Source organism: Rosa rugosa, chromosome 5 (assembly GCF_958449725.1).
Source record: "Rosa rugosa chromosome 5, drRosRugo1.1, whole genome shotgun sequence".
In the NCBI taxonomy this organism is placed as follows: domain Eukaryota; kingdom Viridiplantae; phylum Streptophyta; class Magnoliopsida; order Rosales; family Rosaceae; genus Rosa; species Rosa rugosa.
The window spans coordinates 41770815-41842903 of NC_084824.1; the positions used below are offsets into that span (position 1 = coordinate 41770815).

General features: G+C 38.4%; 3 protein-coding genes and 4 long non-coding RNA genes across 29 annotated transcripts; all 7 read right to left on the reverse strand.

The window, feature by feature from the left end:
- Window positions 1-21367: 21367 nt before the first annotated feature.
- LOC133712546 (cyclic nucleotide-gated ion channel 1-like) lies at window positions 21368-31088 on the reverse strand. 2 transcript variants are annotated; one of them, XM_062138642.1, is made up of 8 exons: window positions 30971-31088; window positions 30740-30836; window positions 25139-25592; window positions 24546-24737; window positions 24029-24336; window positions 23715-23829; window positions 22161-22322; window positions 21368-21967 (listed from the first exon to the last, which is right to left on the reverse strand). In XM_062138642.1, exons 2-8 carry the CDS (start codon window positions 30775-30777, stop codon window positions 21446-21448), a joined length of 1791 nt encoding a protein of 596 aa, XP_061994626.1. In that variant the 5' UTR covers window positions 30778-30836; window positions 30971-31088; the 3' UTR covers window positions 21368-21445. The 2 variants fall into 2 exon arrangements, with proteins under 2 accessions (XP_061994626.1, XP_061994625.1); XM_062138641.1 differs by having other exon boundaries at window positions 21369-21967; window positions 22161-22457.
- A 2126-nt stretch (window positions 31089-33214) lies between these two features.
- On the reverse strand, window positions 33215-35153 carry LOC133709374 (uncharacterized). 3 transcript variants are annotated; one of them, XR_009846258.1, is made up of 5 exons: window positions 35068-35153; window positions 34403-34452; window positions 34206-34268; window positions 34030-34077; window positions 33215-33776 (listed from the first exon to the last, which is right to left on the reverse strand). It is a non-coding gene; the product is annotated as an uncharacterized LOC133709374 (long non-coding RNA). The 3 variants fall into 3 exon arrangements; XR_009846259.1 differs by having other exon boundaries at window positions 33215-33525; window positions 35068-35150; XR_009846260.1 differs by having other exon boundaries at window positions 33215-33786; window positions 35068-35150.
- Window positions 35154-35201: 48 nt separating this feature from the next.
- LOC133709373 (uncharacterized) lies at window positions 35202-36442 on the reverse strand. The gene is made up of 2 exons (XR_009846257.1): window positions 35802-36442; window positions 35202-35719 (listed from the first exon to the last, which is right to left on the reverse strand). It is a non-coding gene; the product is annotated as an uncharacterized LOC133709373 (long non-coding RNA).
- Window positions 36443-36448: 6 nt separating this feature from the next.
- LOC133709371 (protein KINKY POLLEN-like) lies at window positions 36449-42631 on the reverse strand. 20 transcript variants are annotated; one of them, XR_009846248.1, is made up of 7 exons: window positions 42477-42631; window positions 42182-42310; window positions 41996-42059; window positions 39324-39399; window positions 38669-38790; window positions 37099-37279; window positions 36449-36664 (listed from the first exon to the last, which is right to left on the reverse strand). XR_009846248.1 is itself a non-coding variant. In XM_062135095.1 (7 exons), the coding sequence occupies exons 2-6, from the start codon at window positions 42201-42203 to the stop codon at window positions 36987-36989; spliced, it is 348 nt and encodes a 115-aa protein (XP_061991079.1). In that variant the 5' UTR covers window positions 42204-42310; window positions 42477-42631; the 3' UTR covers window positions 36449-36664; window positions 36938-36986. The 20 variants fall into 20 exon arrangements, 6 of the variants coding, with proteins under 6 accessions (XP_061991079.1, XP_061991078.1, XP_061991077.1 ...); XR_009846246.1 differs by having other exon boundaries at window positions 37099-37834; XR_009846245.1 differs by having other exon boundaries at window positions 37099-37841.
- Window positions 42632-45241: 2610 nt separating this feature from the next.
- LOC133711677 (cyclic nucleotide-gated ion channel 1-like) lies at window positions 45242-46376 on the reverse strand. Its single transcript, XM_062137779.1, has 2 exons — window positions 46266-46376; window positions 45242-45754 (listed from the first exon to the last, which is right to left on the reverse strand). Exons 1-2 carry the CDS (start codon window positions 46374-46376, stop codon window positions 45242-45244), a joined length of 624 nt encoding a protein of 207 aa, XP_061993763.1.
- Window positions 46377-60251: 13875 nt separating this feature from the next.
- Window positions 60252-62731, reverse strand: LOC133712752 (uncharacterized). Its single transcript, XR_009847588.1, has 3 exons — window positions 62065-62731; window positions 61433-61511; window positions 60252-60460 (listed from the first exon to the last, which is right to left on the reverse strand). It is a non-coding gene; the product is annotated as an uncharacterized LOC133712752 (long non-coding RNA).
- Window positions 62732-67262: 4531 nt separating this feature from the next.
- On the reverse strand, window positions 67263-69742 carry LOC133712744 (uncharacterized). Its single transcript, XR_009847584.1, has 3 exons — window positions 69076-69742; window positions 68444-68522; window positions 67263-67471 (listed from the first exon to the last, which is right to left on the reverse strand). It is a non-coding gene; the product is annotated as an uncharacterized LOC133712744 (long non-coding RNA).
- Between the last annotated feature and the right edge of the window lie 2347 nt (window positions 69743-72089).

Below are 72089 nucleotides of genomic sequence, written 5' to 3' on the forward strand. Positions count from 1 at the left end.
TCTTCTCCATATCCATCCAAGACTCCTTCGTTATTGGACTCAACTTACACTTCAACTTGTCTAAGTTGTGTGGATCCGCCAATACCGCAAACTCCCATCCAACATCGGTTGACCCACGCCTCAATGATCTATCCACTTCATGAGTAGCATTAGATCCTCGGGAAGATGCCATCCTATTTTACCCTATTAATAAACAAACAATGGAATAAATAAAACAAAAACAATAAAACAAATAATAAACAAACAGAATAACAGATTTAGAAGAAATATTATCATAGTTGAGCCCCCAAATTGAAATTTGCAAAGTCACAGTCAGTGGAGTCCCCTAGTTCAGCAATCAGCATATAGCAATATATGAAATCTGATATGAAATCTCTTCACTAACCATTAGCTGCAGCACAAAATAATAGCCTGATATGAAATCTCTTCATATTCACAACAACAACTTAAATGGTTCCGGGTACGGTGCTTCAATTAGCCAAAAAAAAAAAAAAAAAGACAGTGTGTGCTTGAAAAGGAAGATCAAAACTCCAGTTCTTAGTTTCTTACAATTCACATATCAAAATATATTACAGTTCCCATATGAGACTAGCAGAGTAACGATGTCAAAGAGTAACAAATCAGATTTAGAACTCAAGAAAATTGATTATCAAACATTCAAACCCAGTTACCTAGAATCCCAGATTATCACTTTTCTAGTTTTCTCATAACAGAAATTCAGAATACAGAACAAATGAACAATGAATACAGAACATTGAAACCCAGTTACATCAATATTTTGAAACTGTAAAATTGAGCTTAGCCCAGCTCAAATCAGCTACTCCATACACTCTTCTACGGTTCTACCATATAAACCAATCAAATTTTCAAACTTTTCTTCCAAAACAATCAAAAGTTCACTTTTTTCTTTCATCAATCAAATTCCATAGCAAAACACAATTTCTGAGATTAAAGATAAGAAGTTAAGAACTTACGGAGCAGAGGAAGTCTGAGGTGGTGGAGCACAGGCGCAATGGAGCTTCGGTGGCCGATAGAAGCTACGGTGGCTCTAGGGGAGCTGCGATGGCTTGGGTGAGCTGCGGTGGCTCGAGGAGCTGTGGTGGAAGCGTGGAGAAGAGCTGCGGTGGAGGAGTGAAGTAGAGCTGCGGTGGAGGCGTGGAGAAGAGCTGCGGTGGCTCGAGGAGCTGCGGTGGAAGCGTGGAGAAGAGTTGCGGTGGAGGAGTGAAGCAGAGCTGCGGCCTGATTTTGGGATCGACTGATTTGGGAATAGGGATCGAAAGCTGCGGTCTGCTTTAGGTTTACGTTTGCAAAGACATGAAAAAAAAGAAAAGGAAAACCGCCTAGACGCTCGATCCGCCTAATGCCGCCGATTACCTATTACTCGCCTCGGCCACTCACCTCCTAGCGCCTAGGCGGCGCCTAGGCCGCCGTTTTTTAGAACACTGGCTTTTATCATTATCACACTTCTTTCCAATCGCACTTAATGAACGATAAGTGACTATCGCAATCAGGCTTCTAAGTGGTCAATGTTGCATCCCAGTATCGCTTATCGCGATCAGGTCCTAAGTTGACCACTAAATGTCTCAACACGCAAAAGGCAAGGGCACACTGTATAGCAATCCCAATCTACTGCTTACGCGTTACCACTAATGTAAATGAAGTATCGCCTACTGCCGGTTCTGCTGACACAACAAAATGCTGTCACTCGTAAACCCTTGCGTTGCCGATCGCGATCACCAACAGTAATAAAGTAAAGGTCAACGATATGCGATACATCGTAGCAAACGACTAAGAATCAAACGCGACACCAGTAAAGCAATGACTAACGTTCAAAAGTAAAGCAAATGATAGAATGCCCAAATACAACGACACGCTCTCGCCTAAAGTTCCGATACAAAGTCAAACGATATGATATCAAATGATAACGACACATCCATCAACAACAAATGAACGATGCACAAAATGATTTATTACAAAGGCTTTGCGGCCAATAGCGATACAACAAATTTTACTCATCATATAAATGCGATACATACATCTACCCTCATAATACAAATCGATACACATATCCATCCTCATCACCCCTCCCACCAAGCCTGGTTCTTTGGGATATGAGGAGCTCCGGAAGAACATCACTGCCACTAGCATTGACGGGTTGGTCAAATTCTGGTGGGAAAGACTGGGGGGCGGAGTCACTCTCCTCAGGTGAGCAATTGGTACCCTTGGGTCTCTCCCTTGAACCGAAATTCAGTTCCGCAAGAGCAACGATTGCTCAACCCCCCAAGTGGCGAAGGGGCCGAGCTCACCTGAGATTAGGCTATAAAGTCTATAACCCAGGCATGAGATTAAGCTATAAAGCCCAGAAATTTGGAAAGGAAAACCGACAAAGGGAAGAAAGGATTTCAAGAGCAGAAGCACAATGATAAACAAAGAAACTGCCATGTTGAGAATGTGCTCCACGCCCCACTCACTTTACCTATTTATAGGGAAAAGCCACTGCCAATACCACCCCAGCGTGACCAACGGTCACACCGCTTTGATGGCATGTAATAATGACAGCATCGAAAATTGAAAAGAGTAAATACATTCAACACATGCGGCAGTATCGCCCAACGAAACGTCTCTTCCCAATAAATTTCTTATATTCCCAAAACAAAAGAGAAAATTCCAGGAACAAGCCAATCGACCAATGTTCCAACAAAATTCAAAGTATATACACGTCAGTAGGCCTATCGCCAGCAAAAAAAAAGCAAAGTAGAAACAGAAAAAGCTACGCCTCACCCTCGGCACTGCACGCCTGCTCCCAGGTCACGTCTCTGTAAGACCTCAGAAATTTGTTATTAATTCTTAAATGTTTCCTAGGATTAATAAAGTGTTCGTTTGTACGATTTCGTGGTTCGAGGGTGGAGTGGAATTGTTTTCGGACGAATAATTATTCGAAGTGCACGTTTTAGGGGGTTACGAAGTTTGACTTTTTATACGTTTAGATTCTGTGAGAATTTCCTTCATTAAAGTTGTAGAGCGCGTCGATACGAGTTCGTGGACATATGGAACGCGAGAATCGGAGTTCGTATGAGAAAGTTATGATCGATTGAAATTTGGGGAAATTTCTATAAATAGGCAAAAATTCTGGATTTTTTCATAAATCCCAAAAGTTCCGAAATTCTTATTTTCCTCCCCCATTCTCTCCGTTCTCTCTCTTCAGAACCCTCGGGTCCCGACCGACCCGACCTGACAAATTCTCTCTCCTTCGGCATCCTCCGGCCACGATCCGACCCTCGCCGTGCTCGTCGCTCCACGCCCAGCCTCCTCCTGCCGTCGATTTGCCGAGCCGCTGCCCCTAGGCCTGGATCGAAGCGACCCAGGCGGAGTAACCGACCCGATCGGATCTCGCCGTGCCGGCGTTGCACGGGCCGATCCTCTCGGTTTTGGGTTGTCCTCCTCCTCCTGATCATCCTCATATCCTCCTTGTACCACGATTTTGAGTGTAGAGTGGTAGATCAAGGTTTGAAGTTTTTGACGTCCCTGATTCGATCTAGGATCTGATCAGATGTACGAGAGTGATCCAACTTCCAAGCTTGATCTAGGACGATCTAGACCGAATCTCACTTAGCTCCAGGTATGAAGGTGGCCCATCTCTTCATTTTGAATAAGTTTGTAGTTGGTCACTTTGCCATTGGAGGTGGTTGACCCAGTGTTGACCGCTGTCGTTGACCGCCTGCTGACCCGTCGCTTGTGGTGGCGCGTGGCGGCGCGTCAGACCATATTTTTGTGTTCTGTTTTCAGTTTATGCATCTACGCATCGTTACAATCGTTTTGATATATTATAAGGTTATTTTGGAAAAAAAAGTTGATGCATGCTAGATTTACGGTTTTATGTGTTATCTTCGGTTTGCGATCCGAGAGGATCCGATCGTTAGATTTACTTCAAATTGTGATATGTTGATCGTAGAGCTGTTCCGATGACTTTGTGTGGTCATGGATGAGGATTCGACCATGGGATCGTCGTTTAAGTGCGTTTTATGAATTGTGTGCTTTGTGTTGTATTAAGTGTGGCCATGATTTGGTTAGGTGATTGATGGTTTGAGTTGGCGGATGATTGTGAATCGTATCTTGGCTGTTAGAGAAGACGCAGCAGGATCTGGAGGTGAGTAAATCTCACGTGGTTCATTTACGAATGGATTTATTTATTACTCGGAATTACTTGTTTAATTGTTAAATCATTTATCAAAATAAATTATTTGTTTTAAAATATATGAACTTGATCGACAACGGTTCATGGGTAAGTCAAAACAATGTTTTGATATAAAATGATTTTCGAGAAGTATAATTTATAAAACTATAGTTGGTATTAGTGGTCATTCCTGCGTGAATGACTACGTATATATATATATTTACGTGGAATATATATATGGATGGAGTGGTATATATTGAGCTCGAGTCTGTCGTAGTAACCATCAAATATATATTGAGCTCGAGTCTGTCGTAGTTCAGGGAAGGTTTTTGGGGTTTTCGTTTGTGTTTACGTGAGATTTGGATTTCTATGAATTCTATTGTTGCTTTAATGTAATCTCCTGAACTAAGTTATATGCAAGGATTACCGCTTTTTGTATTGTTTGTTTTAATGTAAATTCCTGAACTAAACTCTATGCAGGGATTTATATGATTTCTTTTGTTTGTTTTCATGTGATCTCCTGAACTAAGTTTCTATGCAGGGATTACTGATTTTGCTTAATTCTCATTGTGGGTACAGTTGTGGGTTGTGATCTGTAGTGATTGGGAAATGAGTTGTGAGGTCGTCATTTTAACAAATGCTTTATGTTGAAGGAAAGTGAGTGTGATTTGTCGTTGTGATGATATGATATGATATGAACTTGATGTTTGGTTGTGTTTTGTGGAATTAAATATTGTTGCTTTAATTATCTCACGAGCTGAGAAATTATAAGCATGAGTGACGTGAGTCACTTTAATTGAGTTTACTCATACGGGCTGAAAAGCTTACCGGGTTTGTTTTGTTCATTCCCGGTGCACTATTCTATGGTGTAGGGGTTTTTGTGCAGGTTTGATTATCGAGTGATCATTACCAAAGCTAAGGTGTACGTTCGATGGCGTGGACGTGGAAGGGTGCTCTTAGTTTTAAGTCTTCCGCTGGGTAGTGAGTTGTGGTGGGTGTGTTTACTTATTGAATTGTCATTCAGTTTGATTTGTAAACTATCTGTAGTGTAATATGTGACTCTAAAGAACGAGTCGGTATTGACATTGTGAGTTCAGTTTGTTTGTTGCTTAGTTTAAATGAAAAAAATTTTATATGTGTTTTCTTGTGTTTATTCTCGCGTTTCGGATTTGAATTTTCTTTATTCAAAATTCGAGGCGTAACAGTCTCGCTCTCCGACATTCTCGCCCTCCAGCTCTACCTCAGTATTCACCATGCAAACGTCTCTTTGCTCACCTGTGCGGGCACTCCCAGCCTTGCGATCCCCGACTTGGCTCGCGCTGTGCTCCACGGCAGCTGACGGCTCTTGGATAACAATCCCTCCCCCACGACCACCACTTGCAGCTCTGGCTTGTGATCTCGCCGCCTTCTTTGCCTTGCATATCGAGGACCATCATGTCTTGATCAATCCACCCAGCTGCAATACCATCGCGAATCTAATGCAGCGCCCCATCCGAGAAGGCTTTGTTCATCTTCTCCTTGAAAATTGGACGACAGAAGATAATGGTCCACAGCCTTTGCCGCGCCATCCTGCTTGGCTTTATGGAGCTTGTCCAAGTGTGTCTCGGCCGCGGCCCGCAAATGAATGCAATTGTCAACAAAAGTACTAGCTCGAGAGCGCCCTTCATCCGCTTCCATCCTTAATCGCTCCAACTCCACATCCCTCTCGCCAGCCTGGAGTTCAATGACCCTCAAGCGGTCAACCTCTCTTTGCAAGGCACCGAGTTGCCCCTCCAACTCAACAACGCGATCAGAATAAGGAGCTAAACTGTCTAAGGCAGCCCCACGGAGCTCCAACTCGGCATCGCGGTCCTGCACCTGCCTTTCTAAGTCTTGCAACCGCTCTCACAGACCTCCATCCTTACATCGTCCAAGGCCTTTAGGCCCACCTCGGCCTGCTGAAGCTTGCCAGTTAGGTCCAAATTGGATTCCCTCAAGGGAGCAGCGCGCGGCCTCTTTGGCCTCCCGCCGTCGAGCTTCCTCTATCGCCAGCGACCGCTCCAATTCCATGCTTCTCGCGATCCCATCGTCAATCGCCTGCCTCATCTCCTCACGATCCACTTGGCCGTGATCCAACTCACCCTGATGCTCACGTGTCCGCTCCCTCTCAGAATTCAACTCAGCCTGGAGTCGAGTGGTCTCTCGATGAAAGTGGGCGAGAAGCTTGGCAGATGCCTAATAGTTCATATTCACTGCCTGCATCACACGCCAAACATCAAAACAAACAAGGAGGAGCAAAACAACAAAACGTAATGTATATAATGAAAGCGATACTCACCCTCATCAACCTCTTATGCGCATCCCGATACCCTGACTAGGGTCGTCCACGTTCACGCGGCCGCGATCTCTATGACAGTTGCGCAGGTCAGCCACCATGTGCACGATCGCGCTATCGGCAACTGATAGGAGCATTTTAATGCGATGTTTTAATAGTTATTTCCTGATATTTTACTTAGTTATTTCCTTAAATAAATAAATAAATTTTAATTTAGTTTCTATTTTCTAGGTACATTGGAATAAATGAAGAGAAATGCAAAAAATGAGGAGTCCTGATGACAATAGGATACCTGGGTGGACTAGGAGAGCCCAAGAACAAGGTCAAAATGTCCTCTATAAAGGTGATATGGATTGGGAGTCATTTTTGGCAAGAAAAGATGGTTAAAAATCAGATTTTGGGTCCGTATTAAACACAAACTGATTTTGGCCGAATTTCAAGAATATATATGGATATTGACATCTCAATTAAATCCTAAATGCATCAAGACAAGATTATGGCCAAAGGGAGACTTCGACATATAAGGAAGGAGAATTTCAAGGGATTGCAACTAGCAGAAAGGTTGAAAATAGATCCAGATACATTCCTTGATCTTCACATTCATTCTTGGCCAAAATTAAGGAGATAAATCAGAAAATAATCATGCAATTAATGCAAAAATAATCTCCCTAAATCAAAGTGTTAAATTGGAGGCTTCTCATTGGTTGGATGACATAGCAAAGCTAACGTGGAATTATCTGATTGGCTAATGCTGTGTGGATCAATCTTGAAGACTTGGAGACTAAGTTGCCATCCTCCTATAAATAGGAGCACAACACCACAACACTTTTCCCCCTCAGAAAATAAACATCAGAAAAATTCTCTCCATTCTGTAGTCTTCAGAAGCTATGCGTCTCAACCAAGGAGGAGAAGAAGTCATGCAATACATCAAGATCCTAGCCGCCATCCACCCTTGTGTCGTCCCTTGAAGATTGCTTGCTTTCAAGGATCTTCAAGTTCTTCGTCTCAAGGCTTGTCATTCATCTTTCACGGTGTATTTCATACTTTCTTTTGTTTTCCTTTGTTTGATTCGTAGAGTTATGAATTCTAGTTAACATGACATTAAGGGCAAAGTTTAAAGCCTGTTTATATGTTTTGAAATAAAGTTGTGATTTTTATATGTTGATTTTTATGTTGCTTATGTGAGATTGCTTGATTGATTTTGGATTACAGAAAACTTTTATATGTATGTGTTCTTTGGTGGCCAACTTAGGATATATGCATGTAATTAGAGCTAGATTTAAGTAGTAAAGGCTTTGGACAAAAGTCGAAATCAATTAAGGAGGATTGCAAATAGATGAACTTTTTCATACTAGGTTGTGCACTTTGGTTGACATCCTTTCTTTGTTCTTCATGCATTGAACGTGTTCTTGAGTAGCTAGCTTTCTAGACTATGATTGCATGTTCAATAGGTTTAATTTAGGTGCTTTCACTTAGATTAATTATTCAAGGAAAGTAAAAAATGGGAAATCGTTTGCTTGCTTCCTAGATTGGATTTCTTGCATATGATTGTGGTTTTGATCTTTGTTCCTTGCGTTCCACCCTTGTATATGTGTTTTTACATTTTCTTTATTTTATTTATTTTAATTTTTTATTTAATAATCCTAATCCCCCCTCTTTACGTTAACTTGTATATATCTTCATTCTTTGTTTTATTTTTGTAAATAATACTTTTTACTTTCATTAATTTTTTACTTGTTTTTGCAATTACATGTGTACCCTCAATCCCCGGCTTGAACGATCCCTTCTCGGCTTGAACGATCCCTACTTATTCTATGCTCGACAAGTGAAGGTTCCCGCCATTCTGGGGATGAGGTTGTCAGAGGTCTCTCGTGGACTCTAGGCGAGATTAGTGTTGCTGATACGCTAAAAACACCCCCGTAAGTAGGGCAGCCAGTCACCCCCGTCACTTCCACCCTCTCTCGGGCCTTGCGGAGCACCACCAACCTCGGGAACCACCATCGTCACTTCTGCCTCCCTACTGTCAACAGCGATAACCTCTGGTGACCCCGGGCCCCTGATATCGGCACCAAAAACATCCTCCATTTGCTCTAGCACAACGTCTTCAACCAGGCGACCCCTAGGACTGGTATCGCTCTGGTGGCGCTCCACTTCTTCAAACAACTCCTCTACGGAGATCTCCATTTCCAGAGGTGGCACCCGCTGCCCCACATCATCCCCGACATTCTGCCCGATATTGCGGTCGCCTCCCTCCACGCAAGTACCAGGGGACTGCCCCTCGACTCGTACATCAGCAGGCACAGTTTCCCCTACCGGAACCTCCACGGCGGGCACCGCTTCCCTCCGAACCCGGGAGGACTGCCCCTCTCGCCCCACCGGAGCCTGCTTACGCCGCCTTGTTTCACCCGCTGACTCACCCCCACACTTGAACTTTGCTTGTCCCCAAGCAAACTAAATGAAATCTAATCCAAAAATCTACTAACTCACAAACATAAGTAAAATGCGGTATTAGCATTTTCAACCATAACCCTCAGAGAACTAATTATGTGTATGATCATAAAGTCGACAAAGCATAACGTAGGAATTATGAATTTGTAAGGCAATTAAAATGCACATGTGAGAAATGCTCAAGTATATGCATGTGTTGACCATGTGTCAAATCAATCCACCACAATCAAATAGGCATATAGAAGACCCGACATAACCCGCTAAACTCACATAGGTTCACTAAATATTACCGCTCAAGTGTTTAGGGGCTATAAGTGTTTCACTCAAAAACAATTTCACAACATGCACCGCCATATGCTTGCTCTTCGATCTCATCTCCGCTAGGTAGCCCACAACTTTCAAGATCAAGAGGTCTTTTATTTGGTTGTAATGGGGCTAAGGGTAAGTGGCTAATAGAAATGAAGGATAAGGAAAGACAAAGTCCATGGAAATCGGTGAAGCAACTCTCTCTTGTAGAGATATATGACTTTGCTTTCAAATGCTAACTCACTCACTCTAATCCTAATGTACAACCCACACTATACTATGCAATACTCTTTTTTTTCTTTTCTTCACACAACTTACTTTTTTTTTTTTTTTTTTTTTTGAGAACTTTCTTTTCTATACAAATCACTCACCCCCACACTTATTCTTTTGTAACCTCACACTTTTGACTTATCTTTCTTTTGAAGCACTCAAACATAAAGTCATTCTCTCGAATCACTTCACCAACTACCATGGAAGGGTAGGATAAAAGTGTTTAGGCTAGGTAGGGATTTGTGGTGGTAATGAACAAAAAGGCTTAATATATACATAGGCTCAAAGTGGCAATCTAGTGGTAAATATATTTGGGCACATGCTTCTTTGGCCATGGTGTTATTAACCTAAAATGCCTCAATCCTTTCTATCCCATCGCAAGCTAAAAGTAGTCTCGAGAGGTATCAAGCAAGTTCTAGATACGTAATGTCATGAAATTGTACACACATGAAGAAAAAGTGAATGAACAATGCATACACTATATTAGGCTCAAAAGCTCACAAATAAGGCATGCAAGTTAATCGAATAATCTATATGCTTTTCTAACTATGATGAATGAACCTAACCATAGGCTACGTGCACACATATAGTCAAGCATAGATCACATATGCACTCAATTACAAAACAAATTCAAAGTCCTAGATCATGCTCAATCTATCCACAATCACAACAAGTTAAGTCCATAGCTCGTCATTGGGGTTGGAAAAAGCCATTAACCACTAAAATATAATTACATAAAGCTAATCTAATTAATTTTATTTTTTAGTGACGAAAATAGGGCACCCGAGCCCTCACCCCCACACTTAAAACCAACATTGTCCTCAATGTTGTAAGTGAGCTCGAAAGCTAAATCCGTGTCGGAGTTAGGCATGAGAGTGAAGTCCGGGCGAAAGCACAAAAATTTAACTATGAAAATAAAAAACTAAATGCGGAGAAAAGTTACGGAAAACCCCCTTTGTAGACCTCCATTGCTCACGACCTTCGGAGAATACTAATATGAGACACCAACCTCAAGGCACAAGGCCTTGACTTCCTTACGTATGCTCCATAATAGCTCAAGGTGCTCATGAAAAGACCAACTCCATTTAGAACATAGGAATGTCCTAGAGCAATGCGTCACAAATAAGCCCACCAAAGAACAAAGACAAAGATCCTCCATTAATCTCATGGGCTTTGCCACCTCCAACACACCTCATGACTGCCCATAGATTACCCTCCAAAGATGAAATGAAGTGCAAAGAAGTCCAACCAACCCGAGTGAACAAAACTAGTGAGTGCAGAAAACATCCAGCAATGACCTATCTGTCTTCAAATGCCCATATCTCATACTCAGAAAGAGAAAAATAAGTGACACTACTTGAAATGGAAAAGTAGACTCAAAGAATTTCTATCCACATAAAATGAGCCACCTATCTCCAACTGAAAAGAAATCTATAGCTGGTCAAAGTTGCTGATCTGTCATGAAGTCTTATGCTGACCCTCAGTCACCAAAACTGAAATATCTAAAGCTCCAGAGGTGCAAAGAGGGTGATACCAACTGAAAATGAAAGTAGACTCATCGAGATACCTTCTATTAAAATTTCACTGAAAAATCAAATCTGAGTCAAAAATCGTTGGCCTCCAAACTCACTGATCTGTTCTGCAGTTTCTGCTGTGCCCTGTTTCTGACCTCTGTCACTTGGAACACAATATCTGAAGCTAGGAAGGTTCAAATTAAAAACTGTTTTACCAGAATATAGAGGACATGTGAAGATACATCTATGAAAAATTATAGCTCCAAATTGCTTTATATGTAGAGGCTGTAGCTTTTCAAAGTCACTCTACAGTAGCTGTCTCTGTTCTGACCTCCTTACATTGACCACTAAATAACTTGAGTTCCAGTGACTGAAAGTGGCTCAAATTTTGGCACAAGACAGTAGACATATAGGAGAATAGTCCCACAAAATTTCAGCTCAAAATACCATGTATAATGGAAGCTATAGTCACCCAAAGTCAACCAAATATTCTGAACAGAAACTGCTCACTACCAAATTAATTCTCCTTCACATTTTCAGCTCCATACACCTCCCATCCTCCCAAAAAAAAAAAACTTTATTCACTACAAAAAGGAACTACTAAAGAAGAAATAATACCGATGATGTGCTAGGGTTGCCTCCCTAGCGAGCGCTTTGTTTAAGGACTTCATTGCCGGTCCATAGAACATGATCTTGTCAAGGTGGATACTTCTCAAGTACGACCACCCTATTGTTTGGGGCTAAGGGACTCTTTGACGTATCATAGAGGCAAGACCAAGAGCTAACTATGAATATTCCAATTGGCGAGCAAAAGTGTAGCTTCTTAATCTTCCTCTTCTTCTCGATTTTTCTTGTATGAATCAATCTCCTTGCCTTCTCCTTCTCAAGTGGTGTAGAAATGATGCTCATAGGAACAATAGGTGGTAGAAGCTCTTGAGAGTGATGGGGAAGGGTGAGTGCAAGTGCTCCATTTCCTTTCCAATCCATCACCTCATTGTAGAAACATTGACCACTTAATGGTGGATTGGGAGGTAAAAGTACCTTGATCCCAATGCTCTCATTAAGAACATAAGTGCTCAATGCTCTACTCTCCACTTTGGGAAGCTCATGATGGATCTCCTTGGATGTAGGAGGAGAGAAAGTCCTTGGCTCTTCAATTTCTTCATCATCACAAGCTAGTGAAGGACTCTCTTCCTCCTTGGGAATTTCGGCCTCAATGAATAAGGGATTATGATGTATGGCTTCAAACTCCGCATCCTCCTCACTAGATAAGCTATCATCTTCTTCGGAATCATCTTCAAGTATCTCTCCTCCATTTGGAAGCTTAGATTTCCAATATTGCACCAATTCCTCCGAAGTGTAGTCTTTCACCCCACTTGCATTGAAACTTTCATAACCAAGCTCAATTTCTTGTACATCAACATCACTATCACCATCTTCAACTTGCATAAAAGACTCTTGCTCAAGATGATTGATATACACATTTTCTCTTGAAATAGGCTCCACTTGGTCAAAGAAAGATTCACGCTCATAAATGGTGAAGGGTGGCTCTTGTGCAAGACTAGCCTTAAGTTGCTCATTGGAATGTATAAGCTAGCATCTCTTGAGAAGCTTGCAATTGAGCTTGGGAGGCTTGCAATAGAGCTTGAGAGGCTTGCAATTGAGCTAGTATTTCTTCAAGAGAAGGCTTCCTAGACTCATATGCTTGCTCATGAGGATATGCTTCGGGAACCATGGTCTCTTGTGAAATTCTAGCTTGAGAGGCATGTAATAGAGCTTGGGAGGCGTGCAATTGAGCTAGTAGTCCTTCAACGAATTCCTTACTAGGCTCATGAGCTTCATCTTGTGGATATGCGTCGGGTACAAATGTCTCTTGATAAATGTACTCACTCTCTTGCATAAAATTTGGGCATTCAAATCTCATAGAGCACTCAAAACGTGAATGCCACGGAGAATTACACAAAGCACAAGTTTCATTGCAAGAGGACATAGAACCCATGCCACCGCATGAGAATTCCACTCTTGATGATCTCCACCATAGAAACTTTCTTGCTCATATCCCCTCGAGTCATCCCATCCATAGCTCCATCGATCCATGGCTCAATGTCAGAAAAATATATGCCTATGAGTTTCCACAAGTGAGATTAGTAACCAAAAATTACAAAGAAAATAGAAAAATAAGCACACAAAATATAATAAACTATTTAGATCAACAACTTTTTTTTTTTTTTTAATAACAAAGAAATACAAATATGCTAAAGTGACCTAAAGAACCAATTCACCAAGGGATTACGGCTATTAAACCCTAATCCCCGGCAACGGTGCCATTGACTTGATGACACATTTACGCAAGCGTACGTATCATTGTCAAGATAGTGAAATATTATGCCCAAAGTTTATCGTACCACGGGGATTAGTGGCTAACTCACAATCCTTGGGTAATCGGAAATAAAGACACTTAGCAAACAATGAAAAGAAAAAGAAAATAAATAAAAATGTTAATCTAAGGCACCAAGCCTTAGCAATGCTCGGCTTTGATTTTCACCAAAGCCTAATCAAAACTAAGAGCCTAGTGATGAATATTTACAATGAGTTGGAGTTCAATATTTTGAGAGTTGATTTTAGATTAACAAAATGTAATGAAATGTAAAGCAATTAATAAAAATGAAAATAAATTAATAAAAGTGTAACCAAATAAATGGGAATGTAATAAGCCTAACTAGAGAGGAGTGAGGGAGAGAACGCGCCTCACGCGCGGAGAAAAACGCAGAGGAGATCTAGAGTGCTCTCTCCCGGCCGGCCGCCACCGGCGCCCTTGCCGCTGCGTTCCGGTCCGGGAGAGGCTGATAACAGGGGCTTGCGGCGTGGTTCTTGGGCGAAGGCCTGGCTTAGGGATGGAGGAAGGTGCGGTGGCTGCATCTGGATCTGTGGCGTGGCTGGGGATTGAGACCGGTCCAGCGTTGGATCTTAGTCGGATTGGGGAGGCGTCTTGCGCCGGTCGGAAGGTGTGGCGGGATCTACGGTTTGCTGTTGCGGATCGGTGGATCGACGACGATCCTTTGTTGTTTGCATTCGGGTCCTATCGTAGATCCATGGGTTTTGGGTGTTTGGGTCTACGGAGGTGCGTCAGAGTAAGTTTGTGCAGTACTAGTTGCTGCTTTACTCGATTGTAAGCCCGTATTAGGGTGCTGTAATTGCGGCAACGTTGTAATTGCAGTTTAATGAATGATATTTCACCTGATCAAAAAAAAATAAATGGGAATGTCAGGTGTTAGGGAGGTTCCTTCACCCAAATTCTATGTGTCGGAAGCTAATATAATGTAGATGCAAATCTCTACTTTGGCGGTAGTCCTATCCATGGCGGTTCAAGGCTCAAGGACCGAAATTCCCTTTCATGGTATTCCTACTCTGGTTCAAGGGCCGTAGGAACTCACTGGGCATGAATTAGAGCCGGTTCAAGGGTCACTAATTCACATCAAGAGGCGTAGAGATTGAGGAATTAGACTACTAAGCGACCCGTCCGCGCAATCACGCAACGGGTGTAAATCACCATGCTTATAACCCCTCGAATACGAAATTGAAGGTTTCTAGCTTAGGAATTAGAGGGGGTCAAGCCTCTAACTCCGTCCTAGACATGCTCAAAATACACACCCTAGAGTTGACTAGGCTCCTAGACATGCATTTTAACCCAACAAAAATAGATATAAGCATCCATCATATGAAAATTGCATCATTACATTAAATTAAACATCTTTTACACAAAATTTGGGTTAGGGACACAACCCTAAACCCCAACAATGAAATTACTCACAACCCATAATCATAGACATCAAAATTACAAAATTCAAATACAAAAGAGAAGAGAAGTATAGGAGAAAACAAGAATAGTCACAAATAGCTAAAAAGCTAGCATGACTAGTCTTGATTTACAACTCCCACAATTACCCAAGTCTTGAATCTTGTAGAGGAGAAGTCTTTCATGAATCTTTGAAGCTTTGGGTGAGTAAATCCTTCAAATCCCTAAAATAAAACTAAAGAAAATATGGGAAATGGAGGAGAAGAGGATGGGAGAAGAGAATGAGAAAGAGAGCAGCCCAAAGGGGCTGCCTCTGTTTTGTGGTGCGGCTCTCTGCTAGGGTCTCTCCCTTCTCTGTGTGGTACTGTGTATATATATCATTAGGTCGTCCCCTGTTCACCGAGAGGTAAAGGAATGAATGGGAATTGTGGTCTGGTTGGTGTGAGAGAGGGACAGGCACGTTTCAGCATATGGGTGGCTAGGAGATGAAAGAAGAGAATAAGCTTGATTGCTGCACGTGGAAGATAGCTTAATTAAACCAATTTGATTTAATTAAATGTTAAGCTGCCACACTTCCAATTAAACTAATATTTAATTAGTTTAATTCATTCCTTTTTTTTTTCTTTTGCCTTGTGTGTTCAAGTTTCGCCATTTCCGATAATATCGCTCTTGGTTGACTTTCATCTTTTTGTCGAAAATTCAATTTGCTTCAATTCGCACCATTTTCTCATAATTTCCGTAACTTCGCTTATTTCCTACAAAATAAATAAAAGTGGATTAATTACATAATAATTGACATGAAGATTAGCTTAATTCTAGTGTTTTAGATATAATTACACGTATATAAATGCATGTAATCAACTCCCGAGGACGCCGCATCCCCAGAGCAGGACCGCGCCTCCCCCGGTTGGTTCTGCTGTCCTTGGACAGCACTATCATCAACACCTACTGGCGCCTCCGCATTCACGGCCAGGCTATTCAGATATTCTAGCACGGCCTCGGGAAACCTCTGGTACACGTCATCTGACAGCTGCATGCTTACCCGATGCTCGGTCTCGTACACCTCCTTGTCTGCCAAATCCACATTGCAACACCTCACCACCTCCGAGTCTTTCAGTAACTCCTCGATGATGGCATCAATATTTACATCGGCATAAGGAGCGTCACTCTTGGCGGCAACTCATTAGGCATGTCGACTACAAAAAAAAAAAAATGAATGAAGCATGTCAGCGAAAAGAAAAAAGCAAGACAAAAACGAACGCGATAAAAACAAAAATTGAAAAATCCCCTCACCAGGACACCTCCCTAACTCAAATCTCTCGTAAATCGCTAATCTACATAAGCGGTAAAACCCCCTCTTCCCCTTCAGGAACTTGTCCAAAACTCTCATAATGCGCTTCACCTCTATCGGGGTCAGCCTGGTATCTTGCTCCACTACGATACAAAGAAATGTTGTTAATGCTGTTCATACCAGAAACACAAAAATGCTAAACATGTGACCGCGATACTCACATATGGGTTGAAACCGATTTGGAGCCCGGTGCACCATATCGGGGTTCTGCCAAAGGCCACCTATGAGACATGGCCTGCCCCTCCATCGAGCGTAAATGTTGGTTGGTAAGTCTTCAATGATTTGGTTCCCATGTGACTTGAAGTTCACGCACCCGTTATCGCCAGTCTTCGTCGAATAATGCATTTTGAACATCAAACTGAACACGTTGATACTCGGGCACTGCGGCCTACTAAGCTTCCGTAGCACCAACACACCCATCATCTGCCTCAGAACGTTGGGCGATAGCTGCCCCACGGAGATGTTAAGACATGAGAGCAGATACTGAATCCCTCCGGTATCGGAAATGATATCCCGCACCTCAGCTGATACTCATAGAAGCACGCCCAACCCATCTCGAAATGACTAAACATTTCATTACCCCTCAGCGGCCGCAACAGCACGGTATCTAGGATGCCCTAGGCCACCCTCATATCGGCAATCTACTCTACCGTCATGCTCAGCCCTGGCTGATCGATGGATGTGTTAGAAGCGACGCGCAATCGACCGTGTGGTGATTGAGGAATCTTAAGCAGCTCAAACTCCTCTCCTGGAACCTCGGAACCAACGACCTCCATAGGTGGCTCAGAACCATGGCCCCCGCCACTCTGAGAGGAACCCTCTCGCCTACCACGGCAACGATGCTCCCGCCCCATGCTGCAAACGATACCCAAGATAAGTCAATCGACTCCTACCTATCGCCTTCCCCGACCCACCCCACGCAAATTTCAAAATCCAACAGACCTCCATTAGGGGTCATATCATGGACTCCGACCAAACCCTAATCCCCCCTAAAACCTAACCTAGACAAACAAAGACCCAAAATTTACCGGCCACTCTTAACTTCGAACAACGAGCCCTCAGCAAACCCACATTTCACCAACAAAAATTACCAGAGCGAAACCCAGAAAAGTCAGGGGCAACGTACATGTTTATTCCTCCAGATGAAAATCACAAGCAACAAAGCCAAAATCCGGAATTCTGACCACCAAATGAAAGCTTGAAACTTTCCGAACACTAAAGGCTCTAACTTTACCCACTTTTCTCCTTCCCGTTTCAAACAAAACAAAAGAATAGTGGCCATACCCGTCTCCCTCCTCTGTCTATATATAGGGACCTCGAGAGTATAGGGACCATTGGATGTGCAAGGATAATGACACCGGATCCCACCACGTGTCCGACATCTCTGAGCGTTACTGAGGTCATGCGTCGTCACCTCGACTCCTTACCACTACGTCATTATTACCTGTAACGGACTCCAGTACACCGGACTTTCCACACACGAAAAACGAATGGCAACAGCACACGTATCACCAGGGTATAACACATGCGCCAAAAGACGCATGAAACCCTACCACAAATACGCGATAGTGATACAATGACAAAGGCAGGAATGATCCCTTCACCCCAGCCAATACCCCTCTTAGGTGGGGACTTGGGGGACTGGGGGTAATAGTCGCACGGAAGCCACGTGGCCAGCAACTCACCCTGCACTTCCGATACTTCTACAAATGACAAACTCCCCACCCAAGAGAACTCTTGACCGGGGACTTGGGGGACTTGTTGGTATACATATACCTCTCAGACACAAGTACCGGAAGCATAAGGCTTATCTAGCCATCACAAAGCAAGGAAAGAGCTCCCAGCCAGGGGTCTCGATACCCCTTGGGGAGATATCAGGAACCCCAAACGTCCCACACCAGGGGAAATGAAACCAAGCTCCCACGAACCCACTACACGAAGGCCATCTCCAACAACCGAAAGAGGTAACTGTTTACTATCACTTTCTATTATCATTATCTTATAATGATACTGACTTAGGCATCGGAACGTTAAAGGCCGGCACACCCGGTCTTCCCTCTGACCTTTGTTTGTCTTACAAATAAGTGAGACCGATAGTGATACTGGCAGGTGATTTAGACCTTCTGAGACAGCTGAAACAATAAATATGAAACCATGTTCCTCCTTGGACTATTAAATTAAGGAAAGAATACACTCGAAACTCTATTTTAAAAACACGTATTTATGAGTCGTAATAACGCACAGTTACCCTCATGAAAGTGCAACAGCAGACATACTAAAGCTCTAACTAAATCGTAACCATACCTCAACCAAGGGCATGGTTCCGATAACCCACCCTCAATCACTACTATGACCCTCGATCCATAAACCAAAACATTTAAAAAGTCACTCAAGACTCAAAATGTTGCACAACCTCACATGCTCTTCAAAACAATATAATTGACTGCAACAAAATATTATTTTTGAATCTCAAATCCAATCTCCAAAAACAATATAGAAATCAACATTTAAAATATTGTTTTCATATCTTAAACCACCAGCATAAATTGATATGTAGAACTCTCAATAAGAAAAGTCAATAATAGAATTATTTCCATCCCAACTCATTTATTTCATTAGAAAATCAAATCACAACACATACTAATTCCACTTCATGGGTTTCGAGGTGAGAGAGCTAGGGTTTCGAGGAAGAGGGAGTGTGTGAAAATTGGGAGATAAAAGTGAGTGAGATAGAAGTGGGAAAACTGACAAAGTGTGGGTCGAATGGAAATGTTGTTCCCCCCGTATCGAAATTTTTAACTTAATCTTTTCTGCGTTTTTTTAAATTTCAGAATCAAATTGTAGACATCGGTCAACAGTAATAAACGATGTCAATTATATGCATATAAATCGGAATTTGAGGAATCGATGTTAATGACATTTTTTTACATCGCGTGAATTCCTCACCGATGTAATTGTCATGATGTCTAAGAGCAAAATTCTAGTAGTATCAATACACAACTGCACCTATATATATATATATATATATAAATACACACACACGTAGTCATCCGCTTAGGAATGCTACTAATATCAACCATAGTTCACCAATACAAAACCCGTTAAAAATTATTTTTATAATAAAACCTCATCTTACTTACCTTTGAATCGTAGACAATCAATTTCATATAATTTAAAACAAATATTTATTTCCAAAAATGATTTAACAATTTAACAAATAATTCAGAATAATAAAGTAAGTCCATTCATAAATGAACCTCATGAGATTTACTCACATCTAAATCCCGCTACGTCTTCTCACAGAACCAAGATAAGACAATTAGAAAATACTCATCCAAGACAACTTTGTCAAGTACCTAATCACATACGGTCTCATCTTAGTATACGAAACATAAAGCGATTAAAGTTCGAAATTCCTGTTTGAACTAACACCCGGAAGTAATGTCAATCAAGACAAAACTTCACTCAAAACCACCCAAAGTCTCTGTAACACTCCTAGGATCAATATATCAAAACGACAAGTCGATCCAACGTTGGATCCTCACGGATCGAAAACTGAGATAATCGAAATTACAGAAAACCTAGCATGCTTCAAATGGTCACAACTTGACCCCATAATATATGAACATGCTCCTATCGACAAGTAGATGACAACCATGAAAACAGACACCCAAAAACTGGCCGGACGCCCAGCCACGCGCCGCCGTCAGTGGCTACGCTTGGGCTTCATGCCCCACCAGCAACTCCCGAAATGGATCATGAGACCTATGCCAAAATGTTCATCTCAACAAGCACAACAAATACCAGCACGAAGTCAGCATCTGAGCCATTTGGCCAGAATTTACCTCGAAATCAGATTTTTGATCGATTCTCCTTCCACGCTGCAAATCGGTTCATGCCACTTGAAGAGAATGATTAGCGTCCCCTGGGCTTCAAGAAATGACCAGTGGCGCGGCCAGAGGTGGCCAGAGGATGGAGAACTCACGGTGGACGGAAAAAGCGCCGCCACCCTTGATGTGTCGTCCAGGTGGCGATTCGCCATGCACCACCACCATAAACTTGAAGAGGATAAAGGGGCGGTTTGAATGGGACTAGAGGTGGTCGGATTGGTGGCCGGACGACGAAGATATGGCCGGAAAACCAAATCGGGTCGGTTCGCTAGCTTGGGAGAGAATTCGGATCGGGGCTTTCTATTTTCAGAAATTAGAATTGTTTTCTAGATATTTCTAATTTTTTTCTATTTATTCAAAAATGGAAATATTTTCATTGGCCATAACTTCTACATACGAACTCCGATTTTTGAGTTCCACATATCCACAAACTCATTTCGACGCGCTCTACGATTTTTATGAAGGAAGTTTTCAGAGAAACGCAACGAATAAAAAGTCAGCCCCTTGACTACTCGAAATAAAACGTTTTCAAGTAATTATTCGCTCAAACACTTCCACTCCCTCCCCGAACCACGAAATCTTCCTAACAATCAACTTAATAATTTTTGGAAAATCATCAGAAATTAATAACGAATTTTTGGAGTCTTACACACCGCCTCACCACCTAGGCCGCCCAAAACCCAGATTTGCGAAACCCTAGCAGCGCCCTTCTCCCCCAATTCTTGGCGCATGAGGCACTTGTCATGGGAGTGTTCTTTAACTGAGGTATTATGTTGGAGATATTTCATATGATAAATCTTAATCTTATCCTTATGAGTAGCGTGCAAACTGCTATTCATTATAGAAAACATACAATTATAGCGACATGTAAGATTGTAAGCTACTTAGTTGATTAATACTTGTATAAAGTTATTAGCATCCACAAACTAAGCGCACAGGAGCTAACAACAATGAGGTCTACGCAGAGAAGGTTGCACGCTATTCATGAAGAACCTTAGGGTTCCAAGGAGTTGCATTGGATTTTTCCAGTGAAACTATATATGATGATAACTAGGATCAGCAAAAGGAAAAAAAATTGTCAAACAAGATTTTCCCTGATTCCTTATGTGCACAAGCTAATTTTGATGCGACTCTCAACTAGAACCTCGACAAAAATGAATCGAAAACTATTTATTTGCAGAACAGCGATGGTGAACGAGCAACTTCTTTTATGCAAAAATTGTACAATAATAATTGACATAATGAAGAGGCTAACGACTCAAGAATTCCTTTGAAAGCCTTTATTAAGCAAGAGAGCTAATTAATCAAAATTCAAAAACGAAAAAAAAAAAAAAATTGCCCTTTAAACCAAACACACAGTAGTGCAGTTGGTTACTTCGCAATCAGTAGTACTGTACTGTAAATTTGTCCCATCCATTTGAGTGCCTAGCTCTTGCCAGATGGCTGCGCCAGGCTGCTTGTATCGAAGAAGCTGCTGAATTCTCCCATTGCTCGAGCTCTACTTGAGGTACCTCCCTAGTAAAATGCCACCAATACTTTGACACAATGCTTTTTAGGTCGCTAGCCCTAAGAGCAAATGCCTCGACCTTTTCTTGGGAAATAACAGTTCTAGTTGAGATGGGTAAGTCACAATAAGAGGGACATTTGAATGCCCACTGCAAAAGCTCTTCTCCATAATAATCACCTCGGTTTAACCATTTATTGCTTGAAGAACCACAGCTTGTTTCTGCACCAACGTTATTACTAACTGCGTATGTCCATGCGATGCCTTGCGTGATGAAGAGTATCATTCCAAGTGGTTTCCCCTCTTCAATAATGTAGTTGTCTTCTATGTAAATGACTGGCTTTAGATGCTCACAAATCACTTTCAACATTTTCTCATTCAAATTCTCAAGCATTGGCACCTATTTACGTAGATCAGTAATTAGTTATGGCCTGAACATCTCTATTTATGTTGGGATATATGTATGCAAGAGAACTTACACACACACACACGGTACTAATGAACTTGATTCTAGTAAGCAATAAGTCCTAATGTTGAAGAGTTTGTAATCCATATATATTTGACTGAGATAAAAGAAGAAGAAAAGTACTTACTTTCTTTAGTGAAGCCAAACAAAGAAAGCGCATGATGCTTTTTTTGTACTTTATGGGAAGAATAGAAATGATATTCTGCACATCAATATCTTTGTTTTCTTCAAGTTTGTGTATGTTTTCAAGAATCACCGTCTTAAGAGGCTTTTCCCTTTTGTTCGTTGTCTGCAAATCCATAGAGCTCTTTGTCACTGTCGTCAACTTTGAGAGATCATTTTTAGATAACCACAAATCTATATATGGTTTCATCAAATGCTTCTTTTTCCTCAGTTTAAGCTTATTTGATCGTTCTTGTGATTCCTGCATATATGTTTTTCCATAGCAAAAATGTTCATGATTGATGAGTTCATTATTTATAAATCATATTATCAATCAGGTGTGAATGTGTATATGTGTGTGCATGCATGCATGCATACGTACATATATAAGTATTTGCAAATACCAAAATTATGTTTAGTTAGCAGGACTCGATTATAGAAGCCTAGCTTGAACAGTATATTCATATGTATGAAAACGTATAACAATACTAAATATCTGTATACAAACTATATATGCCTACGAAATCTATACTTTAATATTATTTTTGAAGTTCTCTTTAATTGTTTGAAAATTAAAACGGATATAAGTGGCATCTCATATGGATTAGCACGTTGTAAAAGAGTACTCTTAATTTGTCAAACTATTAATATCAATTTTCATGGAAGAAGCATCCCTGATCAGTTTATTCATCAGTTTGCCTTTTCAAAATTTAGATCCGTACGTAGTTGAGTGTGTAAGTAGTTTACTTCTGTGCTTGGTAAGTAGGTAGTGTGTTCTTAATCATATATAAAAACTTGATCCATACTGAAGATCAAAAGATAAACACACACACACATACAGACCCGTTCATCCTTATTTTAAGAATTTGAGGATTTTTAATTGTTAATTATTTAGATTCCTATGTAAGAATTGTATCTACAAAAAATAAACCAAATTCATAATCATTCGGTTAGTCAAAATTGTATAAACAAATTTAGTCTATTAGATAAAATTAAAACGAACATTGTCTTAATCAAATGGTTAAATATTTTCTGATTTGGCTGATTTTTTAGATAGAGGGAGGATCCAGAGATAACCTTAAACTTGAAATGTGAGGATGTTTTTATTTTTAACATGTAGTTTAATAATCTAAATTATTCATACTCTAGTTACATACACACATATGAATCTTACAAAAAATTAGCCAAATTGAAAAATGTTTAACTATTTGATTAGCACAAATTTTGTTTTAATTTTATCTAATGGACTACATTTCTTTACACAATTTTGAATGACCAAATGATTATAGATTTAGTTGTTTTTTTTTTTTGCAAACACAATTGTTGTATAGGAATTTAAAGATTAATGGTTGAAATCATTCAATTAGGTCATATACTAGTGTAAGATAGTAAAAATCCTCAAATTCTTAAACTAAGGAGATTTTCTCTAGAACTGATATATGCACACACATACAAGGACATGCTTATAGCTTGAAGACATAATTTTATATAAAGCTAGGCTAATTAATCTTGCACCAACCTGCACTCTTGCGTTAAGATATACTAAAAATAGCGCCATGCCACATATAGATATCGCCATTGAAAAGATGATCTCCAAGATATGCATGCTGGTAAGTAGGTTTGAACCAAAAGAACTGTAAAAAATATGAAATGTACGGTTCATTATATCATTAGATGCGTTCGAGGTGGATATATGCAATAAAAAGGAAAGACAAACCATAGGCATAAAACAAAGAAGTGACAGGTCCTTAAGACGTTATCTGTATATAAATCAAAAGATAAAATAAATCACATATAAATCATCACACAGTTTCTATAACTATAAATTCTGACCTTAAATTTCGAAGCGCCCACCAAAAAGATAGTGACATTCTTCGTGAAAGATTTGATGAATTTGTCACATTAGAATGAAGAGCATAAAAATATATACCAAAGTCGAAGACTTTTGAATTTTCATCTTTTGTAGGGCACAATTCTTGCAATAGCGAGCTGTTGAATGACGAGCTGTTGGATGGCGAGCTGTCTTTACATTCAAATTTATACCAATTTTCATATGGCTTTCCTCGAATAATTTTAGAATTTGTCTTCCAACAATCTATTTGTCTTTGTACAGCAAGACGGTACCACAAGGCTCCAAATAGCTGAATGAATAATAAGGAAGTTCAGTAATAAGCAAGTTTTTGTATACAATACTACACAATATATATATATATATATATATATATATGTGTGTGTGTGTGTGTGTGTGTGTGTGTGTGTGTGTGTGTGTGTGTGTGTGTGTGTGTGTGTGTGAGTGAGTGTTTATTTCAGTTTTTTACAAGTAGGATTGACACATGAGATTGAGACTTACATGAGAAGCAAGGACAAAAGGCAGAAAATCCAACAAAGGTTTCAGCCATCTTCCTGCTGCAGTCTTTTTCATAAGATGCCACCTTTGTGATCCATAGATAAGAAAGATCCGTAGCACGTATTGAAAGGGGGCGACAATGAAAATAACATAAATAGGATCCCAGTAATCCCTTAATGGAGAGAGTAAAAGTATCTGTACACATTAGGCAATCAGTTAGGTCAACTAATACTTAAGTCTGATTCTAGTACCTGTAACAAAATATGAAATCTCTAAATTATGGAGAACAAGATCCCCACATTTGGTAAAAGTATTCCATATTTTTTTGAGATGTGGGAGACCAACGTTTTGGAGAATATCACTATATTTTTATGATGTATGTAGATCATTGATCAACAATATTGGGAAGGAGAATGAAATTCAAACTTTCAAATTATAATCCAACTCTTTAGTTATTTTCTCTTTTAGTTGAAATTCTTACTAAGACAATTTAAATTACTAAAAAAAAAAATTTGTAGAGTGTGAATTGTAAAATGAGGAGGTCAAATTTCACTTTGCTATTGGAAAAAGTTTTTAATGAAAATGGCTTCTCTTACCTCTAGAATGGGAAAGGCAACCAGAATGGGTAACAAAACGGAGTATCTTTTGATTGCTTGTTTCAAAGGAACTACTGTCTTTTGATCATTTCTTGACTTCCAGCATGCCCAAAGTTTCTTACCCTTACGTTTCTTAAAAACTCCGCACAAGAAAATGATTATGTCAACAGCATAAAAGACATCAACGACTATTCGCAAACAAACATATGCGAGCAGCACTTTCCAGTCGTTATTGAAGCACATATTGTCTTCCTCAATGACATTGAGATAGCAGAACAAAGGATCAACGAAGACTGCAAATGAACATAGAATAATGAAGAATGTATTCCACCTGTGCATTCCCTTAGCTCGTGCTTTGATAATTTCCTGTACTGCTGGCCCTTCTGCACTGGTGCTTCTTTGCCCTCCATTTTCTTTGTCAGACTCCCCCAATAAATTGATTCCATCAAAATTTCTGAATGTGACACAATAAAGATACATCAGAAACAATTCTAGAAATCAAAATAGAAGTTATCTGAAGAAATATGATACAGGGTACAGGAAAGGTGTGCGTATACCAAAACTCAAATTTAAAACATGTATGCACATTGTATAAAACATTAACAAAAAAACTTAGCGTCAATTTGAGATATCAGTGGTATAAATAAGTACTAGGCAAAGTATTCGAACCGTTATGTGTTTTATATGGATGAAGACTGTTTGGTAGTATAAACAAGTGCCCAAGAGGAGAAGGTAAATCAGTAGTGATAGGTTTGGACAGCATATGAACAAGTGGGTTAGTGGGTATATGTGGGGTTTAAGGGGTAGGGAAAAAAAGATGGGTTATCTGGGTTGTTTATGAAGCATATTCAGTCCACTGATGGTGGACATTCACTAGCGGGTCAACCACCATAAAAAAAGGGTGATTCCGGTGGCATTGGTTTTACCTCTATATTTTCTGTAACTTTCATAACTGGAGTCTACTCCAAATATGAAAGAGGAAGGAATAATTTACCTCAAAGGGTTTTTAACTCTACCTTTCGAGGTAAATTCCTCGTTTTCCATTCAGATTTAGACTACACTTCACTTATCAAAGTTATGAACAAGATAGAGACAAAACTAACTACACCAGAATCACTCATTTTGGTGGTGGTTGACCTGCTAGCTAGTAAACGTCTACAGTCGGTGGTCTAAATAATTTTCAGGGTTGTTTAAGGATGAGAATATGTAATAGTTAAGGTAAGGGTTGTTGTGAACTAATGAGATTGAAAGAAACTTGGGAAAGACATAATTGGAGGAATGATTTACTAAAATGTTAATCCATAGAGGCCAACGGATGTATTACATCCAAGGGATTAATCATGAATTTGAATATATAATCGTTTTTTATTTTTTTTGTATCAAACATATAATTTTTTCATTGATAAGCTTAGAACACCACATACATCAATTTTTCAAACTCAACTCATGTATCTAAGGGCTAAGCAACAATCAAACTTGCTAAACACCGCTCATTAAAACCTAGTCGCTTGCTTGTTCAAAGCGAGCCTACAAACAATGATAAACATCTTAAAGAACCTAACTTCTGACTAAATGGTTTACAAAAGCCTAAGCACTCAATTGTGGTGCAATTACTAAACCATAGTATCAAGCAATTGAATAGTATCAAGCAATTCAATAACACACATTGAATCTAAAGAAAAAGGAAAAGTAAACAAACTAAAATCTTAAACTTGCCTTTATACTTGGGCAAGCCAAGCCATCATCACCAGGGAAAGTCATGTGACCAATCCTATCCTAGTTCTCCAAACACATAATGGCATTGTCTAAGGAGATCAGAAACTGATCACTTGTCTTCTTTTGGATCAGAAATGGTTTGTCAATGTTATGCCTCATACCTAGATTTACTGGTTTATTGCTCATTTGGGGGACAGTATACAATAGAAATCTTTACTTTTACTTTCATTTCTAATATTTAGGCGGAACTCCAAGTTTAATTTTTCTTCAGTTCATTTTTCAAGCAAACTTCCTCCACAAAAAATGCAAAGCATGATAAACTGAGTCCGTGGACATACGACAAACTAAAATCGGAGTTCATATAAGTAAATTATGGTTTATGGAAGTCGAATTTCTTGATCGACCTTTTTGGAGATTCTTATAGGGGCAAAACTGACTTTTTAACGTCATTAGTATAAATAGAAAGAGGAAACCTTGAAGGGGTACCTCTCTTTTTTGGACCATACACCTAGAAAGAGGCACAACCTGATCCCGAGCCCGACCTGAATCGAAACCTAGTGGGTTCTCCGCCGTCCGATCACCCCTAGTCACCACACTAGTCGGAAATTGACCATGACCTTACACTGTGCCTTTCTATGCCCTGGGTTCACATTAAATCACACCAAGAAACTAGATTCGAATAAATAAATAGGGTACATTTCGGTATGAATTCTGATAATAGTTGAATATTATTATTTTCAACAGGAATGACGGAAAAAGTGTTAATTAATAGGTTACGATCTTTGTTAATATTGGGGGTTGTGCTTTATTTGTGATTTATATTTTCTAATGAACAATTTGAATTTGAGCTTCAATATGGTTTGGGATAAATTATTTGAATTAAATTTGGCTGTTATTTATGGATTCTTGGATTATTATTGAAATATGGATATGATGATAATTGGTTGAGATAGTTTATGTCGTGAAATCGATATTGTTTGATTGATTGTGTTATGTTGTTGGAAACACTAGGAGAGAGAGGATGGACTAGTGGTTTCAATATGTGGAACCAAAAAAGAGGGGATGTATTGGTCACCATTATTGATGATGAGGCACCAAAAGAGAGGGGATATACTAGTGGCCAATATTGATATTAAGGCACCAGAAGAAAGGGGAGGGGATGTACTGGTAGCCACTATTGATTTGAGGCACCAGAAGAGAGGGGATATATTGGTGGCTATTGATGATGTTGAGACACCAGGAGAGAGGGAATGGACTGGTGGCCATGAATGTGGTTGAGGCACTAGAAAAGAGAGGATGTATTGGAGGTACTATATATATATATATATATATATATATATATATATATGAGGGCCCTTTCACTAAAGGATCATTTTTTTTTTCTAGGGATAGAGCATTAGACCAACTTTCTATCACATTTTGGCATCTCAACCGTTCAGATTTTAAGTCCTACTGTGTAGATCACTTCTGTAAATTTTCAGTCAAATCGGTGATCGTTAAGGCATCAAACTAGATTAAATTAAAGGACGAACCAAATCTGTCAAACTTGAACCGTTCATACTTATAATCTTAAATCGCCATTCTGAATGTCTTAACGATAATCAATTTGGCTGAACCCTTAGATCGAGATCGCCATCTTGAGGTATGGAGATGGGTCTGAGTCTGCTTTGCTGACTGATTTTGAGAGTTTGGGATTATGGGTCAGATGTTTTACCTCTTCAAAATTGTGGGACGTTGCTCTCTTGAATTTCAGTGAAGAGGAAGAGGAAGAGACAAAGGTGTTGTAGATGAGGCCGTCGAGATCTTTGTTGGGGGTTTTGCAGAGGGAGGAGTGTGAGAGAGAATGATGTAAATTTAAGAAAAGCATGAGGACAATTCAGATAGTTTATCAAAATTTCATTTAATCCTCCGTGTCCAGAGTTGATTCCTTTAGAAGTTGAAATTGAAAGCTACAAATTGTAACTTCTTCATTTCGGTGGTTGGGAGAAGCAATTTGAGTCAAAAGCTGATTCTACCATGGTTTACCAAACACACCCAAACAATTTTAAATGCACTTTTGAGATCAAAAGTAGTTTCAACCCAAACTAGGCCTGAGTTTTTTGAGCCGGGCTACTTCAATCCTAGTTAAATGCACCGCGCCACCACCCTAGCGAAAGCCAAGGAAGCGGCAAAGATAGCAATGATAGAATCCATGGTTGTCATGGGAAGAAACTAGCTTGAAAATATGAAACAAGCTAGGGTTAGGGTTTTGGTTTAGCTTGAAGACTGTAGAAGATAACAGTTTTTTTTTTTTTTTTTTTTTGCTCCTAGGGTTAGTCTTAGAAGTTAATCACACTTTATTAATGCATTTCTTTATATTCAGATGTACGTTGTCTGATCATTTTCTTTATGCACCACATTTTCAACTTCACTAGCCTCACATAACAGTGAGATGCACGTGCTAGTGTTCAATGGCACGGGTTAGTATCAGATGATTTTAATTTATGTTTTTTTTTTTTGTTCTGAAGGATATATTTGATACCTCAAAATTTAGTGAAGCATATAACATAAACGTTCGTTTTATCTAGAATTGCCGCTTGGTCGGTTCAAATCTGTTATTGTCATTACCAACTTCAAAACCATAGCTTTCGGTTTCAAAATTGAGCTATTAATTATCAACTAAAATTTTCGGTATTCAATAATTTCTACCAACTTTAGTATTTCAACTTTCTGTATTACCAACTTTGTAAGAGGTATTTCTTTAGATTATCAATTAGAATTAACAATACTAGATTTGTTTTTTCAGTTTTATAAATTGTCGTAAACTCTATGTTCATCTATGTACCTTTTCAATTTTCTTTGCACGTACGGATGACATATAGCTTCATCCATTTTCAATAAACTAGTTATCAAACGATCTTTTATCAAGTTACCCAATAATATATGACCTATATTTCTAAGTTCATTAAAATATATGTACTACTAATCTAGTATTAATAATCATGTTAATTCTATTATAACAATATGTATGCTTATATATATTTCTTAATATACATTTGTGCGTATTAAAAATCATAAGATAGATATTTTAATATTTAGGTAGTCGGTAGGTCAAAATTTACCAAAATAAAACTATTTTTTAGTAAACTTTGATTTGGTTTTATCAGTTTCGATTACCAAAATTGATGTTTACCAAACTTAAAACATCGGTTAGTATTCGGTCAGTTCGGTAATTACCAAACTAAATGATAGACCTAGTGTTATTTTTACTAGCTTCATACACGTGCAGTTCACGTCTTGTTATCAAAAAAATAAAGAATATGGAAGTTGCTCTCACTTCTTCTATTTTTTCATATTTATGTATTTTATTTTTTCCATAATAATTCTTAAATAATTTTTATGAGTTTTTATTTTTAATGTAAAAGAGCATTTTAGAAATTCATATTTTGGTGAAACCCTTTGACACCAAAAAGCCCTTTCATTTATAGCAGTAGACATATGTAAATTGACGTCTACCTTCTTTTGGGAAAAAAAAAAAAGAAAAAAAAGGCCTTTTGACACCAAAAGAGCCCTTTCATTTATAGCAGTAGACATATGTAAACGAAGGAAATAATTGTAATGATGCAGTTCCAAACCCCCTTTTCAAAAAATAAAAAAATAAAAAGAATTGGAATGATGCATAGATAGAAAACTAATGAATATGCAATATTATTGAAAATCAACTGGGGCGTTATCCGACGATCAACTTTGAGAACTGCGGTATGCCGTTCACCATACTTGAAATTAATTAGAGATCAGATTTTTGACCAATGACCACTAAACAATGTTTTCTAATCATCCGAACAGTAACTAAGAAATTAGAACAAGCTACTAATCAAGACATCCCATCGTTAATTTGATACTAACCGCAAGTCAATTGATACGTTGTTGACTTGGTTGCTCATGTCTCAGTATTTTGGATTAAAAGATGCACAATATCCGTAGAGTTTGAACCGTTACCACCCTGCAATATGGAGATCGAATTAAAGGTTAGAGAATTATGATATTCGAATACAGGACTAGACACTGAAGAGTTGTTTCATTTAGGAGAGAAATTCCAATGATTCAACTGCATAAAGGTAATTGATGCTAGCTTACGCGAGCTATTTTTCTGCATGCAGGACCTCAGATAGGAGATGGGGGATTTTTCGTAGAGCAGCAGAAACTGAATAAATGAAGCAAATTCTTTTTCAAACAGAAACTGAATTCGACTACGACTCGCATGCAGTCTGTAATAGCTCACAGCTCCTCGTTTTATATTGTACGAGCAAAAACAAAAACAGGGGCAAAGTCGGAAGTTCGAAAGTTTCCCCAAGATAAACAGTAAACGGCTGCTCGCTTTATTTATTAATAGAGATACCAAGAACGTGAAAAAGAAAGAAAAGAAAAAGAATAGTTGACAATGGGTTTAGAATCACACATGCATCTTCTTGTTGAATTTTCCTAGCTAGTATTTTATTTTGTTTCCTAATGCTTACATTTGAGCCGGCATGAAGTAATCTCAGCCAATTAGTCGACTTAATTTGACTTCAAGATTGGCGATTTCTGCAAGTTCCTATATATTTTCCATTATACAGAAACACGCCAATTGCTATCTGATAGCGATCATGTAGGTTGATTGCGATTTGCTTGTATCAACACACGAGTGGATAATACGCATACTCTGGCTCAAGAATCCATCAAATATGATAAGCTATCTAGTAATCGTTAATTCTTTAGGTACTATATATCCCCCCAGTTAACCAGCTGTAATTAATCATTTTTTCCCACGGGTCTAGACCAATGGGGCTTCATAATTCATATAACTCTCTTGAATTTTAGGAACCTTAACGTTGTTGAAGCAAAAGCACAAGTACGTTCATGACGTATACGTAATACGTGCGCCCACGGGTCTAGACCAATGGGGCACTAGTGCAAGAACGCTAGTATAAGAATCGAGCCTAATTTTGTTTCTATCTGCCTAATTTTGTTTCTATCTACTTCAGCCGTGCTAAAGGTACGTTGTTGAAAAGTATGGGTTTCTACAGGAAGTCTATCCTTCTATGTCTGGTCACCATTACTAGCTAGGCCATCGGCGAAATTTCAATTTCCAATAGGCAAAAGTAACAATGCACACTGATTTTAGACCTACTAATAAGAAATCTGTGGGATTTGCTTTCTAGCAACAGATTTCAGCGTGAATGATCAGTTTGACCCATGAGCACATGTTGACAACATTTCTCACTGAAATTTGTGTGATAAAAATTGTTTCACAGATATCTATGTGCCCCAAATATTTAATAGATACTGACGTCTGTGGGAAACGTTCTACATAGAGATATCCGTGTGTGATAGCAAAAAATATAATTTATTAAATAATTTTAAACTGACTGACATCAGTGACAAAGGTTTTACACATAGATTTATGTGTGTGATAACAAAAATATAAATTATTAGATAATTTTATGCTCACAGACATCTGTGACAAATGTTTTACACACAGATATCTGTGTGTGATAACAAAAATATAAATTATTAGATAACTTTATGATCACAGACATTTGTGACAAATGTTTTACACAGATATTTGTGTGTGATAGCAAAAAATATAAATTATTAGATAATTTTATTCTCACAGACATCTGTGACAAATGTTTTACACAGACATCTGTGTGTGATTGCTAAAAAAATAAATAAATTATTAGATAATTTTATGCTCACAGACATCTGTGACAAATGTTTTACACACAGACATCTGTGTGTAATAACAAAAATATAATTTATTAAACAAATTTATACCTATAAACATATGTAACAACGGTTTTAAACACAGATATTTGTGTGTAATAACGAACATATAATTTATTAAACAATTTTATACTCTTTCAATTTTTATTTGCTTCCCAACAATTAAAAGATTTAATAGAAAGAGTTTCAAAACAGAATTTGTGAATAACTATTACTCACAGAAAGTGACTAAACAAATAAATGAAGAACAAAAAACTCTTGAAATTACACGTGAAAATCTCTTTCTTGCCTTCTAAAATTGAAAAACTTTATCTACTCTCTCTCTCAATTTATTCCCACTAGCAAGATAGCCCGCGCGATGCTGCGGGTTTGTTTGCTTGTCGCAGTGTTTCTAATCCAACATTATTATGTTTTGTCTGAATTTTCTTATACATATTTCTGAATTCAAGTACAATGAAATAGGAACCCCAAAGAAAAAGAAAAGGAAAAAAGACGATGTAGAAGCCAAGATTACAAAAATAATGTAACTGATTATTCAAAAAAGTACATGGAAGTACCTATACCTAGAAACCAATCTAAAACAAATCCAAAGACAGAATTATGGTCAGAAAACAATAGCACCTAAAATCCAGATGCAATAAAAAAATGTCAAGTACAAAAAACTCCGATCTAAAAATTAGCAGAGAACCAAAATCAGGGGGGAGAACAATAAGTTGTGAAGTTCAATATATTGACGACATAACTAACAGAATCCAACATTCATAAGAGAGGGAGATAACAATCACCAAAGCTATAGTAATTAATTCTCTAAACCTTTGCATACTTAGACTTCATGTGTTGAAATTCCTTGGCTAACGTCCTCTGCATGTGCTCACAATCTGAAAATCCCCCGCTGAACTAATTCTCTAACTCTCTACACTGTGTTCCTGCAATAAATAGAAAGAAAGTTACAGTCTTGGCTTCCTCTACATATTCAATTTCTCAATCAGAGCATGTAGTCTTTTTATATGTAGTACTTCTTTCTTTTACTTAATTTCACAACATCAGCATCAATTTTTTCGATGTAGGAATTAATGACTGTGTAAGAGCCTTATCTTCGAGAGGTTCGAATGATCTTTCATATCCCAGTAGTTTCAAACTTTCAATGCAACAGCTTGGTCTACCCCAAAAATCTTAGCTAATGAAAGCTGAATCATAAGCAAGTCATATTGCAAATATTGAATACAGATTCTCACAACTCTAAAGGAATGGATAAAGAGCAGGGCCAATCATTAACAACTTTTACAAAATCGGATAACATATCAGATGTCTTTTAACCCAAAAGAGTTTGAAGTACAATACCACCTTTTAGACACGAAAATATTCAGTAATAGCTGCTCTTAAGTGTCATGACATATCTTAGAGACCAAACGTACTACCGAGTGATTTACCTTCCAGCTTTCTCATCACAAACCCAATAGTGAACACCATGTCAGCCACTGTATACCCAAAGAATGTCATTGAAACCAAAGTCATTTGCAGAAAAGAAGTTCACAAAAGTGAAAATTCAAGGGTTTTAAGTTCTAACAACATATAGATCAGATGCCAATGGAAAAAATATTCCTACCTCAAAGCAATTGTCATAAGCGGCCAGCACTCCAGGCACACATCAGCTCCTGAGCAGCAGCATCTAAGATCATCGTAAAAAATAGTTTGTCAAACATGTGGTAAACCATTCATGTCAAAAGTTCAGTTAGACTCTGACTATTTACAATCTTCATAATTCACATGGTTGATTCCCTTACTATATCAAAAATCAATTACCTCTCCTCAAGGTAGCAACCGTTTTAAGCATAAGAATGCATCTTTGCAGGCTGAAACATAAGAAAGATTAGAACTGAAACCAGAGACATGGCCTTGTCAGAAACACAACCATACACAACAGTTAAAACCAATCATTTGAAAACAGAAGGGAAAAACAAAAACACCATGCATGGGAATTGTTTTGATCTATTGGTGTGCATTTTTTTAAACTTCAAATAATTCTTGTTTCTATATGCATTCCAAGATCTACATGATTCACATATCTACAGTAAGGGCCTTGTCTTGCTCGTTAATGCTTAGTTTTGAATAAGCACATTTAGGCTTTTCTAATAGAATATTGAGTTAACAATCTTATTCAACATGATAACAATCAGGTCCAAAATCAAACCCATCTAAATTTCAATTTGGGACCTGAAAAGGACTATGACCTGCATGATGCCAATATTATCGTGAACTGAAGAAAGCAACACAGATTTGCTCGAAATAGTGACAGTCATATCTGCCTCTATATCCTAAACTTCAACTATACAATTATTCAACTACACACCCAAAAATTCCCCTTACTAACGAATTATTTCCAACCTTTCAAATTCAACCATGCAAGAAAACCAATCATAGATCTGAAAAAAAAAAAAAAAAAAAAAACTGAAGAGAAATTAACTCACAGAATCAGCTGTACAATTAGGCAATTTGATTTGAGTGCTGCAGGGTCAGCTACTGAGTCATGACAGGTGAAAACAATGGAGACGTAAAAGAAACAGAATCCTCAGAAACGATATTCAACCAGGATTGGGGAAAAAAAAAGGAACAAAAGCTAGCTTAAGATTGGATTCATATATTCATTCACTAGAAAATTTGCCCGCGCTTTGCCGCGGGACTTACTATTATTACAAATAAAACCGCTTGTATAGACAAAAATAACTGCATTTAGGGGTGTACAACAATTATCAATTTCTGCTGTTCTAAGTGAACTAACAACTAACAATAATGAAATGAAGTTTTCAGTTTCAAACAAATCTTTCACATGTTCATTTAACACTTCGTACAACCACCCTGAAGCTCATTTGTGTACTGATCTGAAAGGTCGTGCTTTGTAGAGTGGAAATTCCGTCCCTCCAGGCTCCAGCCATGGAGTATGAAAGATTTGAGGAACGCTTGAAGCTTATATATCAAGTTTCCCTTCTCAACTTCCTCAGTTGTCCAAGAACTCAGCACTTCTGCTAGCAGCTACAATGTTGTGGGCACTGAGGGTGATTGTGATTCCATAACAGAACTTCTGTAGCCTAAACACCTCGACAGAAGTGGACATTGTGTGACCTGTGAAAATGAATGAATTAATTTCATTAATGATGCAGCATATCTTAAAAATAATTCCATATATAATCCGGTGTGCTTTTACCTTATAGCGTGAGAAGTTATCAGTGCAAGGAAGTTTCATAAACTTCATGACTGTTCCTTACTTTAGAAGTTATCAATGCAACCAAGACTTGGAATCACAGATAACAACTCATTTATGCATCCTTCCTCATCTAGATTTGAGGTTGATGTGCACTTCCACAGTTGTCATGCGCTGTACTTAGTCACACTGTTGAACAATCAACTTTGATACCTTTTATGTACATTAATCAGTAGATGTTCTGCTATTTTGGTTGATTGTTTTCGGAAGGCCATTAGTATTACCAAAAAAATAGAGAATGGTCCTCATCACAAAAAGTTACACAGCATGACAAAAGGCATAAGAAAAAGGGTTGCACAACAGAAGTGGCTAGGTAAGGTCTTCAGTGTCAGATTCAACCAATGTATTTGTGCTGGTCTCATCTGATGGGTTTGCTTCATCTTCAAGGTTGTCACTGGAATATACAGAGCACATGAAGGTCATATTTAAAAGATTGCCTCATTGACTAAGGCATGGTTAAATTGAATGGACAGAGAAGATAAAATGCAAAAACTAAGTGAAAAAGAGACTGCACACATTGAGTACGGTTCCTAAATCAGAATTGAAGTTATTCCTAGTTAAACTGATCAAACAAAGATTTTAAAACTTGCCTTCTTGGGTTCTTGCTTGGTTCTGGTGTGAACAATTCCTTCTGCAGTCCATCTAGATTCCTCTTCTTCCCAAGCTTAACAGGATTTGGCGTGGAAGTTGTTGGTTCGCTATCTTGGGTTTAGGGACTATCCATAAGACCATTCAGTAGCTATAAGCATATTTTAACAGCTGAGCAGAGCTAACACAATATCATCTTCAAAGGGTTCTTTCCTCTCCTGAAAGCTTTACTAATGTAAATCATTTAATCGAGTACAGAACAACTGAAGCTAAAGAACTCAATGCAACAAAGTGGAATCTTTTTTTTTTTACCATGTAAGATAATTCCCTTATAACCCCTCAAATACAGTCATTGTAAATTGATTCAAAACCATATCTAAGACAATTCTATCATTATGGTACTCAGGCAAAAGAGCCAGCATTTAACAATCATTTAGCGACCCAATAAGCACAAATCATTGAAAACAGAATCCAACATGCACACAGCATACCTATATTGGAGTTACTCTTGTTATCTTTAATGTGATGTGGTATAGTGGTTTAAGCTAAAAGTACAATAAAAAAAGAATATCAAAGTACAATAAAAAAAGAATATCAAGAGAAGAAATTTATCTTCAGAATGCATAATGGTGATAAAAGCATGGTTACTCACTATAGAATGAGTATGCAACACAAAAGGAAGTGTACATGCTTTCCCCCTTCAGGTGGAGGATTCCATGCTGATAAAAGCATATATCTGATTTGGCATTTGGGAGGCAGTTTCTAACAACATAATTTTTTGTTGTAAACTGAGCAACACCAACATCCTTATTATATCGGTCGAAGTCATAAATCTATGAAGAGAAAATAGGAGAAGCATATATATCAGCCTTATTCATACGCAAATGATTCTGGACACTATAATAAAAGTACAACACTTCTAATGCATTGCAAAGAGTTGAACAAATCATCAAACGGCAGAAATAGAATATGAAATCAAAGAAAATACTACAATGCACATCTGCATCATTTAAATTTGGTAGTGAATGAAATCTTAGGCTCTTGATCCTCTTATGCTAGAAATTAGATGCCATCTTCATTTTCTGTTTGGTTAAATTGTTGAAAAAAATTCAGATAGTTATTTATCTGATTCTACTGTCAGTGCTACTGATATATATCATAATTCCTGGTCTTAGTTCGCTAAGAATTGTTATCTTGCTATATTGAGGATATTTTGGTTAATTTCCGCATGTTTTGTAAACATTATCATCAAAAGCATAGTGTAAAGATCCAACTTAAAAATACATTGCACTTGGTATTCAATGAGACAATTGCAGTCATTGGTATTGTGAAGCACATGATTTCCAGTATATATAACTGGTGCTTTAGAAGGACCTCCTTTATTTGGCCTGCACACTATGTGAGCATGAATAAACAAAGGCCAAGACTTTACTGTATACAGATGGCATTAAAGAAAGAAATGTTAAGGCACTTCTAAATGGTGGTTGAGCTATTTGAATTATGCCAAGCAGTCTTCAACTTTTCAATCAATCAATGATGTAATTCATAGAAGATTATAGGATACAAAAAATGTTGCACAATAAAGCTAAAAAATGCAACATTGTTGAATAGGCAGAGCCAATGGCTAAAAAAAAATGAACAGAAAACAGAATCATAATAAGTCACTATATGTAGATAGAAAAGAATCTCATCATAAATGAAAAAAAGAACTAAAAAAACAAAAACAATCCAATCAGTAACAATATGATGCAATAAAGAAAAAGTGTTCTTTCAAATCCTAGTAGTTTCAATGTACTAAAGTGATCTGGCCAAAAAAAACCTTACTCAATGCAAGTAGCATCATATAGCATTCATAAAATAACATGTTCAAAAATACAGAATACAAAACGTAAAAATAAATTCAATCAAATAACATGAAAGATGTTAAACAATGAAGGAGAGACAAAAACTTATTTATTCTGGTATTATGAGTTTCATGGAAAACTGCTTCTTACCAGATAGGTTGTCTGCTTCCAAAAATTTTGAATATACAAAACATCTTTAAGTGCAGTACTATATAATATGTATAAATAAAAAAAAATGAACATAAAACAAAATGAAAAGAGAAAAAAAGGATCGATCTTGTGGATTGAAGAAACCAACAATATATAATCATGATGGAACACGAAATGAAAATATGATCGAGGATAGAAAGAATTGGAAAGAAGGAAATGGGGATTTACATTAACTGATAAATTCTGTAATCGAGTCTGGGTTTGCTCTGATGTTGATCTCAGAAGCAAATGAAGAAGATTTGAACCCGGCTGGCAATTAGAGATTCAAGATTGGACCGAAGCTGATCGATCTGTAGGAAACATATATATACTGAGATGGTATCACAAACTGAAGGATTTTATGCAGTTAAGTATATGGCAAATCCCAAAAGCTAGAAAGCCAATTTTATCACGGGTTATAAAGTTTGCTTAAATCACAAACTGAAGAATTAATGACTCTCTTGATCTCACCGTTTTAACTACATATTTAAGCTGATTACTTCTCAATAAAAACAAATGTCCAAATCCAAATAAACTGTCAAATAAATTTCCAAATGTAACAGCAATTCTCCAGCATTTCATTGCTTCCCTCTAAACTTAGATTACAAAACAAAGTACTTCAGCTCCAACAAAACAGAACAACATTCTTTCTATTTCAAGTAAAACCTGATTACCCAAAAACAGTAACACTTCTTTTCACTATTGACACACCTGTTCTAAACAATAAAGCTCATTATAAATTTTCTCTTATTCATAATTCTTCCTTTTTCTTCTAATAAATCTACAAATACAAAAGAAAAAAAACCAATCTTAACAGAACTGGAAAAAGCAACAAAACACATACCTCTTTTGTTCCCAAAGCCCGTCTCCTAAACTCAATCACAATCTTGGCACACATCTCTTCCAAAACGAACCCAAGCCTACCTCCCAGAGATATCCAACCAGTAAAAGCACATTAAGTTCATTTATTAAATCAGAAATGTAATTGGTTTAGGACAAATAGTGACCAACAGAGTGTCTACAGCTTCCCAAGCCTATAAACATTAAACAATGGAGATCACTTGGATCTTTCATGGAAAATAAGGATCCAAGTTGGCTAATCATAAATTGGAAATATCTACTACATAGACCGAATCCAAGTATAATGCAGTCTTGACCCCTGACAAAGAGTAATGTATCTGCTTGACTGACTATCAAAACAAAGAGGAATTGAAAACTGAACCAACTTGTCCCAAGCTCTAACACGGTAAAAATCTTTAAACACTAACTTGGCCTCGAAATTCGGTTTATAATCACAGGTACGATAGACTCAAACAAAGAAATCTGATCAAAACCAATTTCTAAGATTGGATCTTTATGGTCAATAGATGATTACACAGATTTGGAAGTAGGAATCTGGTCAGAAGGGAAGCACATTATCTATTATCTAAAGCGCGTCAACTGTTCACTGGGGCGTCACTATTCATTCGCGTGGCACTGTTCATTCAAGCCCGAAGTAAATGACGCTTTTGCCCTTAATTTTTTCTTAAATTACATCCCTGCCATTCAGTCTGTTATAAACACCCGCCGAGGTTATTGAGCTTCCTCGAAGAGAGACAAAGCTCGAGCTTTCTGGAGATGACGATCTTCTTCATTTTAAGAGGTATCTAATTGATTTTTTCACAAAAAAAATCTTCAAAATCAGTTTAAATCTTCATATGTGATTGATTTAAGATTTGGGCTCGGAGATATTGATTAAACACAATATTGATTTTGCTAACAATTTCCATGTTTTTCTCTGACAAGAATTAAGATTGGGTATCTGCACCTGAGGATTCTTAGCAACATCAGCTCCTCAAATTTGTTAGATCATCCGATGATCTAAATTGCGAGAGTGTGATCTAGATTTGTATAATCAGTGGATTGCTTCTTTTTTCTACAGTCGTGTAAGGAGGATTGAGAGGTTTAGGGTCGAAGAGATAGGGATAGACGAAGAGATAGAGAGAAATTGTTACGAAAATAGAAATCGGAGGCAAGTTCTCACCTCATCATCTGAGATCGGAGGTTAGTTGCTCTCCTTCAAGTTTCAACCTTTATTGCTTTGGATCGTTTGTGGTATTGTTTGTTTAGATTTTGGTGAAAGACGTAATGAATCAATACACACTTTGGCTCGAATGAACAGTGCCACGTGAATGAATAGTGACGCCCCAGTGAACAGTTGACGCGCTTTAGATAATAGATAATTTCAACCCCAACTAAGTTTCACACACTATTCAATTAAAATCAATATCTCCCATTCAAAAGGCCATGAATCATTATGGGGGGGGGGGAAGCGGTTTCTCCATTGAAAAACATATTCATGCAATTGAGAAACAAAGTGAGAAAAAGATAGAATATAAGCCACAGAATAATGCACCACCAAAGCTAATTCCATCTCTCTTTTCTTTCTAACTTTTGATTCATTCATTGATGACTTGTATGCAATAGCAAAATATCACAGATCCCACAAACCAAAACCAAAACCAAAAACAGGAGCAATTACTTTATGAACCCAGGAAGCAAGCAAGATAAATCAAAAAATTGAGAAATTTGAGCAGTGATCTGAAAATCGAAATGAAAAGTAGAAAGATTGAGAACTTAGTTCCCATAATTGCATGAATTGTTACTCAAAGATAACAATACAGTTCAATCTAAAGTAACTTGCAATTACTGTGAAACAAAGAAATGCACAAAAAAAAAACTTAATAACAGGTAGATACCTTAGGTAATGGCCATATCAATGAGTGAGATCCACAGTCAGTGTGATCAGGGTGCTTGCTTGCTTGCTCTGTCTTAAACCCCTAATTTTGGTAAGCCCCCTCTCTTATTTTCAATCTTATCTTTCACTTTCTGATTCAATTTTTTAAAATTTGACCCAGTCAATCTTAGTTTCCTTAACAACCCGTCATCTTCAATTTTGTATGTCAACATTGATAATCTCTGCGCACTGGTACTTCTGCTCCTTTGGTTATTATGATTTAACAATCTAAACTTTTTTCTCAAATTTCACTTGTTATGAACTAAGGAAACTTGGTCATTGTTGCATCTTGTGTGTAACTCTTTGGAAACATATATGGTCCATTGGTCCTTCAACTGAATTCATAGTAAGTTTCAATTATACCATGTTTTCTTATTTAACCTTTATTCCTTCAGTACGGGATAAAAAAAATTCCTGTGTTCATTCCTTTGAGTTTGTGTATTACTTTCCATGTTAGACTCGAAAAATAAAATAGTCAATTAAACAGAAGCAATCCCTTCTATCATTTTGATACCAACAATGTAATATGAAAAGTGTGAATCATCATTTGGCAAATCATAAGCAAAGTGATAAAAGAAAGGAACAAACTTGAAGCAAAAACAGTAAAACCAAAAGAAGCATAAAATCAAAGTTAAAAAGCAATAATAATGCAATTACTAAAGCATTCACACCCAATAAATTCTAAGATATCAGTAAAAGCTTGAAACAGAAGGAAGCAAGTTTGTTGCCAATTAGAATACCTTCTGAAGCTGAAGAAGAGCTCATTTTTCCATTCATCTTCTTCAATCAGCAAAGCTAAGCACACTGCAAAAATATCAATACATATCGTTTAGGAAAATTTAGAGAAAGAAAAAGCCAAAGAACCAAATATCTATTCACCAAAACATAAACCCAAATCCAATCCTTCACCGAAAAATTTTAATTACCAAAGCTGAGAAGGATCCACATCTACACAAATATCGGAAATCCATAGCAAAAGTCCTTTCTTGGCCAATAGAACACCTTGGTGTCCACGATTAAGCCTCCAATGGCAAACTCCACCCTAGCGATGGACACTGAAAACCCAATTCCCAATCAATCAATCCATCCAAAAAAAAACAAAGATGAATTCTTCGCAGAGAAATTAAGGAACCCAATTACCAATCAATCAATCAATCCAGAAAAGAAAAAAAATAAAAAGATGAGTGAAATTAAGCTTTGGGGAGTGAGGGTTTCGCTTACTTTTGAAGGGATGGCCTCTTCTTCTCTCCTTTCTTCCTCTGTTTACTTCGCTCCATCTCTCTCTGTGTCCAGCAAATAACCAAAACCCAAAAGATGAGGCCCTCGTCGCTCTCTCTCTCTCTCTCTCGATAGAGTGGAGGTGAAGCCTAAGTAAACCTAACGTTATTTTTTTTTTTTGAAATGAGGGGGATAAGAACGTTATAAAAGAATGGAAAATTGTAATTGAAGGAAAAAGTAAGGGCAAAAACGTCACTCCATTTCGGACCTGAGTGAACAGTAACTCATCTTTAGTTTATAGTAAAGGCAGAAATATCACTTTGGTCATCGAACTATGTTTCGTTCGACACTTTGGTCATCCAACTTTTAAAAACTTCACTTTGGTCACTCAACTATATCACTTTGGTTTTTCCATCTGTTTTCTCCGTTTTCTCTGTTAACTTCAAGGGTATTTAGGAGATAAAAAGTTTTGCCCGTCATTTTTATAACTTAATCCAATTTTTCCCGTCTAAACATAGGGTAGCTCTTCTCTGTGTTAATCCCTGCCCCGAGGAAAGGCCGACAATGAAAGATGTAACAGCAATGCTCAATGAGATCAAGCATGAAAATGAAGATTGTGAAAAACCAAATTTTCTCGGCCAAGGAGCTGTGACAAACAGGAAAAGTGCAGTTTACAGTTCTAGTTTCTCTAGGTCATCTGAACCTCTAATTGGTTCACCTTCTTGTTTTCCAAGATAAAAGTAAAATTTGAATAGATTGATGTTATTTTGAGAAAGATACTGTGCAGTAGCAATAAGACATGATATCCTCTTTCACTATGATTCAGTAAGAGTAAAATTGTACTTTAGACAAATAAGAACAAAGTATTTATATGCTGTTGTTCGCTCAAAAAATTTAGGTGCAAACAGCTGTCACCAGCAAGCATTTATTTGTTGGGGATTTGTTCTTCCCCATTCTTCATAATTGATTCAAGACTAGGGTGAAAAAAAAAAAAAAAAAAAAAAAATTGAACCTTTAACTTTTTCTCTTTCTGAGTGATCTTTTCTTCAAAACCCATTTCTTCACTTCATCTCGATCCCTTCCAATTTTTTGCTTCCAAAGAGTGTTGTTTCCGAATCCAAGTCCAAATTGAGCCTCAAAAATTCTAAAAAGATTCAAAAGGTAATTAAAGAACCCAGATTATGGGTAAAAATTCGACAACTCAAATCACACTACCACCAAACCCATATCCATCATCAATATTCAATCCCCCTCACCCACCACCATATAAGTAACCCAACATTCCAATCAAACTACCCCATTTCCAATTTCCAAATTCTCCAGACCTTTTAATCATGAACGAAGAACCCAAAAACCATGAAGGAAACCAGAAACCATGGACCTTTTAATCATTACTTAATTTCTCTCTATCATTAACTGATACTAGCGCTGTCACTCGATCGGTTCGAATCGGTTATAGGTATTACCAACTTCAAAACCAAAGCTTTCAGTTTCAAAATTGAACTACCAATTACCAACCAAAATTTTAGGTTTTTAATCATATCTACCAAATTTGGTATTTCGGTTTTCGGTATTACCAACTTTAGAACAACTAATTCTTTGTAATATAAATTATAATGAACAAAATTAAGTTTTTCAATTTTATCACTGTAAACTTTGTATTCATCTACTAATCATAGCTTTCTTTTGTATATATGACATCAAATTTTATTTATTTTCAATAAAACTAGGTTATTTAACCATCTTGGACTAGGTTACTCAAAATACATGTACTATTAATTATGTAGTATATTGAGTAATGTTCATACTATTATGAAAACTTTTATGTTTATTTCTTAATATAAATGTATGTGTATTGAAAACCATAGTATATAAAGCTAACCATAGTATATAAAGCTAATATTTAGATAATCGGTAGATTTGGTATTTACCAAAACCAAACCAATTTTTTCGGTAATTTTATTTCGGTTTTATCGATCTCAGTTACCAAAAAATCGGTTTACCAAACCTAAAGTATCAGTTGGTATTCGGTCGGTTTGGTAATTACCAAACCAAGTGGCAGCCCTAACTGATACAAACCCAAAAACCATAAACGAAGAGCCCTTTGCAGTTTCCCCTAATTCTCACACACCCTTCTCTCTACTACTCCTTCATCCTCTCTGCTTCTTTCTCTTTGTGGCTTGAAATCTATTAAACATAGAGACGGAGAGAGAGAGAGTGAAAACCTTTTAGCTTAGAGAGAGATAGAGAGAGAGTAAAGTATATGTTTGACCCGCAATCTCCATCACAACTCTTTTTTAACTGGGTTGACAAATATGGCCCTGTTTATTAGGCATGTGAGGTTCAATTGCCACATTTAAACGGAGAAAATACACGGAGAGACCAAAGTGATATACAGTGATATAGTTGAGTGACTAAAGTGAAGTTTTTAAAAGTTGGATGACTAAAGTGTCGAATGAAATATAGTTCGATGACCAAAGTGATATTTCTGCCTATAGTAAATGTTACATTAGAAACTGGGGTAAAGACCACTGACATCAAAAGGGTGGCTGCATAGTGGCTAATGTGATAAACAGTGTCAATTGTAGCCAACTCACACCAATAATGGATGGTGTCCTATAGCCAGATTTCTAGTAGTGACAGTTGTTAAACAAGGATTCCTTTGAAAGCCTTTATTAAACAAGAAAGCTAATTAATCGAAAACGAAAAAAGTTTTTGTGCTTTAAACCAAACATACAGTAGTGCAGTTGGTTACTTCGCAATCAGTACTATACTGTAAATTTGTCCCAACCATTTGAGTGCCTAGCTCTTGCCAGACGGCTGCGCCAGGCTGCTTGTATCGAAGAAGCTGCTGAATTCTCCCACTGCTCGAGCTCTACTTGAGGTACCTCCCTAGTAAAATGCCACCAATAGTTTGACACAATGCTTTTTAGGTCGCTAGCCCTAAGAGCAAATGCTTCGACCTTTTCTTGGGACATAACAGTTCTAGTTGAGATGGGTAAGTCAGAATAAGAGGGACATTTGAATGCCCACTTCAAAAGCTCTTCTCCATAATAATCACCTCGCTTTAACCATTTATTGCTTGAAGAACCATAGCTTGTTTCTGCACCAACGTTATTACTAACTGTGTAAGTCCATGCGATGCCTTGCGTGATGAAGAGTGTCATCCCAAGTGGTTTCCCCTCTTTAATAATGTACTTGTCTTCTATGTAAATGACTGGCTTTAGATGCTCACAAATCACATTCAACATTTTCTCATTCAAATTCTCAAGCATTGGCACCTAATTACGTAGATCAGTAATTAGTTATGGCCTGAACATATACAAGAGAACTTATACACACACACACGGTGTACTAATGAACTTGATTCTAGTAAGTAGCGAGTCCTACTGTTGAAGAGTTTGGGATGTATATATATTTGACTGAGATAAAAGAAGAAAAAAGTACTTACTTTCTTTAGTGAAGCCAAACAAAGAAGGCGCGTGATACTTTCACTACAAAAAAGAATTCATTTAGCTTCACCAGTTAGCGTCGGCGTCAGAATGTCGTCGCCATTTATCAAAAATTTGCTGCGGCAAATGCCGCGTCGTAAAGAGAAAAATTATTTGCCACGGCATGGCGTCGCCGTCGCATAAATGTGCCTTCAATTGCTACGGCATATTTTTTCCGTCGCTAAATTTCTCTACTTTTAACTACTGTAGAATGTGCCGTCGTGTATTTTCCTTTTATACATTTTTTTTTTTTGACTTTTAGGTGAATATAGGTGCCAAAATTAAACATGTCAGCAAAAACTTTGGGTTCATGAACATTGTTCTTGTTCCCGCTCCCTCCATCTGCTATTTCCCGCTCCCTCCATCCAGTCCCGACAACGAAGTCAACCATAGCAATCCGCGAAGTCGACATCTGCTAGTTCAGCTCCACCTCCTTCCTATTTTTCTTCTTCCTCCATTGCTCAGATCCTAAACTCTAATACCTAGAAATCAATCAGATCTGTTCGTCTCTCACTTTGTGTACTGCATGTTGTCGATCTCCACTCTCAAAACAAGTCAGAAGCTCAAAGCTCACTTCTTTTCATGTTTTGGGAGCTAATTAATCAAAACCAAGATTCGATTTGGCTTGGGTTTTCTCCAGGGAAGTGGTCTTTTATTTCAACAAATCAAATGGGATATTTGTTTTTCTGGGCTTTGCGCACTAACAAAAATAGTGTATATTTGATTTGTTATGTAACTTTGGTTTGCATTGGAATATTTGGATATATAATCTAGATGATGCTAATATTTGCAGAGATTGTTCACTGTTGAAGAATTGGCTTTGTATAATGGGACTGATCAAAGTTTGCCAGTCTTGTTAGGAATTGGGGTACCTTTTTACTTTCTCTCTGTTCAGATGTGTATATGATTACTAATTATCTGTGAACTTAAACTTGGTGATTCCTAGAAACTAATTCATATTTTTTGATCAGGTCGGTTTTTGATGTGGTGAAGGGAAAGTCTCATTACAGTGAGGGTGGGGGTTATAATCATTTTTCTGGAAGGTGTGTTCCCTTTTATACATGTGTTGAATTTTGTAAATGCTATTGTTAGACCTCCTGCAGTCTGAACTCTTCTTCTTTTTTGTAATCAATTTCATTCATAATGTACAGCATAGTTCATCTTATGGGGTAAAAATGTTTCAATAGTGCCTTATGGAGTATGGACTGGTTAATTTTGTGTAAACTGAAAAGATCCCCAAGGGGACAAGCTGAAGTACACAAGAAATATTCAACCAACTCTCTGCTTGAATGCGTCATTGCACAAGCATATTGAGTGGTAAACTTCTTCGTCTTTATTTAATTTCTATGTAGTACAAAGATACAGATTTATATCACCGAACAAACTCACCTCTAAATCGTTTGTTCCGATGTTCAGACATATTCACATTTTGACATACAGAACTATACTGACTGTCTAGACATTGATTATGTTCTCTCATTGCTAACTCAAATGCTGCAACCAAATTTAAACAATATTAGTTTACTTTGAATATCTAAAGAATAAACAGATTGTCTTCAAATTATTCATTTGAATGAACATTTAAAATTTGATAATACACACACTCACCACGTCTTGATGTCCTTGATTTAACCTCAGAATGTTGACCTCTCTTAGAAACAGAACCTTCACTTTGAACTGTACTGGAAACAAAATTCTGATGATTATAGATTTCTTGCATTCTCTTTTGATCATTATAATTTTCGGCATGACCTTGTTGTAGCAATTTTTTTGTTCTGCTGCATCTCATCTTTGACGCCATAACTGTATCAAAAAAAAGATAAATGACTTAAAATCTTTAAACGATTATGCTTAATAATCTGCAAATCAATGTACAATCTATAAATTAAACATGACTATATATTGAATAAATTTTTTGATAAAACTAAATTTGTCTATATAAAAATTAACACTTGTAACCACATCAAAAAGGCAGAAACAAAAAGATAAACAGTAAACATTTGTTCACAATCTATTGAAGTCAGATTCCTTACTTCTTTCTCCATACACAAAAAAATATATATCATCAACGAAACTAAGTTATTCACTTTCAGCTAAACATTCAAGGCAATTTAAACATAAATTCGAACTTATGCATATATCAGGAACAGATTCATAAATTCATAAGTCAATTTATGCATATATCAGATTAAAGTTTGAGTCCTGCAATTGAAAAACCAGGTGCGTCTTATCTAGCATAAGGTCAATAAGAAACTCAGCATTAACTTCCAACAACTATTATAGCAATCTATGCATCTTTTCATATCTTTCATTGTAACTGCATCATGGGGTGTGTATTGAATTTGTAGAAAAACATTTGAACTGAATTCCACAACATTCACCATACTATGTTGGACATGCAAAATTGTGTGCACATTAAATTGTGTAAGGTCTATTATCAACAGCCTTTTAACAGCCTTTTATATGTAACAGCTGATTCTTATCAATATTAGGATAAAATCCTAGATTTTGAATTCAAACTACATGTGATAGTATCCGATCTATTCATGTTTCATTTTCATGTGAATCCGGTTTGATATTTGTATACTTGTGCATTATGTGATAGGTTAAAGATGCAACCAGTGGCCGTGAAGTTAGAAGGGAGTCCATAGGAGAAGGAGTTCATCCACATTCAACTAGTAATCAAGAAATTGAGCATGCTCCAGTACTCACCAAGCCCCTCTAGTTAATGATAACTAGTATTGTGGTCAAGGATGCTGTAATACCCCGAAAAATCCAAATTAAATTCCGTTGTTTTTTAGAAATGATTTCACGATAGTGGGAGCGAGTACGAGGCTTGGAGAAGTGGTGGAATTAGTTTGAACGATTTTATTTCGAAATCGTACGTATTTAGGAGCGTCTCAAAAATTGACTTTTTATACGTATGGAATTTCGGAAAACTTCCTTCATGAAAGTTGTAGAGCTCGTCGATACGATCTCGTGCATATGTGGAACGTAATATTCGGAGTTCGTATGATTAAGTTATGAATATTTGAAAATTGGGAATTTTCTATAAATAGGAAAAATATCTGATTTTTTTCATTAAGGACGAAAAAAATCTGATTTTTGCGGAATAGTCCCCCCCCCTCTCTCTCTCTCTCTCGCGCAAAACCCTCCCACCCTTGCCGACCCGCCGACCCGACCCGACGCCAGCGGCGCCGTCGCTCGTCCTCCGGCCACGACCCGGCCCTCCCCGAGGTCGCCTCGAGCCGTCCAGCCGCTCCCTGCCACCGCCTTGCCCCGCCGCTGCCCCCAGATGGAGATCGAAGACACCCCAGCCATGCAAACCCGACCAGGCCGGAAATCCCCGATTCCGGCGTTGCATGGGCCGATCGTTCCCATTTTCGTGATCTCCTCTTCCCCCTGATCATCCCCATGTAAGCCTTTCATCACGATTTTGTGTATAGAACGCTAGATCATGGTTTGACTTTTTCGACGTCCCTGATTTAATCTGAAATCTGATCGGACGCACAGGATTAATCCGACTTCCAAGCTTGATCTAGGACGATCTAGGCCAAACCAGACTTAGCTCCAGGTATGGAAGTCGATCACCCTTTCATTTTGAACCAGTTTGTAGTTGGTCACTTTGCCATCTGAGGTGGTTGACCGGCGTTGACCGCCGCGTTGACCGCCCACTGACCACCGCTTGTGGCAGCGCATTCGACCATATTTTGAATTTTTATTATCTAGGCTATGTTCTACGCATCCATACGAGCGTTTTGATATATTACAAGGTTAGGTTAGAAAAAGTTGATAAATAGTGGATTTACGTTTTTACGTTACTATTTAACGTTTTTACGTTTTATCTTAAGTTTACGATCTGCGAAGATCTGACCATCGGTTTTACTTCAAATTTAGATATGTTGATCGTATGACTGTCCCGATGACTTTGTGTGGTCATGGGCGAAGATCCGACCGTTGGATCTTCGTATAATTGTGAAATAGTGATTCGGAAGGCGATTCGTGAGAATCTAACCGTCGGATTTTCGTATAATTTTGTGAAGATGTTAGTAAGGACGATTCAAGAAGATCTGACCGTTGGATCTTCATTATAATTTTGGAGGATGATCCTAAGGGCGATCCGTGAGGATCTGACCGTTGGATCATCATTAAATTAAGATTCGACCGTCGGATCATCATATAATTAGAATCCGACCGTTGGATTTCAGTATATGTGTGGTTTATGAGTAATTTACTAAGTCAAGATAGTATCTGATTAGGTGATTGACGAATCGAGTTGGTGGACGATTCAGATGGATATGTGGCTTTTAGAAGACGCAGCTGGAATTGGAGGTGAGTAAACCTCACGTGGTTCATATTACGAACCCAATATATTTAATTGCTTTATTTTGCAATCATATGAACTATTGTTGGTGTATTAGACATTCCTGTGTGAATGTCTGTATATATATTATTACGTGAAATAATATGTATTGTTGGAGTTGTGTTGAGTTTATTGTTGAGAAACAATATATTGTGAGGGGTATTGAGTTTATTGTTGAGAAACAATATATTGTGAGGGGTATTGAGTTTATTGTTGAGAAACAATATATTGTGAGGGGTATTGAGTTTATTGTTGTGAAACAATATATTGAGAGAGATGTTGAGTTTTATTGTTGAGGAACAATAAATTGTTGTGATTTGTGGAAGATCAATAGCTCACGGGGTGACCATGGCATACTATCAGCGAACCACGCTCTCGCGCCGGGTAGGTGGAACTGAATAGTATTAAATCGTGAACCACGCTCTCGCGCCGGGTAGGTGGAAACGATCAGTTAGAGCTCTAGTCTGTCTGCCAAATATTGAGTGACCTTATGGGGGAAATTGAGAGTAACTCATAAGTGTCTATATATATATATATGAGAGTGAGAAAGTAACGTGGGTTTGTAGTGGTCTTGTAATTTAATAAATCAACAGTTCTTTCTTGTTTACTCATACTAGCTGTCAAAAGCTTACCGGGTTTTGTGTTGTTGCAACTCCCGGTACACTATTCAAATTGTGTAGCGGGTAATCCTACAGGACAGGAGAACCAGGACGGTGATCGTGCGGTTAGAGCAATTGTTAGAGTTTTACAGCAATTGTACGTTGTGAGGTGTGTTATGCTCATTTGAGCTTTACAATATTGCTTGTGAGAGTGAATTGTAATAATGAACTCGAAGTTTCGAGATTTGGATTTTGTAATTGTAATTATTCATGTTTCGGATTTGAATTTATTATTCAAAATTCGGGGCGTGACAGTTTGGTATCAGAGCGTAAGGTACATATTTGGTGATAATCAGTACCTCCCGAGTGATGGCCCGTCTGCAGCGGATCCCCATCATATACTCTTCGGTACTGGTATAATCATTGGGTATGTCTTAGTATGGGGTCTAGACAACGTGTAAGTCCGTAGGACGGTAGAGTTGTCTACTAAGTTCGTATTAGAATAAGTTTAGTTTCCGCGAGTTGTGATCTTCGAGGAATAGGAACCTCTGGATTTAACTCTGATGAGTCGGTGAGGTAGAGGTCGAGTCTGATGTAGGGACAGGATCTTTCTATGGAGACAGTTGAGGAAGAGGTGGAGGCATTAGAGGTTGAGTTGCCTAGTCTACCTGTAGTTGATGTGATGGATGTTATTCTTGGGTTGAAATGGTGAAAGAGATTGAGACCCTAGGAATAGTTGAAAAGAGAATTGATCTCACCAACTCAAGATGATAGGAGTGTGAGAGATTATGAGACAGAATTCTCAAGACTATATTGGTGTACGAGTGTAGTGATGTAATTTGGGAGATACTTATGTTACCTTTAATAAGGGTAGTATGTTAAGTGATCATGGCATAGGTTGACTTTGTAAGTGAAATGGTGGAGTTTGTGTAGCTTCTTTGAGTTATAACCTTTGAGGAATGGGAACCTTTGGATTAAACTCTGGTGGAGTTATTGAGGATGGTTTCCACGAAAAACAGTATCCTTATGTGCATTGTAGTCGTTGGTTGTTGGGGTCATGGTGTTTGACCAATGCTTGTATCTAAAGTCGTTACGAGTATTTGACTAGTAGTTGTGATACTTTCCATTAGTTGGATATGCAGATGTTTTGAGTTGAAGAATACTTAGCAGTTATTGGTTGCTTAGTGATGGAATTGTGTTATAATGGAGCATTCATTCATGCACAGTTGTTTGGTGTTTAGGATAGCTACTATATATTAGCTAAATGTCGGGGTGTGGTTTGAGGTCTGCGGATGGTATTGGAAATTATTGTGGATGCTGCTTCACTGACTATTGTTGAGTAGTAATGCATAATTTGTTGTTACTATGATGGATTTTGTGTATGGTTGACTTATGGAAAGATTGATATGACCTCGTGATAGGATTGACTGTGAAGAGACATTGTGTTGATGTATGAGCTTAGGTAATAACGTTGTTTTCAACTTTAGGAGTGCTAGTGTTGTATAACTAATTTATGAGGCCAGATACTGTTGTGAGGACAGATTATGGATTATGACGTGGTTAGTGTGAAGTGCTATAATCACAGAATTTTGACCCACTAGATGTTGACTTACCACCAAATGAGCAGTGAGGTGATTCGTGGGTGAGATACTGAGTGTTGTACCATTATCGATTAGTGGATGCTAAGATGGTACATATTGCTTGTTGAAGCAATTGATAGATGGAATGATCGAGATTTTTTTTAGAGTTGTAAGTGTAACTCTAAAGATGTGGGTTTTTCCTAGCTAACTCAGGAAGTGTTTAGCTTTATTAATCCCTAATTCTAGCGACGAAATTATTGTGTTTGGTTTGACTCAGAGGATACTAGCTTGACCTCTGTGTGACTTAATTGATTGCTAGGTTTTGAGTGATTGTTTTTATTGCATCATTATGAAAGATGTGTGCAGTAGAGTTGTTTATGGTTTTGAAAATAGTATTGGGTGACCAAGGTTCGATCCTTGGTGTTGTTGTTGGTTAAACAAAAAGAAAAGAAAACATGCACACCATCTTATTGATTTTACATTACAAAAAAAAAAAAAAAAAAAAAAAAAAAAAGGAAAACGAGGACTATGCTATACTAAGCCTAGTCAGCAGCTCCGGATGGATTGAGGCTGAGCTCAAGAGAAACGTTTGAGCCACTGTGGTAACCGCCTGAGCCACCAGAATAGTAACCAAAAGCGCTACCTTCCTCGGAAGTAGCCTTCAGGTTACCAAAGACGTCCTCGCCGTGCACGGGGAACAGAGGAAGAGTTTGAACCTCCTGGTGATCTCCTCCTCGTTGTTGCAGGGATGTTTGTCCTCCTGTTGTGCCAAAAGAGTTGTACTGGTATTAGTGTTGAAGTGTGAGGAAGAATATGAAACAAAATTTAAATCAAGAAATCCTTCATTACCAGTAGAATAGGTGGAACCAAAGTTGAGATCAATGGATCTACCATCATCAGTAGAACTAGTGGACCCAAAATTGATGTCAATGGATCCACCAGCCGGCCCAAAATTGATGTCGATGGATCCACCAGCACCAGTAGAACCAGTGGACCCAAAATTGAGATCGATGGATCCACCAGTACCAAGAGAACTAGTTCCCATGGGCACTGGAGCAGCCTGATTACACCTATTCATCTGCTTCTCTCGAGCCCTGACGTTCTGGAACCAAAAGTAAATGTTCTTACCCTCAACATGTCCATACTGGTTCAGCTGGAGGCAGATCTCGTGAATGTGCTCTGTAGTTGGGCACTTAAATCCCTTGACGTAGTAAAGATCCTTGAGGATTCTTATTTGTTCTGGAGTAGGAATCCATCTGGTACGGCTTCGCCAGAAATCCATGTTGGCACTACTTCCAGCTGCTTGGGTGTTTCCTCCCTCCTCTGTTGGTTGCTGTTGTTGTGGTTCCATTTGTTGCGGGGTTTGGAGCTCCATTAGTTGCAGAGTTCATGGCTCTTGGGTCATGGAGTGAGAGGATGTGAAAATCGAGGAATACATGGTTTAGTGTTTGAGGGAGATTTTGTTAGAAGGATTGGAGTTGTTGAACTGGTGATTGGAGATCTGAGATTCTCAGAGGAAAGATGAAATCGAATCTTCAAATGGGAGAGAAGATCAGAAGAGAAGGATTGAAATTGATGAAGAAAGGATTTGAGTTTCGAGAGGAAGGCTGCAGAGTTTGAGAGAGAATGGCTGGGGAAAATTTCTTTTCTTTGGTGTGAACAGTTTTTCTCCAGGATGCACCTATTTATAGAACGAGGTGAGCAGATCTCCACCGTTGGATGAACGATCTCAGAATTTGAATCCACGCGTTGGATTAAAGTCGCCCAGAAACCCGGAAAAGTTGTTGGCGCGTGGAGAGCGTGTAAGGGGACAGGCCGAACCTCGAGACGCTGTGGCAGACAGCTTTAGCCGAAAGTGATTTGCTTTCCGTAAATCACGGAAGAGACGTGTCGTGGCACGTGGAGTGTACCGACAGTTTGTTGTTATTCTATCGCTTATGATAGAATAAATAAAAGAAGTTGCATGGATAGTAACGAGAGCAACTGGTGCTCTAGTGGTTGAAGAGCAAGGCTCTTGTACAAGAGGTCAGAGGTTCGAACCTTGCCTCTCGTTTATTTTTATTATGTTCGCTTATGACATAATAAGTATAACATTTGTACACATTATATTAAGCACAGCTTGTGCTCCAGTGGTTGGGGAAAAAAGGTTTCGTGCGGCAGGTTGAGGTTTCGAACCTTGCCTTCCCCGTTATTTTATTTATGTCGCTTATGACATAATAAATATAACACGTGAGCATATATTAATGAAGGCAGCTCTTGCTTCAGTGGTTGGGAGCAAAACCTTCGTGTTCGAGGTCGGGAGTTCGAACCTTACCTCTTACAAATATTTTTGGATCTCGTATATGCTTGATATACGGACGTATATACGGTCTCTACGGTATGCATACGTATATACAGTTGTACTGTATGCATACGTATATACGGTCTGTACGGTATGCATACGTATATACGGTATGTACAATTTCATACCGTAGCCGAGCTGGAAGTTGGTGGGCCGATTGGTAGGCCCAAATAGTAAGCTCAAATAGTAAGCCCAAATAGTAAGCCCAATTGTTCGGCCCGATTTGTAGGCCCAATTGTTCGACCCGAATGGTAGGCCCAAATAGTAAGCCCAAATGTTAAGCCCAATCGTTCGGCCCGAATAGTAGGCCCAAATGTTAAACCCAAATTGGTTTGGGCCGGTTCGAAATTTGGATGGTTCGGTTTCTTCGGCCCAAATGGCCAGCCCTAATGCTTAGCCCAAGGATTGAGCAAGCCCAAGTCATCATCGCTGGGTGACATATTTTATTGGCGTGCTTTTGGGGATGAATTGTTTTGAGTGATGCATCTCTATTGTTGTGTAGAATAGTGCATGCTTAAGTTTTACTATAGAGATTTACCGTGATGCTAATTGAGTAGCGAAATGCTTTGTGGGAATCTTTACTGTGCTTGTATGCCAGTACAGAGTGATGATCTAAGTGAAGATCTATGTGATGATCTATGTGAGGATCTATGAGATGATCCATGTGACGATTTTGTGTATGTGATGTGGAGTGTTGTTGAGCAGTTGTTTTGTGAATTTACATTATGATGAAAGGATTTAGTGGCCATAGGAATGTATTTTTATACAAGGGGTTGTGGCTTTGTAGATTTCTACAGATTTGGAAAAGATGGAGATTCTATGGTTAGGTCAACCTTAATCGAGAGAAATTGACTTACGCTCAAATTTCGGGACGAAATTTCTTTAAAGAGGGTAGAATGTAATACCCCGAAAAATCCAAATTAAATTCCGTTGTTTTTTAGAAATGATTTCACGATAGTGGGAGCGAGTACGAGGCTTGGAGAAGTGGTGGAATTAGTTTGAACGATTTTATTTCGAAATCGTACGTATTTAGGAGCGTCTCAAAAATTGACTTTTTATACGTATGGAATTTCGGAAAACTTCCTTCATGAAAGTTGTAGAGCTCGTCGATACGATCTCGTGCATATGTGGAACGTAATATTCGGAGTTCGTATGATTAAGTTATGAATATTTGAAAATTGGGAATTTTCTATAAATAGGAAAAATATCTGATTTTTTTCATTAAGGACGAAAAAAATCTGATTTTTGCGGAATAGTCCCCCCCTCTCTCTCTCTCTCTCGCGCAAAACCCTCCCACCCTTGCCGACCCGCCGACCCGACCCGACGCCAGCGGCGCCGTCGCTCGTCCTCCGGCCACGACCCGGCCCTCCCCGAGGTCGCCTCGAGCCGTCCAGCCGCTCCCTGCCACCGCCTTGCCCCGCCGCTGCCCCCAGATGGAGATCGAAGACACCCCAGCCATGCAAACCCGACCAGGCCGGAAATCCCCGATTCCGGCGTTGCATGGGCCGATCGTTCCCATTTTCGTGATCTCCTCTTCCCCCTGATCATCCCCATGTAAGCCTTTCATCACGATTTTGTGTATAGAACGCTAGATCATGGTTTGACTTTTTCGACGTCCCTGATTTAATCTGAAATCTGATCGGACGCACAGGATTAATCCGACTTCCAAGCTTGATCTAGGACGATCTAGGCCAAACCAGACTTAGCTCCAGGTATGGAAGTCGATCACCCTTTCATTTTGAACCAGTTTGTAGTTGGTCACTTTGCCATCTGAGGTGGTTGACCGGCGTTGACCGCCGCGTTGACCGCCCACTGACCACCGCTTGTGGCAGCGCATTCGACCATATTTTGAATTTTTATTATCTAGGCTATGTTCTACGCATCCATACGAGCGTTTTGATATATTACAAGGTTAGGTTAGAAAAAGTTGATAAATAGTGGATTTACGTTTTTACGTTACTATTTAACGTTTTTACGTTTTATCTTAAGTTTACGATCTGCGAAGATCTGACCATCGGTTTTACTTCAAATTTAGATATGTTGATCGTATGACTGTCCCGATGACTTTGTGTGGTCATGGGCGAAGATCCGACCGTTGGATCTTCGTATAATTGTGAAATAGTGATTCGGAAGGCGATTCGTGAGAATCTAACCGTCGGATTTTCGTATAATTTTGTGAAGATGTTAGTAAGGACGATTCAAGAAGATCTGACCGTTGGATCTTCATTATAATTTTGGAGGATGATCCTAAGGGCGATCCGTGAGGATCTGACCGTTGGATCATCATTAAATTAAGATTCGACCGTCGGATCATCATATAATTAGAATCCGACCGTTGGATTTCAGTATATGTGTGGTTTATGAGTAATTTACTAAGTCAAGATAGTATCTGATTAGGTGATTGACGAATCGAGTTGGTGGACGATTCAGATGGATATGTGGCTTTTAGAAGACGCAGCTGGAATTGGAGGTGAGTAAACCTCACGTGGTTCATATTACGAACCCAATATATTTAATTGCTTTATTTTGCAATCATATGAACTATTGTTGGTGTATTAGACATTCCTGTGTGAATGTCTGTATATATATTATTACGTGAAATAATATGTATTGTTGGAGTTGTGTTGAGTTTATTGTTGAGAAACAATATATTGTGAGGGGTATTGAGTTTATTGTTGAGAAACAATATATTGTGAGGGGTATTGAGTTTATTGTTGTGAAACAATATATTGAGAGAGATGTTGAGTTTTATTGTTGAGGAACAATAAATTGTTGTGATCTGTGGAAGATCAATAGGTCACGGGGTGACCATGGCATACTATCAGCGAACCACGCTCTCGCGCCGGGTAGGTGGAACTGAATAGTATTAAATCGTGAACCACGCTCTCGCGCCGGGTAGGTGGAAACGATCAGTTAGAGCTCTAGTCTGTCTGCCAAATATTGAGTGACCTTATGGGGGAAATTGAGAGTAACTCATAAGTGTCTATATATATATATATGAGAGTGAGAAAGTAACGTGGGTTTGTGGTGGTCTTGTAATTTAATAAATCAACAGTTCTTTCTTGTTTACTCATACTAGCTGTCAAAAGCTTACCGGGTTTTGTGTTGTTGCAACTCCCGGTACACTATTCAAATTGTGTAGCGGGTAATCCTACAGGACAGGAGAACCAGGACGGTGATCGTGCGGTTAGAGCAATTGTTAGAGTTTTACAGCAATTGTACGTTGTGAGGTGTGTTATGCTCATTTGAGCTTTACAATATTGCTTGTGAGAGTGAATTGTAATAATGAACTCGAAGTTTCGAGATTTGGATTTTGTAATTGTAATTATTCATGTTTCGGATTTGAATTTATTATTCAAAATTCGGGGCGTGACAGATGCTTTTGAACAATATTAAGTTTGGCAATGTTTCCTTTAAGTTATCTAGTATGGTAGGACCTTATAATTATGAAATGTGGTTGGTTTGGTTTGTACTTGGTAATGAAGTATAACTTGGCACTTATCTTTAGATTATATAATTTCAGTTGTGAGATACTATGATTGAAATGATTGTTTTGGTGCTTTATATTGTTTTACTATATCTTTTGATTAGGTGTGTAAAACGGCAGAAAACATTTTGGTTTGAAAAAAATTGGGTGGCCAATTAGTTGCGACGGTCATTAGGCTGTCGCTAAAGCTTCATATGAAAAATACTTGAGGTGGCGACGGCAATGACGCCGTCGCAATTATGGAGGGAAAATCAATTTCCAGCCTATTTCTAATAAAATTTGGAGGGAAAATTTCTGGAAAAAAAAAATATTTGAAAAAATAGTTTGTTGCAAGCAACGGCATCTGCCGTAGCAAATAGGTTACTTGCGACAGTGTTTTCAGTCGCTACATGCCGTCGCCTAATAAGCGACCAATGGATTGCTACGCTCGTTGCCGTAGCTAAATCTTGTTGCGACGGCGTTTTGCCGTAGCCACGACCAGTGGCGACGCCACCAACAACAACGGTGTATTTGCCGTCGCCTAGCCGTCGCCATTGGTGTTTTGCGACGGAATCAGACTTTCCGCGACGGTACAAAGCCGTGGCAAAATGAATTCTTTTTTGTAGTGTTTTTTTGTACTTTATGGGAAGAATAGAAATGATATTCTGCACATCAATATCTTTGTTTTCTTCAATTTTGTGTATGTTTTCAATTATCACTGTCTTGAGAGCTTTTTTCGTTTTGTTCGTTGTCTTCAAATCCATAGAGCTCTTTGTCATTGTCTTCAACTTAGAGAGATCATTTTTAGATAACCACAAATCTATATCCGGTTTCATCAAATGCTTCTTTTCTTTCAGTTTAAGCTGATTTTTTTTTTTTGACTTTGTCAAGGGGAACCCAAAGGCTTCCTAGGCCCAAGATAAACCCCTTCAGCGCATATGAAATGCTCCAACTGTGCATTGCAGCACAGTGCCTGACCACTTTGACAGCTTCGGGGTTCGAACCTAGGTTGGGGAGCACACCCAACTAGGCAAGAACCACTAGGCCACTTGCAGTGGTTAGTTTAAGCTGATTTGATCTTTCTTGTGATTCCTGCATATATGTTTGTTCCATAATAAAAATGTTCATGATGAGTTCATTATTTATAAAATAATCAGGTGTGAATGTGTATATGTGTGTGCATGCATGCATAAATACGTACATAAGGATTTGCAAATACCCAAATTATGCTTAGTTAGCAGGACTAGATTATAGAAGCCTAGCTTGGACAATATATTTATATGTATGAAAACGTATAACAATACTAAATATCTGTATACAAACTATATATACCATTATACCTGTGAAATCCGTACTTTATAATATTATATTTGAAGTTCTTTTTAGTTGTTTGAAAATTGAAAAGGGTATAAATGGCATCTCATATGGATTAGCACGTTGTAAAAGAGTACTCTTAATTTGTCAAACTATTTATATCAATTTTCATGGAAGAAGCATTCCTGATCAGTTTATTCATCAGTTTGTCCCTTCAAAATATAGATCAGTACGCGGTTGAGCGTGTAAGTAGTTTACGTCTATGCGTGGTAAGTAAATAATGTGTTCTTAATCATATATAAAAACTTGATCCATACTGAAGATCAAAAGATAAACATATATATACTCCCGATAAAAAAAAAAAAAAAAAAAAAGATAAACACACACACGCGCACGCACACACATAGAGGTCCGTTCTAGAGAACATCCTTATTTTAAGAATTTGAGGATTTTTTACCGTTGGTCATTTAGATTCCTATGCAATAATTGTGTCTACAAAAAAACAATTCATAAACATTTGGTCATTCAAAATTGTGTAAACAAATTGTCACGCCCCGAATTTTGAATAACACATTCAAAATCCGGAACATGAATTAAACAACTTAAACAAATAAACGTTCTGAATTCTTTTCTCAGAAACAACTCCACCACTTACACAAAATTTCCAAATCGGTAAACTTCGAGTTAATTATTACAATTCCCTCTTACAAAGTAAAATTGTAAAACTCTAAACGAGCATAACGAACCTCACAACATAAAATCAGAGTATCACAAGCAGCTACTCTACACAGCTCGATCACCTTCCTGATTCTCCTGTCCTGTAGGATTACCCGCTACACCGTTTGAATAGTGTACCGGGAATTGCAACAACACAAAACCCGGTAAGCTTTTTGCAAAGCTCGTATGAGTAAACAAGAAAGAACTGTTGATTTATTAAATTACAATTCAAGTAAAATTCAACAGTATCACGTCTGCAAAGAGACATCAAACCACTCATGGAAAACCACAAGGAATACATTTTCACAATCCTCAAATCACAATACACCACACTGGTCCTGCAAACACCCAACCCACATAACACCACTCTGGTCCATCCCAATAACACGTTAGAGCTCTAACTGCCTCGTTACCTCTGACACCTTGGCCTAGGGTCAAGCAACGGCAAAAATACTTCGGTTAACACTATAACCGTCGCGCTTTGGACATCCCCGTCCTCAGCACCATATACTTCGGTTAATAATAAACCGTCGCGCTTTGGACATCCCCGTCCTCAGCACACAACTTCGGTTAATAATAAACCGTCGCACCTTGGACATCCCCGTCCTCAGCACACAAACACTCCGGTTATCCTTAACCGTCGAACTTCGGACACCTCATCCTCAGAACCCTACATTCTCTAACTCTATACATACTCCAATGTAAATCATGAATATTAACAAGAACTCATCAATCATGATCATCACATATAAATATGATAAGTCAAATTTCAATTCATAGTATTTTAATCATCCCAAATTCCACACTCTTCAATGTCACACCATTCCACATATAATCACGTAAATATATATATACGTAATTATCCACTCAGGGATAATCACTATTACCAACTATAGTTCACATGCAATAAAACCGAGAAATTCATTTGTATAGTAAAAATCATTTTACTTACCCATGGACCGTAGTTGATCAAGTCCATATGATTTTAAAACAAATATTTATTCCATAAATATTTTCACGCAATTACGACAAAATAAGGTGATTAAATTTATTCGGTTCGTAATATGAACCACGTGAGGTTTACTCACCTCTAAATTCCCGCTGCGTCTTCTTAACAGCTCAAAATACAATTTCACGAATCGTCCGCCAAATCAAACCGTCGATCACCTAATCAAACATGACCTTAACTTAGCCAATAACTCAAAAACATAATCAAACGACAATCCAACGGTCGGATTGAAATTAAATGATGATCCAACGGTCGGATCCTCACGGATCGCCTTCCTAATCACTGTTTTGCATTTATACGAAGATCCAACGGTCGGATCTTCGCCCATGACCACACAAAGCCAATGGGACAGTCATAAGATCATCATATCAAAACTACAAGTCCATCTGACGGTCCTAACTTCACATATCATGAATCAAACGATCAAAATCGATCGAAACGTAAAAATTCATAACTTAATCATATGATATCCAAAAATTGCGTATAATAAATCAAAATGATCGTATTGAAATATAGAATCTGAAAATGTACAGAAACCATATTTTTGATCCCCGGAGGTGGCCGGAAAGGGCCGCCGGAGTTAGTGGCAGAGCCGCCGCCGACCACCACCAATGGTGTCGGGGCCGGGCTGCTCTTCTTCCTCTCATCATGCTTGACAACTTTCATAACTAGCACGAAGTCTGAAAATGACCGGAAGGGGTCGAAAATTACCTTGAACAGTATGAAGGTGGCCGGAATTTTCCAGAAACCGGCGAGAAACTGCAGAAAACGGCGAGCTCCAATTCGACGTAAAAACGTCAATTTAAGGCTTCGATTTCTTCTGAAGAGTTGTTAAGAAACTCAAGAAGAACTCACTGGTTCAAGAATCACAGAAAAATATGGTCTGTAGCTCGAGATATACCGATCGAAAGCTTCGGTGGTCGGAAAAATTCCAGAATTTTGCAGAATCCGGCAAGGCTCGATTTCGACGTCAAATCTTCAATTTCAGGCCTCGATGCCTTCTAGAGAGTTGTTAATAACATCAAGGGGAACCCACTGGAAAAAGAATCAATCAAAACGATGCACTACAGCTCGAGATATCTTGATCGATAGCTCCGGTCTCGTTCTTGGTTGGGTTTGACTTGCAGCCACTGCTACGGGCCACGCCGCCGTGTGAGGCTGCTTCTGGGAGTTTCAGGAAGTTGAGGCGAGCTTGTGGATGGATTTTGGTGAGGATTGGTGACCGGTAGCTTGAGATATCAAGCTTGTTTCCAAAACGAGCTCAAACCGGGCGGAGCTTCCCGCCGCCGCTGGTGGCCGTGTCACGGTGCAAGGCTGCCTCTGGCAGCTGCGCAAGGCTGAGACGAAGCAAAAGGAAGTGGTTCGACGCCGTTTGGTGGCCGGTGGAGATAGAGAGAGACCGAAGAGCCTTTGCTCTGTTTTCGGTTTCGGTCGAGCGAGAGAGAGAAAGAAGAAAAAAAAAAAAAGAGAAAAAGAAAAAGAAGGAAGGAGACCCGGAGGAAAGGAAAAGGAAAAGGAAAAGGAAGAAAAAGAAATTTCTAAAAGGGAATCCGAGGAAAAGAGATTATAAAAAGAATCTCATATTTCCAAAATTCGTAACATAATCGTACGAACTCCAAAAATTTCGTTCGACATATGCACGCGATCATATCGACGAGCTCTACAACTTTTATGAAGGAAGTTTTTCCCAAATTCCGTACGTAGAAAAGTCGATTTTTCTTGAATCGCACAATTCGAGCTTTTGTTAAAACGAATATTTCGAAACTTCGATAATTCAAAAAGTTGAATTATTTCGGGTAATATTCGTGCAAAAGCACTTTAATCAATTCGCACAATTTCACGAGACGAAATGGAAATTGCGGGTATTACAATCTACCCTCCTTAAAGAAATTTCGTCCCGAAATTTAATCGCGAGTCCATTTCTCCCGATTTAAAGTTTTCTGTAGTTTATACAGAATAAACTGTAGAAATTTTCGAAACTACTGCTCTACGTATAAAAATACGTCCGTATACTGAGTATATACAAGATTCCAAAAATAATGTATGAGGTAAGTTTCGAACTCCTGACCTCAAACACGAAGGTCTTGCTCCCAACCACTGAAGCAAGAACTGCTTTCATTAATATATGCTCACTTGTTATATTTATTATGTCATAAGCGACATAAATAAAATATAAGTGGAGGCAAGTCTCGAACTCCAGACCCCCTAAACCAATGCTTCGCTCCCAACCACTGGAGCACAAGCTATGCTTAATATAATGTGTACAAACGTTAAACTTATTATGTCTTAAACGAACATAATAAAAATAAACGAGAGGCGAGGTTCGAACCTCAGACCTCTTGTACACGAACTTTACACTCAACCACTCGAGCACGGCTGCTCACGTTATTATCCATACCAATCCTTTTATTTAAACCAACTGTTTCAACTGTTTCAACAATTCGGCCCAAAACATCCAAGACTGTTGCAGAAACCCAGCCCAACGTATCCAAAACTGTTACAGAAATCCGGCCCAACTCATCCAAAACTGTTTCAGAAACTCGGCCCATCATGTCCAAAACTGTTTCTGAAACTCGGCCCATCAGGCCTCCACCCACAGCTACAGTGATGCCTTGATCCGAGACAGGCCCAAGTACGGCCCACTTGTGTCACGGCTTATCCCTTCCGTGATTTACGGCAGTCAAATCTGCTTTCGGCTACAGCTGTCTGCCACAGCGCCTCGAGATTCCCTCGGTCCCCTTACACGCTCAACACGCGCCAACAGCTTTTCCGGGTTTCGGGGCGACTTTAATCCAACGCGTGGATTCAAATTCTGAGATCGTTCATCCAACGGTGGAGATCTGCTCACCTTGTTCTATAAATAGGTGCATTCTGGAGACGCGACTGTTCACTCCAAAGGAAAAGAAATTTTCTTCCGAGCTCAAGCCTTTCTCTCTCAACTCTTCAGCCTTTCTCTTCTCAAATCCCCAGTTTTTTTCACTCTCAAATCTTCAATCCTTCTCTCTCAGATCTTTTCTTCCATTTGAAGATTCGATCTCTTCTTTCCTCTGAACTTTCAAATCTCCAATACCCCTTCATCGACCTTAATCCTTCTAAGGTCAATCTCCCACAAACACTCAACAACTTCGTTCTTCAATTTACACTTCCTCTCAACTCATCACCATGGAACCACGAACTCTGCAACTAATGGAGCTACAAACCCAGCAACAAATCGAGGATGGAGGAAACAACCAAGCAGCCGGGAGTAGTGCCAACACAGATTTCTGGCGAAGCCGTGCCAGGTGGGTTCCTACTCCAGATCAAATAAGGATCCTCAGGGATCTTTACTACGACAAGGGAGTTAAGACCCCAACTACAGAGCAGATTCACGAGATCTGTCTCCAGCTGCAACAGTATGGACAGGTTGAGGGCAAGAACATTTATTTTTGGTTCCAGAATGTCAGGGCTCGAGAGAAGCAGATGAAGAGGTGCAATCAGGCTGCTCAAGTGCCCATGGGAACTAGTTCTCCTGGTACTGGTGGATCCATTGATCTCAATTTTGGGTCCACTGGTTCTACTGGTGCTGGTGGATCCATCGACATCAATTTTGGGCCAGCTGGTGGATCCATTGACATCAATTTTGGGTCCACTAGTTCTACTGATGATGGTAGATCCATTGATCTCAACTTTGGTTCCACCTATTCTACTGGTAATGAAGGATTTCTTGATTTAAATTTTGTTTCATATTCTTCCTCACACTTCAACACTAATACCAGTACAACTCTTTTGGCACAACAGGAGGACAAACATCCCTGCAACAACGAGGAGGAGATCACCAGGAGGTTGAAACTCTTCCTCTGTTCCCCGTGCACGGCGAGGACGTCTTTGGTAACCCGAAGACTACTTCTGAGGAAGGTAGCGCATTTGGTTACTATTCTGGTGGCTCAGGCGGTTACAACAGTGGCTCTAACGTTTCTCTTGAGCTCAGCCTCAACCCATCCGGAGCTACCAATTAAGCTTAGTATAGCGTAGTTCCAATTTCCTTTTTGTAATATTAAATCAATAAGATGGTGTGCATGTTTTCTTTTCTTTTTGTTTAACCAACAACAACACCAAGGATCGAACCTTGGTCACCCAATACTATTTTCAAAACCATAAACAACTCTACTGCACACATCAATCATAATGATTTATCACAAACAATCAATTAAGTTGCACAGGGGTCTAGCTAGCATCCTTAGAGTCAAACCAAACACAACAATTTTGTCGTTAGAATTAGGGTTTAATAAAGCTAAACACATCCTGAGTTAGCTAGGAAAAACCCACATCCTTAGAGTTACTCATACAAATCTTATAAAATCTCAACCATTTCCTCTATTAATTTCTCCATTAAACTTACCACAATTCATACCCTATGAATTTACGATTTAGAAACCGAATCAAACTCCATATCGCATAGTAATTCACTTGAACCACTATGGATACCCAACAATGTCACTACAATCAATACCCAAAATTGCACTTAACCATTTCTCCTAAAATCCATCACCACAGAAACACACCCTCATCTAATAACATTTACAGAGAGTTGACTCTAAATCTCCCCATTAATTACCGACCAAGATCAAATTCCATTTCAAAACTTTAAGTGTCCCGCCTACTTAAACTTAAAACACAACAACCTCAAATTCACTTCAGTCCAACTCCATACTACGATCCAAAACTTAAGAAAACTAGTTCACAAAATCAATTTCCTTCACTTAAATAAAACTATGTCCACAAGTCATAGTCAGGTCAACAGACCAAGGTGTCCAAACGGAGAATTTCCAATCCCTGTTTACAGGTGTCCTACCACTTAGAATACAATCAAGATAAAGCCTAGCTTTATCTAGCCCCCATAAAATTCCTTGTCACACAAACTACCACTAAAGCACTACCAGCACTGCCACACAAGCACTACTACACAAGCTGCCTATCACATAAGCATTGCTACGAAAGCTGCTACAAAATCATTACTGGCACTGCCACAAACGCTGCCATATGCACAAGTCTACTATAGACATCAGGGAGAAACCCATACCTTTACTCATAACTTTTCCTTCTAAAAGTTCATCACGTTGTGTATATAGCGTCACTACAAAACCTTCTCAATCTATACTAATAACTCAATCTCACACAAGATTAGCATAGTTATCTCAAAGCCACTTTAAACACATCACCCATGCCAATTACCAAAACCCCACTAAAACATCTCGTTACAAAACAAGATATCTATTATTTGACATGTATATCTCATCCAAAAACATATGTACGTCCAACTTAAGAAGGCAAACTTTCTATCCATTAATACTCGTATCCACACTAGGTATGTGCATAGGTCCACATCATGCCTTCAACCAAACACTTCAACATCCAAAAGAACCTCACTTCCATAAAACAATCCTCGTTGACTTAACAGAGTTGAATCAAGAGGTTCCTATTCCTCAAGGATTGTAACTCGCGACCACTGAACTTATTCCCATACGAACCTACAAGACAACTGTAAGGTTCTAAGTACAACCCCTTCGAATATCCATCACCTAAGGAGTATAGTATGCTTGGCTAATACATGTATAACACTTAAAACACAGTATAAGTCAAATACAAATTCATATTAACCAAGTCAATACTATAGGGAAGGTATTCACGTTCCTAAAATGACCTAGCGGTCTAAACAACTCCCAACACTCACGCATACCCAATGACTTAGCCAATACCGAAGAGCACACGATGGGGATCCGCTGCAGACGGGCCATCACTCGGAAGGTATTGACACATCACCAAATATGCACCTTACGCTCTGATACCAAACTGTCACGCCCTGAATTTTGAATAACACATTCAAAATCCGGAACATGAATTAAACAACTTAAACAAATAAACGTTCTGAATTCTTTTCTCAGAAACAACTCCACCACTTACACAAAATTTCCAAATCGGTAAACTTCGAGTTAATTATTACAATTCCCTCTTACAAAGTAAAATTGTAAAACTCTAAACGAGCATAACGAACCTCACAACATAAAATCAGAGTATCACAAGCAGCTACTCTACACAGCTCGATCACCTTCCTGATTCTCCTGTCCTGTAGGATTACCCGCTACACCGTTTGAATAGTGTACCGGGAATTGCAACAACACAAAACCCGGTAAGCTTTTTGCAAAGCTCGTATGAGTAAACAAGAAAGAACTGTTGATTTATTAAATTACAATTCAAGTAAAATTCAACAGTATCACGTCTGCAAAGAGACATCAAACCACTCATGGAAAACCACAAGGAATACATTTTCACAATCCTCAAATCACAATACACCACACTGGTCCTGCAAACACCCAACCCACATAACACCACTCTGGTCCATCCCAATAACACGTTAGAGCTCTAACTGCCTCGTTACCTCTGACACCTTGGCCTAGGGTCAAGCAACGGCAAAAATACTTCGGTTAACACTATAACCGTCGCGCTTTGGACATCCCCGTCCTCAGCACCATATACTTCGGTTAATAATAAACCGTCGCGCTTTGGACATCCCCGTCCTCAGCACACAACTTCGGTTAATAATAAACCGTCGCACCTTGGACATCCCCGTCCTCAGCACACAAACACTCCGGTTATCCTTAACCGTCGAACTTCGGACACCTCATCCTCAGAACCCTACATTCTCTAACTCTATACATACTCCAATGTAAATCATGAATATTAACAAGAACTCATCAATCATGATCATCACATATAAATATGATAAGTCAAATTTCAATTCATAGTATTTTAATCATCCCAAATTCCACACTCTTCAATGTCACACCATTCCACATATAATCACGTAAATATATATATACGTAATTATCCACTCAGGGATAATCACTATTACCAACTATAGTTCACATGCAATAAAACCGAGAAATTCATTTGTATAGTAAAAATCATTTTACTTACCCATGGACCGTAGTTGATCAAGTCCATATGATTTTAAAACAAATATTTATTCCATAAATATTTTCACGCAATTACGACAAAATAAGGTGATTAAATTTATTCGGTTCGTAATATGAACCACGTGAGGTTTACTCACCTCTAAATTCCCGCTGCGTCTTCTTAACAGCTCAAAATACAATTTCACGAATCGTCCGCCAAATCAAACCGTCGATCACCTAATCAAACATGACCTTAACTTAGCCAATAACTCAAAAACATAATCAAACGACAATCCAACGGTCGGATTGAAATTAAATGATGATCCAACGGTCGGATCCTCACGGATCGCCTTCCTAATCACTGTTTTGCATTTATACGAAGATCCAACGGTCGGATCTTCGCCCATGACCACACAAAGCCAATGGGACAGTCATAAGATCATCATATCAAAACTACAAGTCCATCTGACGGTCCTAACTTCACATATCATGAATCAAACGATCAAAATCGATCGAAACGTAAAAATTCATAACTTAATCATATGATATCCAAAAATTGCGTATAATAAATCAAAATGATCGTATTGAAATATAGAATCTGAAAATGTACAGAAACCATATTTTTGATCCCCGGAGGTGGCCGGAAAGGGCCGCCGGAGTTAGTGGCAGAGCCGCCGCCGACCACCACCAATGGTGTCGGGGCCGGGCTGCTCTTCTTCCTCTCATCATGCTTGACAACTTTCATAACTAGCACGAAGTCTGAAAATGACCGGAAGGGGTCGAAAATTACCTTGAACAGTATGAAGGTGGCCGGAATTTTCCAGAAACCGGCGAGAAACTGCAGAAAACGGCGAGCTCCAATTCGACGTAAAAACGTCAATTTAAGGCTTCGATTTCTTCTGAAGAGTTGTTAAGAAACTCAAGAAGAACTCACTGGTTCAAGAATCACAGAAAAATATGGTCTGTAGCTCGAGATATACCGATCGAAAGCTTCGGTGGTCGGAAAAATTCCAGAATTTTGCAGAATCCGGCAAGGCTCGATTTCGACGTCAAATCTTCAATTTCAGGCCTCGATGCCTTCTAGAGAGTTGTTAATAACATCAAGGGGAACCCACTGGAAAAAGAATCAATCAAAACGATGCACTACAGCTCGAGATATCTTGATCGATAGCTCCGGTCTCGTTCTTGGTTGGGTTTGACTTGCAGCCACTGCTACGGGCCACGCCGCCGTGTGAGGCTGCTTCTGGGAGTTTCAGGAAGTTGAGGCGAGCTTGTGGATGGATTTTGGTGAGGATTGGTGACCGGTAGCTTGAGATATCAAGCTTGTTTCCAAAACGAGCTCAAACCGGGCGGAGCTTCCCGCCGCCGCTGGTGGCCGTGTCACGGTGCAAGGCTGCCTCTGGCAGCTGCGCAAGGCTGAGACGAAGCAAAAGGAAGTGGTTCGACGCCGTTTGGTGGCCGGTGGAGATAGAGAGAGACCGAAGAGCCTTTGCTCTGTTTTCGGTTTCGGTCGAGCGAGAGAGAGAAAGAAGAAAAAAAAAAAAAGAGAAAAAGAAAAAGAAGGAAGGAGACCCGGAGGAAAGGAAAAGGAAAAGGAAAAGGAAGAAAAAGAAATTTCTAAAAGGGAATCCGAGGAAAAGAGATTATAAAAAGAATCTCATATTTCCAAAATTCGTAACATAATCGTACGAACTCCAAAAATTTCGTTCGACATATGCACGCGATCATATCGACGAGCTCTACAACTTTTATGAAGGAAGTTTTTCCCAAATTCCGTACGTAGAAAAGTCGATTTTTCTTGAATCGCACAATTCGAGCTTTTGTTAAAACGAATATTTCGAAACTTCGATAATTCAAAAAGTTGAATTATTTCGGGTAATATTCGTGCAAAAGCACTTTAATCAATTCGCACAATTTCACGAGACGAAATGGAAATTGCGGGTATTACACAAATGTAGTCCGTTAGATAAAATTAAAACGAACATTGTCCTAATCAAATGGTTAAATGTTTTCTGATTTGACTAATTTTTTAGATAGAGGGAAGATCTAGAGAGAACCTCCTTAAACTTGAAATATGAAGATGTTTTTATTTTTAGCATGTAGTTTAATAATCTAAATTATTCATACTCTAGTTACATACACACATATTAATCTTACAAAAAATTAGCCAAATCGAAAACATTTTAATTTTATCTAACGGACTACATTTCTTTACATAATTTTGAATGACCAAATGATTATGGATTTAGTTGTTTTTTTATAGACACAATTCTTATATAGGAATTTAAAGGATCAACGGTTAAAATCATTGAATTATGATAGTAAAAATCTTTAAATTCTTAAAGTAAGGAGGTTCTCTCCAGAACACACAGAGAGAGAGAGAGAGAGAGAGATATATATATATATATATATATATATATATATATATATATATATATATATATATATATATATATATAGACACATGCACACATACAAGGACATGCTTATAGCTTGAAGACATAATTTTATATAAAGCTAGCTAGGCTAATTAATCTTGCACCAACCTGCACTCTTGCGTTGAGATATACTAAAAATAGCGCCATGCCACTTACAGATATCGCCACCGAAAAGATGATCTCCGAGATTTGCATGCTGCTAAATAAGTTTGAACCAAAAGAACTGTAAAAATATGAAATGTACGGTTCATTATATCATTAGATGCATTCGAGCTAGATATATGCAATGAAAAGGAAAGACAAACTATATGCATAAAACAAAGAAGAGAAAGATCATTAATACATTGTCTCTGTATAAATCATCATAAATTGTCAAAAGATAAAATAAATCACGTATAAATCATCATACAGTCTCTTTAACTATAAATTCTGACCTTAAATTTCGAAGCGCCCACCAAAAAGATAGTGACATTCTTCGTAGAAGATTTGATGAATTTGTCACATTAGAATGTAGAGCATAAAAATATATACCAAAGTCGGAGACTATTGAATTTTCATCTTTTGTAAGGCACAATTCTTGCAATAGCGAGCGGTTGACCCGCGAATAGTCGACAAGTCCACATTGAAATTGATTCGTTTTTATACATCTATCTCCTTCAATAGTTAGACAATATGGCTTCCAACAATCTATTTGTCTTTGTACAGCAAGACAGTACCACATGGCTCCAAATAGCTAAATGAATAATAAGGAATTTCAGTAACAAGAAAGTTTTTGTATACAATACTACAGAAATATATATATATATATATATATATATATATATATATATATATATATATATATATATATATATAATTCTATATGCAGGAAACTATAGGGGAGTGAAATCCACACTTCTCATTTTATCATCTATACTCTATGTTTCCTTTTTTAGTAACTTAAATTTTATTTTTAGTGACTTAAACGGGGCCGATCAATAGCCACCTAAATTATAGTTAAAATTATACTCTAATTTTAGACCATTAGATCAGATAACAACTAATGGTTGAGATTAAACAAAATATGTTAATTTTTTTTAAATAATATATTCCGTTCCATATCTAACCAAATAACTATCCATTAATTTCTTTCCCATTCTCCTTCAAATTCATTTATTACATACAACTTAATTATATATGCTCAATAATTACAGACAATGCATCTCATCAAAATATTTTCTTCTTTGTCTCCTTCTCTAAGGTCTCGTTTGGTTTGCGGAAAAGAAATCAATTCCTTAGGAAAGCTCATGGGAAAGGAAAACAAATATCCTACTAGCTTTCCTTTCTGTTGTTTGGAAACTAGGGGTGCACACGGATTGGGTTGGAT

Bases quoted from the DNA above. Each gene is read 5' to 3' on its own strand.
- LOC133712546 (XM_062138641.1), bottom strand. From the start codon at position 30,777: ATGAGCAACCAAGTCAACAACGTATCAATTGACTTGCG. The intron at 25,593-30,739 runs GTTAGTATCAAA...TGTCACATTCAG, and splicing joins AACGTATCAATTGACTTGCG to AAATTTTGATGGAATCAATT. The intron at 24,337-24,545 runs GTAAGTCTCAAT...TTATTCATTCAG, and splicing joins CTTTTGTCCTTGCTTCTCAT to CTATTTGGAGCCTTGTGGTA.
- LOC133711677 (XM_062137779.1), bottom strand. From the start codon at position 46,376: ATGTCGACTTCGCGGATTGCTATGGTTGACTTCGTTGTCGGGACTGGA. The intron at 45,755-46,265 runs GTTTTTGCTGAC...CTACGTAATTAG, and splicing joins ACAATGTTCATGAACCCAAA to GTGCCAATGCTTGAGAATTT.
- LOC133709371 (XM_062135090.1), bottom strand. From the start codon at position 42,203: ATGTGGATCCTTCTCAGCTTTG. The intron at 37,280-39,323 runs GTATGTGTTTTG...TTCTCTTCATAG, and splicing joins GGGCTTTGGGAACAAAAGAG to ATTTATGACTTCGACCGATA. The intron at 36,672-37,098 runs GTGAGTAACCAT...ACATTAGTAAAG, and splicing joins TGTTGCATACTCATTCTATA to CTTTCAGGAGAGGAAAGAAC.